General features: G+C 41.2%; 5 protein-coding genes and 1 pseudogene across 11 annotated transcripts; 2 read left to right on the top strand and 4 right to left on the bottom strand.

Annotated features, from left to right (window-relative positions):
• Positions 1 to 6,459: 6,459 nt before the first annotated feature.
• Positions 6,460 to 9,025, bottom strand: LOC127770823 (uncharacterized). The gene is made up of 5 exons (XM_052296611.1): positions 9,005 to 9,025; positions 8,257 to 8,619; positions 7,991 to 8,108; positions 7,509 to 7,603; positions 6,460 to 6,824 (listed from the first exon to the last, which is right to left on the bottom strand). The coding sequence occupies exons 1-5, from the start codon at positions 9,023 to 9,025 to the stop codon at positions 6,471 to 6,473; spliced, it is 951 nt and encodes a 316-aa protein (XP_052152571.1). The 3' UTR covers positions 6,460 to 6,470.
• A 4,266-nt stretch (positions 9,026 to 13,291) lies between these two features.
• Positions 13,292 to 20,069, bottom strand: LOC127770483 (uncharacterized protein At2g33490-like). Its single transcript, XM_052296218.1, has 11 exons — positions 19,929 to 20,069; positions 18,525 to 18,597; positions 18,324 to 18,401; positions 18,004 to 18,065; positions 17,816 to 17,884; positions 17,588 to 17,616; positions 17,297 to 17,504; positions 16,987 to 17,217; positions 16,156 to 16,209; positions 13,996 to 14,944; positions 13,292 to 13,435 (listed from the first exon to the last, which is right to left on the bottom strand). Exons 1-11 carry the CDS (start codon positions 20,037 to 20,039, stop codon positions 13,425 to 13,427), a joined length of 1,875 nt encoding a protein of 624 aa, XP_052152178.1. The 5' UTR covers positions 20,040 to 20,069; the 3' UTR covers positions 13,292 to 13,424.
• An 11,623-nt stretch (positions 20,070 to 31,692) lies between these two features.
• LOC127770417 (zinc finger CCCH domain-containing protein 27) lies at positions 31,693 to 59,780 on the top strand. Of its 6 annotated transcripts, none has more exons than XM_052296132.1 (11): positions 31,693 to 31,901; positions 44,081 to 44,158; positions 44,257 to 44,318; positions 44,438 to 44,507; positions 44,618 to 44,660; positions 45,410 to 45,484; positions 45,697 to 45,740; positions 45,819 to 45,882; positions 45,961 to 46,049; positions 46,222 to 46,491; positions 46,578 to 47,402. In XM_052296132.1, exons 2-11 carry the CDS (start codon positions 44,102 to 44,104, stop codon positions 46,731 to 46,733), a joined length of 930 nt encoding a protein of 309 aa, XP_052152092.1. In that variant the 5' UTR covers positions 31,693 to 31,901; positions 44,081 to 44,101; the 3' UTR covers positions 46,734 to 47,402. The 6 variants fall into 6 exon arrangements, with proteins under 6 accessions (XP_052152092.1, XP_052152089.1, XP_052152093.1 ...); XM_052296133.1 differs by lacking the exon at positions 31,693 to 31,901 and adding an exon at positions 41,852 to 42,056; XM_052296130.1 differs by lacking the exon at positions 31,693 to 31,901 and having other exon boundaries at positions 44,097 to 44,158; positions 44,391 to 44,507.
• Positions 33,927 to 37,247, top strand: LOC127770419 (uncharacterized). Its single transcript, XM_052296136.1, has 10 exons — positions 33,927 to 34,003; positions 34,102 to 34,163; positions 34,236 to 34,352; positions 34,463 to 34,505; positions 35,255 to 35,329; positions 35,542 to 35,585; positions 35,664 to 35,727; positions 35,806 to 35,894; positions 36,067 to 36,336; positions 36,423 to 37,247. Exons 3-10 carry the CDS (start codon positions 34,332 to 34,334, stop codon positions 36,576 to 36,578), a joined length of 762 nt encoding a protein of 253 aa, XP_052152096.1. The 5' UTR covers positions 33,927 to 34,003; positions 34,102 to 34,163; positions 34,236 to 34,331; the 3' UTR covers positions 36,579 to 37,247.
• Positions 59,781 to 60,274: 494 nt separating the features above from the next.
• On the bottom strand, positions 60,275 to 64,635 carry LOC127770418 (dihydrolipoyllysine-residue succinyltransferase component of 2-oxoglutarate dehydrogenase complex 1, mitochondrial-like). 2 transcript variants are annotated; one of them, XM_052296135.1, is made up of 13 exons: positions 64,401 to 64,635; positions 63,176 to 63,233; positions 63,060 to 63,099; positions 62,893 to 62,957; positions 62,739 to 62,813; positions 62,590 to 62,645; positions 62,447 to 62,491; positions 62,095 to 62,358; positions 61,916 to 62,010; positions 61,338 to 61,428; positions 61,136 to 61,246; positions 60,842 to 61,036; positions 60,275 to 60,750 (listed from the first exon to the last, which is right to left on the bottom strand). In XM_052296135.1, exons 1-13 carry the CDS (start codon positions 64,443 to 64,445, stop codon positions 60,559 to 60,561), a joined length of 1,332 nt encoding a protein of 443 aa, XP_052152095.1. In that variant the 5' UTR covers positions 64,446 to 64,635; the 3' UTR covers positions 60,275 to 60,558. The 2 variants fall into 2 exon arrangements, with proteins under 2 accessions (XP_052152095.1, XP_052152094.1); XM_052296134.1 differs by having other exon boundaries at positions 62,893 to 62,960; positions 64,401 to 64,634.
• A 1,329-nt stretch (positions 64,636 to 65,964) lies between these two features.
• LOC127771676 (glycerophosphodiester phosphodiesterase GDPD2-like) lies at positions 65,965 to 69,521 on the bottom strand (annotated as a pseudogene).
• Between the last annotated feature and the right edge of the window lie 1,231 nt (positions 69,522 to 70,752).

Genomic DNA, 70,752 nt, shown 5'->3' with positions numbered 1-70,752 from the left:
CGCTTCATAGTTATTTCATCGGTAGTTTCTCCCTCAGGTAAGTCTAGGTCTTGCAACCAATCTATGAAGAGACGCTTGTGTTCTTTCATTATCCACTCGGTGGAGCGACCCTTATTGTTAGCTCATATTTGTTCGATATGTTGATCGATGTACGGCTCGACGATAGCAAACTGATGAAGCACGCTGAAGTGAGCTTCTTGGAGTGATTTGTGATCATGGGTGACGAATCTCTTCTTTCCTATCATTCCCCTGCCACTCAATCTGTCCTCGTGTCGGGGCACAGGTACTCCAATTGCATATCCATCTTTGAGGTAATCGATACAGCACTCGACAACCTCTTCAGTACTATAACCCTCAACCATTGATCCCTCTGGATGTGCACGATTTCGGACGTAACCCGTCAGAACCGCCATGTAACGCTCGTATGACCACATTTGATGGAGGTACAATGGGCCAAGCGCAACCATCTGCGGCACAATGTGAACAATGAGGTGCTCCATCATATCAAAAAATGACGGAGGGAAACACATCTCAAGTTGGCATTGGGTCTCATGTGTGAATGTACGGAGATTTCCTAACTCTTCGAGACTAATGACCTTCTGTGACACTGTGTTGAAAAAGTAGCACAACCTTGTGATAGCAACCTTTAAATGCTTCGGTTTTATGGCTCTTATTGCAATTGCAAGAAACACGGTGAGCAAGACATGGCAGTCGTGTGAATTATAACCAGATACCGACAAATCTTTCATTGAAACTAGTCGACTGATGTTTGATGAGAAACCTATGGGCACTCTGACATCACGGAGTGAGTTGCAAAATGACTTCTTCTCCTCAGGTGTCAGTGTGAAACAGGCTGGTGGAAGATATACTTTACCATTCTTTTATCCTTCTTGAGGGTGTAACTCTTCCCTGATTCCCATCTCGACTAGGTCCATCCTTGATTGGAGACCATCTTTAGTCTTCTTTGGCATGTCCAACAATGTTCCAACTATGTTGTCAAACACATTCTTCTCTAGATGCATGACGTCTATGGCATGCCGAACCTCCAGATCTTTCCAGTACGGTAGGTACTTAAAAAATATGGAATGCTTCTTGAATGGGGGAGGGGGTTTATCATCTGGCTTCGAACTGTCATTTTGCTTCTTACTATCCCCTCCTTTCGTATTCTTCTCGGGTTTCTTGCGCTTTGTCCCCTTTGATGGTTTCTTAGTCATTTTTCCAAACTCGCAAACAATTTTCTCTGTCATTGCACACACCTTTTCTCCCGATGTAGGTTTCGGTGCAGGATCAGTCTCTTCAGTACCATCGAACTCCGCCTTCATCTTGCGGTACTTGTGATTTGTGCGTAGGAACCGCCGGTGCCGCATGTACACAAGCTTGTTGGAACCCAGGAGATACCTATAGTACGTTCCATTCAAGCAGATCACACATCCTGTTTTACCTTTAATTTGACCTGAAACTGAAAACATTGCTAGATAATCGTTAATGGTCACGAAGATGATGGCCTTCACTGTGAAGTATTCCCTTAAGTACTCGTCCCACAGTTTCAATCCCTCTTTCCATAAATCAGCCATATCTTCCAACAATGGTTCAAGAAATACGTCTATATCAGTACCAGGCTGACAGGGTCCCTGTATGAGGATACAAAGTAGTACGTATTTTCGCTTTTGACAAAGCCAGGTAAGAAGATTATACATGGTGAGAAGCACTGGCCAAGTACTATGTGAACTGCTCATGTCTCCAAAAGGATTAACTCCATCAGTACTCAGGGCAAATCTAATGTTCCGTGGGTCTTTAACAAACTCTCTATACTGTGCATCAAAGTTTATCCACTGACGAGCATCTGCCGGGTGTCGAATCATCCCATCCTTCTTGCGCCCTTCTTCATGCCAGCGCATTAGTTCCGCATCTCGAGGGTTTGAGTATATCCGTTTAATGTGGTCTTTGACAGGAAGGTACCACATCACAAGCTGCGGGATTTTTCTCTGTCGTCCCTCAGTTGCTTCAGAGGGTTCTAGGCCAGTATTGCTATTCGACTTGTACCGGCTTGCACCGCATGTTGGACATTCATCTAAAGAAGCGTACTCTTTCCTGTACAGTATGCAGTGATTTACGCATGCATGAATCTTTTCCACACTAAGTGAAAGGGGGCATATGAGTTTCTTTGCTTGATATGTGCTGGATGGTAGTGAATTAGGCCTCGGTAGCATTTTCTGCAGAAGTTCTAACAGACTGTCGAAACTGGTATCAGACCATCCATGTCTCGCCTTTAACCTCATAAGTTCAAGAACTGACCGGAGTGTTGTGAACTCACTGTCACAGCCCTTCGACTCATCGTACAAAACTTCCTTTGCTGCCTTCTATAAAGCTTCAAAGTTATTTAACCCTCTAGCCGACCCCATCAACACCTCGGGTTCTGCATGACGTAACATTTCCTCTAGGTCGATTTTGTCCTCAACAGAACCATCGTCATGCACCATGTCTTCAATTTGTGTCGAAACTACATTTTCAAGTCCGTCCACTTATTCTTCACCATGCCATGTCCATATTTCGTACTTGTCCATAAATCCACGAGTTACTAAGTGCTCCTTCACTTTAAAAGCATCGTCAAAGTCACAGGCTATTTCATTCTTACAGTCAGCACATGGACAAATTATCTTCCTCATATTATTCTTCTCAGCGTGTGCCTTGGCAATACCAATAAATTTAGCCACTTCGTTTCTATATGGAGACAAAAACCTCGGCCAATGATACATCCATTCCCGACTTTCCATATCTCTAAAAAAATACACGTAAAATATTTGCACAATTAATACCAAATTTGTAGGGTTTATTGAAAAAACTTATCGCTATTCAAAACTAATTAACTAAAGGTTAAGTGTAAAGTAATAAAAAAATCAAAGTTTATTTCAATTTTTTTTACACAGTCATGCCAAATTAGTACATTAGGAAAATCTAACAAAATCATATCATCGGCATATTACAAAATACTATAACTATTTTTTGATTGCACCGAATAAATAGACATTTAAAATTTTATTCTCTCTCTCTATATATATGACAAGATCTAGATCTAGAACTAGGTGGTGGATGTGATAGCAAAAATAAAAAAAAATGAGAATTTATGTTACCACATTAAACCACTACAACAAGAGGCATCAAGTATTACACATACATCTAACATCAACATATGAAAAGAAATAAAATTAAAAAACATGGAGCTCTTCCTTCACAATTTTAGATGCATAAATCCATCACAAATTAAGGTCTAAAAGCTTAAAAAATTGCATACCTAGTGTGGAAATGAGTAGATCTAAGTACTGTAGAAAAATCACCTGAAGATTTGAAGTTCAAAACCTCCCCCCCCCCCTATATTTAAGTCACTTTAGGAGAGAGAAACGTCGGGGAGAATGAACAGGGCTCGGAGAGGAAGAAGACTATATAGGGGGCATCTTTGTAGGCGGGCCATATAAGCGTCGCCTGCCAAGATCGATCTTCGCAGGCGGACCATATAAGCGTCGCCTGCGAAGATCTATCTTCGCAGGCACACGACGTCTGCCACTTGCGAAGATCGATCTTCGCAGGCGACGCTTATATGGACCGCCTGCAAAGATCAATCTTCACAGGCAGACCGCCCCCTCCACCCCGGGTACTTTTTTTGCCGCCAGGGTTTTGGCTCCGAATTACATGCCCGCCTGCGAAAATCGATCCCCTACGACGCCGAAAATGAGTTTTCTAGTAGTGCACGAAGGAGACAACTCGGCTCAAGGAGGTGGTGTGGGGGGAGGCGATACCGTCCCACTTGTCCGATGCCCGAGACGGAATCCCATGGTATTTTTCGTTCCTTTCTTCTTATAATCCAGACAAAAAAAATTCTGAACTTTGAAACCTAGTACGCCCCCCCCCCCCTCCCCCCAATTCCATAGTTTTTCTTGTTTTACACAAGATTAAGATCAAACTTCTGTGACTTTAAGTATCAGCAACTTTAAAAATAATTAGTTGCACTAAAACAATATATACAGATTTGTCTTAGAAAACACTATAATAAAAATAAAATTATATTTATTTATTTTATATATTATAATTAAAAAATAATGTCAATATACATTTTGAAGACCGTGGCATTGTCCAAAACGTGAAGAACTACGGAATCGGAGGGAGTAAATTATTTTGGATGGCTTTTATTTTATTTTCCTACTTTTTAGCCTTGACATTAATTTCAAATGTCTATCGAAGAGAAGAAATATGAAAGTTCAACTCTAAAGTTTTCTTTTTGTCTCGTTTATTTTTCTTCCGCGTATTATCGTCTATCAGCCGAAGCCAACGAATGGAACACCGAAAAGTTGCCGTAATAATTAAAAAAAAGAGCTTTTCATCGATCGTATAATTATTACTATCTCCCTTTTTTTAATGAATTGCGTTATTGACTTTTTTTTCTTTGACACGTTTGACCATTCGTCTTATTTACGTAAATATTTTTTTTACATTTGCCTCGCTGTCGAGGGGTACGTCGCCTACCACTAAAAGCACAACGCCGTTAAATCCTAAAAAATTCGCTCCCATAGAGAGTCGAACCAAGACCTCAGGTGCTACTGAGGCTCTTGTAACCACTAGGCTTTGTTGTGAGTTATTTTATCAATTTATATCTTACACATTTCCATTAAAATTTTTTAAATATATAAGAATGATTAAACATGTATTAAAAATGAACGATGTTATCTGTAAATTAAAAAAAGAGGGAGTAATAGCTAAGAATTCCTAGGGCGCAACGGAACGGGAGTAGGAGTCGGACTGATCTAATCCGATCCGATTCCGACCAGACTTCGCATCGCATCGCATCGCATGCGATCCTCATATATCCAGCCGTACGTCGCGCCGCCGGCGTTCGCCGCCGCCGACGAGATCGATCGAGCAGCCACACCAGCGTAGCGTACGTACGCGTTGTGATCTATAGCTAGCTAGCTGCACTCGCCTTGCCGCGAACGAATACATGGCGGGCCCGTACGCCCCGCAGCTGACGCGGTGGCGCGCCGCGGTGGGCGGCCGCGGGCGCGGCGTCGTGCGCGACTTCGTCGAGCACGCCGGGAGCGTGATCGCCCTGCGCCTCGAGGACTACTACCACCACCGCATCGCCGCCGCCACCGGAGACGACGACGACGGCAACGACCCGCGGGAGCGCGTGCTGCTCGGAGGGAGGCTGTACCCGGTGGCGGACGAGACGACGACGATCCACGGCGGCGTGGGCGGCGGCGGGAGGACGACGCTGCGGTGCGTGGAGTTCTGCCCGGAGCCCGGGGTGGCGCCGCTGCGGCTGACGGTGACGACGTCGGCGGAGGAGGAGAAGCAGCGGCAGGAGGTGGCCGAGGTGGTGTCGCCCGACGGCGCGGTGCGGGTGCTCGGGCGCGGCGAGTGCTTCGGCGGCGGCGAGAGCGGGACGGTGCAGCACGTGGTGGACGTGGAGGGGGAGCGGGAGGTGTTCGTGCTGCTGGTGTCGGTGCGCCCGGAGCTCGCCCGCATCGTCCGCGTCCAGAGGCTCACCTGATCATACTAGTAATATGCCTGTGCTAAACGCTACGGTGCAATTTTATTTATTTTTAATAATTTTTAGAATTTCATGTTAGCAAAAAATATTTTTATATGATCTATACATTTGAACTTTAATTCAATTCATATCGTACGTAAAATATATTTCATATAAAGTGCAGAACTATGGTACTGCGCGGGCACAATAAAACTTACAAGATGAGGCCCACATGTAAGTGATAAGAGAAAAACTAAAAAGCATAGGGCCCACTTATCAGTCCTATTCTCCCTCTCTATCCTTTCCCCCCAAAAACAGCAGAGCAAGCAGAGACGGCGGCGATGGTGATGGCGATGGCAGTGGTGCGGGCGATGGTGATGGCAGTGGTGCGAGCAGTATGCGGTGTATGGTGATGGCGGTGATGCGGGCTATCTGCGATGCATTATCCATTTAAGTTGTATGGATGAACCATATAAAAAAAATAATCCAGAACAATTTTGTAAGCATATGTATCCATGAATATAATACATACCATAATTACAATCTCAAATGACAGCCTAGTGCAAACTGACGCATTAGTGTGAGATAGTATGTAGAAGATGATCACACGGCATTCCATATAAAAGGTGATGGTGTGCTGTACAAAACAAGAGGACAATGGTGGGTAACATTCCAATGAGCAATTTACTATATTCTGCAATATTTTTTTTGAATTAATTTAGATCATGCGAACCTACCTTTGCTCACCAGCTAAGAACATCTTTATACACGATATTTCTAGTCCTATTCCTTGTTGAATCAACTTCTTTCTTTGGCTTTGCCAAAATCCTTCTTGTTAGCCTTGACATACCCCTTGACAATGCGGCATATAGCTGACCATGTGAAAACATGGGCTCTGGAAGATAGATCCCAACATTTGGGATGGTTTGTCCTTGTGATTTGTTAATGGTCATTGCGAAACTGAGACGTATTGAGAATTGCTTCCTCTTGAATTTGAAAGGTAGAGATATATCGTCGGAGGGAGACAAAGTGATCCGTTGGATGAACACCCTTTTGCTGGCATGTTGTCCACCAACAATCTCAGCATCAATTGCATTATCTGAAAAGCTCTAACCATTAGTCTAGTCCCGTTGCATAATCCATTATTTGGATCAAGGTTGCGAAGAAGAATCATGGGACAATTGATTTTTATTATTAGCTCGTGTGGTGGTAGACCATTTGGAGTAATAGAGTTAAGGTAGTTCAGAGGATAGCTATTGTGAGGGTCATCATCAACAGAGTCAAAGCTGTGATAAACCTTGGCCTGCATATGTTTAGTATATATTGGTGTAAGCTTGAATGAAAAAGGGAATGCAAATAAAAAACATACGAGTCTACAACATTTCATCCCAAAATATACCATTGATTATTGTCTAGTAATTTGTTTTCTCATCCTTCTCCAATTCAATACATATTAGAGCCCAACCATAATTCCATAATCTGAATCTACACTAAATAACTTGAGGTATTTATTCCAACACCCAGCAATTCAAGGTAGCTGCCCATCCAGCTTCTTTTACTTAGCATTCTACTGATAAAAGAAAAACTATCATGGATCTCTAAAAGAAATTAGAGCTAGCATGACTAAAAAACCAATATGTTTTCTTATTTCAGAATTAATTCTTGGCATGTAATACTCAATTGTAGCAGAAAATAGCAACAGATACTGATCATTCACGCAATAACAATCACAATTGAACTGTATGGTAAATTGATATGGATCATGTCCAAGAACCCGCTGTCAACTGGAATAGAAAATATGAATGAAATGCTAATACAGGGAAAGTGCTCAGTTCAGAGTGAGGTAAAAACATGACCAGGCAGCATTTTTGGGCACAACCTCACAAGCACCGGTTGTCCTACTATTCATAATAAGAACATATAATGTATTGTAATTCTAAAACACTAACCATGATTCTATTAAAGCGGTTATCATCAATTTAACAACCTGCATATTCACCAATATGGTTTTGAAACAACAAGATCCAAACGGTCCTCTTAAGTCTGAATATAGGCAGATGAGACCTTTAAAACGATCAAAACCTGTCAATAGCAATGCTATGTCATTGTTACAGTTATAATTGGAGTAAAGCCACTTCTTTTCCCATTATAGATGGCACAAGAGAATGCATTCTGCAGGTAGTAACTGAATATATATCATGTTCTAAAATGTCACTCAATGTTCTAAAATGTCACCCATTATAGAGGCAGCCTGGCTTACTGATCTGTAAGGCTATAACTAATGATTTCACTAAAAAAAAGCTTGTCTGACAATGATTTATCACAACTTGTTGAGCTGCTCCAGTGCCATCCTGCTGATAAATGAAACAGTATCGACATACAAATATCCAAGAGGCCAAGAATTTCATGACTACCTCTTCAGCATGAGATATGTTCAAATTAATTTGTAGCCAAATAAACTGTATTTACCTCCATGCGTTGCGCTGGATACCCTAGTTGAATTGAAGGTGGTTATCAAGAACAGCGAGGAACCGTTCAACGTGGCCGCCAGTCTCCATCCAGACCACAACACGCACAACAGTAACAGCTAAAATCCGTCAAAACAAACATAACAAAGAAGTCAGTCTCTGTATATGGCTCAAATAAGGGGATAAAATCAATATTCTCAAAGATATATGGCTGTCCCTAGAGAGTAGTAGAAACCCTGGAAAAAAATAGTCCTATCAATAATATACACGGTCGGCGTGGAGGGGCGCCGGCGGCGTCGCGCGCGAAGGCGGGGTGTCGGAATCGACAGATCGACGGCGGCGGGAGAGGGAAGGAGTGGAGCGGCGACGGTTAGGGTTAGGCGGCGGCCGGCGTTGCGCGGGGTAGGGGTGAGGAGATGCGACGACGGCGGAGAGGCGGATGTGCGGCGCGGGAGAGGAGAGAAATCGAGGAGCGGCGGACGCGGGATCGACGGCGAACTGGCATTGGGATGAACTCGAGTTGGGGAGGGGCGGCGCTGCGTGGGGCGTCAGGCATCGACGGGTGAGCGCGTGATTCGGGCGGAGATGGGGGAGCGCGATTCTGGACGGTGTTTGCGTGGACGATTTCAGCTGTTAGATTAGATGATTCTAGATCGTTGGATTTGATGAATGAGGTACGTAGGAGTGTAGTTGGTGAATTATAGGGTAGATAGATGTATACTCTACTCTACTACTCCCTCCGTTTTCACAATGTAAGACTTTCTAGTATTGCCTACATATATATATAGATGTTAATAAATCTAAACACATATATATGTCTGGATTCATTAACATATAAATGAATGTGAACAATACTAGAAAGTCTTACATTGTGAAACGGAGGAAGTACTAGCAAAATACTCGTGCGTTGCACAATGGGGTTTAACAATGTTAGTACGATGATTCAATTGAGACAAAATCGTCGCTCTCAAGCTCTAATGAATATAATGACAAGATTAAACGTAACTAAGCAGACCATGGCTGTGTTCTTTTCCATGAGTTCCCATGAGTTCCCAGCTCATTTTACTCGTTTTCCGCGTGCATGTTTTTTAAACTGATAAATAGTACGTGTTTTTTTTAAAAAAGTTTATACATGGAAGTTGCTTTAAAAAATTATGTTAATCAATTTATCAAGTTTTTTATAGCTGATAATTAATTAATCATGTGTTAATCTATCGCTCCGTGAAGCAAATAGAGATTCGAGCATAGTATTACAATATTATCTCAATTAGTGTACTATTGGTCAATAAAAATAGGACCCACTGGAAGAGGGTTGAGAGAGGAGAGGTGATTGAAGTCTATATATGGTCTTATACTTGATGGTGGTAATAGATCCACGTCCATCACCAATGACTTCTTTTAATATATATTGTTGAGATATATTAATTTACTATCGATATTTCTAAATCTTTTTCTCAATATAGCCTCAGAATAAATCTGTGATTAATTTACAATTAAACGCGGCATATCTCGATCGTGTAAACATATCAAACGGTTTTCTTTTAATTGTTGGTGATAATAATGATCTAATGGTCCATTGTTTTCTCGATGGTGTCGACCTCTTGTAGTCCACAACAAAGTTCAACCATGTCGATCAACTGTTTCCGATGATCATTTCTCAATGACGTGAATAAAAATATTTTTTTCAAAAAAAAAATTGCACCGTGTCTGTTATTTTTTGAAATTTATAGTTTCCAATATGCATGTTTCACCATTATTTTTGTTAATTAACTGTATGTTTATAAGAATTATTTTTTAAAAAATATAACACATGAAAGTGTTTTTATGATAAATTTATTAATATCATTTTTCATATGATAAAACTTTTTTTTTGCTTAATCTATATATTAATGACGATTCCAAGGTTTAATTGCAAACATTCTTGGATCTATTCGAGAACGGAGGTAAAAACTTAGTAAAAGGAAAGATAGAAAGAAACGTTCTATTTCTATCTTTTAAAAAAAATATTTTAAACTATTTTTTATATTTGTGCCACAAATATCCAGTGAAGGTATTTTAGAAAGGAACCTATTATTTGACAAATATCTTTTAAAATTTAATATTTCTTATGTTTTAAAAAAGTATCCAATTAAGGTATGGATTATTTGTGCCACAGTTTCATATATTAGTATGATTTTGTTTTAAAAAAAATTGCACGTCAGAATTGCTTAAATAACTTATTTTAAACTAGTGTTAGCTTTGGGTTGTTCGGTTTATATGGGCTGTGGCTGCAAAGTCGTAGTGCTGCAGCCCTCATAGCAAAAATTTGCTTGCAAAGGAGTCCTGTAGCTGCTGCCATATATAGCTATTTCGAACGCACCTTTTGTAATATTTTTTTTTAAGAATTACACAGTACAACGCAGATTCTCACAACGTACGCGCACACTCACCCTATGAACACACGCACGGATACCCTATCCCTATGAGCATCTTCGAATACTGGGCTGGCAAACCCTATCCCTATGAGCATCTTTTGTAATATTTAATTCTTCTAATATGAATATGTACGTTTTTCTTGCCAAAAATTTATCAATTAATCGTTCAGTTAGAACTAGCAGTACTCCATATATTTTGGGAAACAAATTCAGGAGTTCTCTCCAAACGGAAAGCGAAAAGGTTAGACTTTGAGAGAGACGTCAGGTAGTACATGCAAAGCATTTTCTTCTGTTCATTCTTACACATCCTTCATCATCTTATTGCTACAATGGGAGACATGGTTCCACGAAGGTATACTCTTCTGTTGAACTGAAAGTTGAAACTGTGGCGAGCTCTTCTGCAAATGCAACTAGAGAAAACATCTTAAATTTGATGGAGAAATTAAAACTCTAATCAGGAAGAGAACTTTAACCAGAGTACTGATCCCTCTGTAAATCGAATAATAAATATATCCTACTACCTCCATTTTTATTTTTTAAAATATGTAAAAATATAATTTATGCTTAAAGTACCATTAATGATAAAACAAGTTGTGATATAAACAAACTAAATTATACTGATGTAATTTTTTAATAAAACAAATGATTAAACATATGTTTAAAAGTTAACATATTCATGTATTTAAAAATGGAGGGAGTATATCTTTCATAAAATATTGGTTTATAAATATTATGAATATATTTCATGAGAAATTATTAATGGTGGGTAAGGTGTGACCTTGAAAAATTTTCCACATAAAACATACCCTATAACGATCTGCAAGACGCTGTACCAAATAACTAAGCACATGCCTGTGGCCACTTGGTAATTTTGTAAGAAGGTTTCAAAATGAATAGAAAAAAATGAAAATGAACACTAGTAACCCACACAAACAACAATACAACAGTAGCCAACAGTTGCAACAATGACCAACACAACACAAGATTGCAGTATCACACATATAAGGATCACCATTACAATGCATGCTATGCTAGCCAAGGAAAAGAAGAACCTGTGTGCATGCACATTAGGTGTACAGATCACTTGAGAACAGCACTGAATCAATGAGAAGCAGAAGCCTTCCATGACAGACAAGAGCCACTCAGGCTAGCCAAGGAGACTGCCTATCTCGGCTCATCTGAACCAGCCAGGCCACACTGATCATGGCACTGCATCATTCAGAAGAGCACAATAGGCAAGTCATCCTTGGCTACCAGAGGCAGGCTCTAGCCCTCATGCAAGGCCCCTCTTCTTCCTCTTTCTTCCTAGCTTCCTTCCTACCGATGATCGATGATGCGTTACCGCTTACATTTCGCGCTATTTATAATGAAAATATGGCCTGCTCGGGACGAATCGGGCCGCGCCACATAATGCCGGCTCGGTGGCGGATCAGTTTGCGCCCATCCACAGCTTTCCTAGATACCAATTTCTTATCATTGACAATCCATTATTCCAGTAGTACCGGAATATATTCGGTTATACCCGGGGTGGACCAGGTGACAGTTCAGGCTAGCTGAGGTCTCATGCACATTTTCAGTTGAAAGGTGAGGGTAACACATGTACAGTTTGCAATCTCTTCCATTTTCCATTTCTGAGGAAAAACAAGAAATTCCTTCATTTCTGGGGTAGTATAGAGCCACCCCCTCAATATACACCGCGATTCGCGCAATCCGAGGGAGATCTTGGTATTCCATTTGGATAGTGTGGATCATTGGGAAGGAATTCATCTCCTTGAGTCAGTTTTATGCTTTTCTGATGAGATCAGGTCGGTGTCATGCACCACTATTTAAAGTTCTTTGTTCCCTCCAGTTTGAGCTCGACCTGCTCTATCAATCAGCAATGAAATTGCGGCTTGTCGGCTCATAGCTAGTGGCATTCATCTGAATTGCATCAAGATTGACTCGTATAAGATTGATTATCTGATGAGAGAAAGCAATGTAATCTTTGCATCGGCTTGTTGGTTAATGGAAGATCACTCTGCAATGTTCTTGTTAGTTGAGGCAGTTTTATTTTGGCATTCAGGTGCATGAAACACAGTTTGCTTTCTGAAATCATCCGCCGCCTTTTCGAAGAGCATCTTGGCCTACCAAGTTTGCAAAAGGTATTTGACTTTGTACAACTTTCTGCCAATTCTCATCTTTTGCACGTGTCCATCAAAGAATAATCGTGTTTTATTGTTTATGGAGAATCTCAAAACTTTCCATGGAGTGATTCAGCAAAACATAAAAATGTTCTTTAATATTGGCAAATTCATGCACAAAAGTTGTGCCAGACTTTGTATTTGAAATTTTGAAAAACTGAAGTAAGATTGATTTTGTTCATCTAGCATGGAATATCATCATCCAATTTCATTTTTCATAAAATTCTTCTTCCAAGTGTTGCCAAATCAGTCAGTAATACCAGAAATGAATGCTCTTCACCATTTGGGTCCCAGCTTTCATGGCATAGCGCAAAAGAAGAGCACTTTCAATGTTTTCATAATCTTAATTTTTTTGCAAAAATAAACACTAAACTGCAGTAATCTTAAATTAGCATATCTTGCCTTGAACATTATGCACTTCAATATTTGGAGAGCATTTTACACAAATCATATATTAGCACAGCTCAAACTCAATATATACAATTTCGACATCGTTCTTTTGGTCCTGGAAATACATAGGAGAAACACATGTTTTTGTTTCAAACAAAGAAAATGGTAAAGGTAATAATGTATTTACAGCGCCAATATAGTTCACATCAGCAATCCCCCCAAAAAAATCAGAATACTGAGTGAGTGATGGTAAACTAATAGTAGTCAGATTCACTAAATCCATAAGGTTGTCAGAAAAGCCGGCCAAAGAAACAAAAATCTTCCAACCAGTGCGCCTTTATTTCAACTTTTTCCTTCGCAAGAAACATAAATTTACAGAGGGGAATCTAGAATGCACAAATAATTACATACAAAATTGCCTATGATGACTGAAGTTTGGCCATGCAAGTTTTCACAAGGTTTCTGCAATCAAAGTTGAGAAAATAGTTAATATCATATCAGAAATTGTTTTATTGGTATTTTTAACAGTAAAGATGGAATATATCTGCCCATTGGAGGCTTGTCTAATTGAGATTGTAGAGTGCTTGGATTTTTGAAGTAGCAGGAAATACTATGATCTTTGTCGCATACAAATGTTTTGCCTAAAAACTCAGAGATGCTAAAGTTGATACTAATAATGCAATGAAGGCAATGCAGAGGGTATTTAAAAGGATATATGTCAACACTTCGCAGAGTAAAATGTATTTATAAAGTGCAAACTTAATATGATTATGCAGTATGCACCTGATACATGATATAACAGTTCATAATTATTTTGCCTTTCATTGCTTGTTATGTTCTTACTGTAAAAAAGAAACAAAAATGTTTGAAACATTATGAATCACAAAATCATCCACAGTTTCAGCACAAATATTGATTTCCATCAAACTTGGAAAGAAAACAAATTCTTATGGGATTATAGGCAAGTTATCATGATTATGGAGAAATATGTTGAGAAACACTATTAATCAGTAGAAACTTACCCATCATCCTTGTTTTTTCAAGAGCTGTTTCTGCTGTTGATCTGCGGGAAACATCAGCCAAAGATATAGGTGTTAATGGGGGAGAGGAAACTTCGCTACTCTCTCTGCTATGCCTAGCTTCCAACAACTTATTCACGGTAAGAATGGGTGTTCTTTGGCTATTTGAAGGTATAGAATAACTGCGGGTCATGGCAGCAGGTGGCCGTGGAAGAGGTGATGCTGTTTGTGATGGTGGTGAGGCGCGGGTCAGTACATTAGGCACCTGCCGCCTTGATACCAGAGGGCCAGAATATCCAACCAAACCAGGACGGGCAGCACCTACATTTGCTGGAGGCCTAGGCAGTTCATGTAGCTCACTTATTCTCGGTGATGTAGTTGGGAGTGAAGTGATCCTAGGGGTAAATTTTGGAGCCACGGATGACTGCCAGCCTGGGCCATATGATTTTGTTGACATTGCACGAGGATAGTTCATTGGTGCTCTGAGATCAGTAGCAGAAAACAAGGGCTTGTTCAATCCTGCTTTGCTTGGAATTGGACCGGAAAATGCTTCCCTCTTCATTTTCTTAAAATCTGAAGTAGCGTAGGGATAAACAAGTGGCGCTGATATCCCTTCAGTACTTGATGGCATCTTAACAGGTCCACTAAACATGGAGTTTGGTTTAAAACCTTTGACCAGTGGAGAGGAATGCCATAAATTTTCTGCTACATGAGATTTACTTTCTGGTTGATCTGAATGAGGAGATCTATTGGTGTGTGCTGAAGTGGAGTTCTTGTCATCATCTGGTGTCGGGAGTTTGTACGAATAATTTGTTCTGTTTGACGTATTCATTTTCCGAAACCTTGTAGATGGATCAAACACATTGTCAGCAGAAATTGGCGCTGATTGGGTACCAATCTCAAGCTTCACTCGAGGAGCTGCAAAATCTGCCTGTATTTGTTCGGCATATTCCTGTGCATAAACAAATACCATTTCAAAACACTTGAGGATATGCTCATGATGCAGCATTGCAAATAAGAAAATAACAGAGATATGAAATATGGAAGCAAAGATCTTAAACAGATCCTGGTCTAGTAATGAGATAGCAAAAGGTTCAGATCAATGTGCTCCAGGTCTGGTCAATGTGCTTCAAAAGTAACATTATGTCGAAATAATGGGAACGGTGAAATTGTATACAATTATAAACAAGAAGTTCTTGTTTGATAGTCGATAAGCACACCACTAAGATACTATAGTGATAATAACTTGTAGGCTTAGATAGGCAATTACTGGAAGCTTCCATACCCATATTACACCACATGCAGTAACTGCAGGTATGGACATTCTTGTTCCATCCAGTAGCAATAAGCAAGGAATGGATGTACACAGTGGTAATGAACAAGGTATGCATTTATCAAATTTATTGCCATCATCACTTAAGTAATAAGCATGCCCACCATAATACCCTTCTATATTATTTTATCAAGATTTCAACATTAACAGATGTTATGTATCAGGTGAGCAGTGTGCATAAGAACATCAGGTCGGCTGGCACTTGGTCCTGATAGTTTATATGGCAGAGGTAGAAGCTAGTGACAGAATAAGAATGAAAATACTACACAATAATGCTAGAACAATATTGTGTTGTTTGGTTTCTGGTGGTCAAGATGCCATGGTAGGATCTAGCTAGCTGCGCAAGACTCCTTTTTTGTTTATAGATCAGTTGTCTGAAGCAATGAAGCAAGACCACAGTCCAAGGTTAGAAAATCCAGACATCTGAATGTACTGTAGGCCTGCTTTTAACTATGTCAATCACCTCTATGGAATCATCATGCGAAGAGAGGCATCTTATAAGACAAGCAAATATACGACTAAGGGACAGATTTATCCCCCAGAACATTCTAGATGAAACTACATTTCAACCAATGCATATACCCAAAACACTCATATGCAATAGAATACTGAAAACATTAGTAGAGCCGTAGGGGTATTAGAGGAACAAACAGAGAAGTTAGAGATAGGTTGGATATGGAAACAGATCCACTTCCAATTAACAAAAAATATATCCATGCAACACTTGCTCTTTCTATATGCTCACCCTGGATAATGCTTTGCAATATGTATAAGAATAGACTCATTAGCCAGAAAATTATACAATAGCATAACTACGAGCTGAAGATTACCTGCTTGTGTTCCTTCAGAGGTTCTGGGGAACATGCCTGATTAGACTGATCCAACTACAGAAAGAATAAATAGGTTGTTTCAATCAAATTTAGAGGATAAGAAAACGAGGAGATAGAACATGCATATTTACACAGATTAAAACACAAAACCGGAAAATACTGGTGACCAACTGCCATGGATGTTCCAAGTATTGGAATCAGGCCAGACATTGAAGAATTTGGGTCTTGCTGGTGTGAATCATAGCCAATGCAGGTCAAACGGGGTTGCATCTAAAAGCACCTTGGCAAGAGAGGGATGGCCCATATCAGACTTACTGCCTTGCTCTCCCTTGGCTCCTCTGCTTCTATTCTCTAGTTCTACTCTTCCAAAAATTCACATTAATCCTCCCCAATTTACACTAAAATCTGGTGCTACTGTATCTACTATCCAGCAATGGAGGGCTATAACAGTAAGATCTAAAGCATAAATATTTGAAACATAAGTTTAACAGGAAAATATATAAAGTTTGCTGACCATTAACATGAAATCTAAAACAAGCTTCCATAATCATTGCACTATCACTATGTAATTCATCAAGGTCAAAATTGCAGTAAACCCAACCTTATGCTCACAGCAGGCCTGCAAGCGCATGCTAAATAGATTTGACCACACTAAAAGAAAAGGGGATGAGGAATGACCCAGCGCATGAATATTCTTCATGAGGTGCTTAAATTGGGGAATATTACAGATTTTACATGTTAGCACAAACAAGTGAGATTGGATTAATAAGATTTGAGTAAACGAAATATCAATTGCAAAATGAGAGGTCAGTTGGAAAAAGGATGGCTTACATCCATTGAACTTCTGGAAGCGGGGAAGTCCGTATCCCTGTCATTTATCTCATAGTCAAAACTTAACTCACTGTCATCACTTTGATTGCCCTGGTAAGAGCTGTACTCATCATTATCTGTGTCGTCATCTAGTCCATTTAAAGGGTATTCAATGTGCTGTTTCTCAGCAACTGCTTTTACATGAGGTTCCAGAGCCTCTAGATACTTCAACCCTCGCCTGAAAAAACTCAACTAAAAGTCCAAATAATGGTAAGTGCATGCTACTGTGTGTGAGTCAATATTAGTTTTATGTGAAGTAGTGTTAAAGTACCTGAGCAGAATGGTGGCGAGCAGCCTGTGTTAAAATACTACGGAATTGACCTTGCTTCAATGATTTCAATCGGAATATAAACAATGCTGCATCCTCTTGATAGTCAAGAAAATAAGCTTGCAGTTGTTCCGAGGATAATGTTTCGGTTTTGGAATGCCTTGACCGTCCTTTCTCTCTATAGGCTGCTCGCATGGCTTCATATTCCTGTCTGAAGCCCAAAATAATATGGTAGCATTTAGAAGAGACCACAGAAGCAATATACATGTGATTAAATTCAAGTAAATTGTGTACCTTTTATGATCACAGAGTTCCTTCATTTCCTGTGTCAGTAAGAATGCAATGTAAACGACATCATATTATAAAAATCACAAATTAAGCAAAAGGAATGTAACTCATTTTTATTCAGAAAAAAATATGAGTAATATATGGCACCAAATTAACAATAATCCTGCTTGAATATGAGCATCCATAACGTACAATACTTAGGAAGGATCAGGGGAAAACTGAAATAGATCGAACCTCTACAACTTGTAGCTCTTTGAGAAGTGACTCTGATGGGTTTGTGATGGTATTTATGATATTTGTACGCTGAAAACATTAACAAAATATAGTCAGACTTAACAAAGTTTGGAAAAAATTGTGATTCTCTTAAACAGGTGTGAGACTAAATTTCAGTGCAGTTTTACAAGAGTAGCAAAGAAATTTACATAGTTATCAACAAACTTCTGCAGTTCGAACTGGGCCTTTCCTAGCATCATCAGAACTCTGCCTGCAGGTAAAAGTGCGAAACAAAATAAATACAGCAAAGAAGACCAAATACTTCTATAACTAAGGAAAAAATAACACAGGAATTCTTCATTTGATGATCTTAATGAACAGCCTGGCAATTTCGAAGGAAAAACAGAAGTGTGGAAACATGCCAGACCAACTCTATGTCTAGAAATGTACTGTCCTACAAACACCGCTAATAATAATTGCTCCCTTACAAGCTTCCACATCTTATAGCGTATAGACCCAGACAACTCACCACTGTCATCATCATCATAATTCAATGCAGTTTTCTCAAGTAAGCAAGTTCCCATTTCCTCCATAGCTTCTGCAAACTCTGCATGTGTTTGATTACAACTAATTATGAAACTGTTACATGAATAAGCTATTCCGTTATACCAATGGAGGCAATGTTGTTTATTAGAAATGTAACTTCACATATGAAAAGATCATAACCTACCATATACACTGTTCATTGTTGCAGCTGCAGCTGAAAGCAAGCTGTCATAACAATTCCTCATTTCCTCCATTTCCTGCAAAGGAGAAAAAAAAGAATATATAAGTTATAAGCATGCAGCATAAAAAAAAAATGCACCTTTACCATGTCAGATTGATACGTTTTGCACTTGTTAGTGAGATAACATTTGGTGAGAACTAACAAAACAAAGAAACAACTCTATTATGTTATGAGTTTGGATATGCTGCATCAATTAGAATACATTGAAAAGAAGACAAAGTACAGTACAGCATACTACTGTATTACAATCCACTGTTTGCTAGCAGCATGCACTGGGTAAAAGAAATGGTTACTGTAGCCATCAAAAAACAGTGTCCATAAACAAAACCTTCCAACATTTATTTATCTTTGCTATATCATTATATTTTAATATTCTCCGTCACTATCCTCAACAAGACAGAGTCTCAACCAGTGGTTACTAGCCCAAAACTTCACACAACAAAATGGACCACAAGACTTTCTTACAGTCCTAATCCACAATTCCACATGTATATTTTTTAGATAATGTTCCACATATATATAATCCAGACAATGTCTTAAACAGGACTAAAATCACTATCCGAAGTTCAAATAGCTCTGACCATAATAATTTCTTAAATGAAGATTCAAACTCCATCATCATCAATGGGATAGCAGATCCCACTTCGAAAACGGGGTAGCAGATAAGACTGCAGGTGAAGTGGAATATATATGCTGGCATGACTGAGCTCTCCTAAAATAATGATCTTGAATAGACGAACCCCGACGGCCAACGCTAACATAAACAAAGCATATGTTCCTCTCCAATGACTTTGAATTGCTGACTTGAGACCATTTCTAGACAGCAACTTTCACCGATCCCAAGCTTCCTGCCGTGGACTTTGACCACCATCAAGAGCCGACTCACAGAGAACGAACTCTTCTAAATAACCACAGCACCACACAAAAGCAAAAATCAACGTTCACACGCTCCACACATTATAACTTGTGGTAACAATATTCTTTTGGTAATACTAGATGAAATGAAACAATAAGGTTGCATACTTTTTTTTTGGGTGGAATTTTGTTCCTGATGAGTAAATTTCAGAGAAAATGAACAGGAGGTTTCAGGTTTTGACTCATGTATCCAATCCCAAACAACCACCAAAATAACAACACCTCTCCGATGTATCAAACAAGCGGCAAGAAAAATAAGAAGAAGAAGAAGAAAAAGATAGCGGATTTTCCTTTTCGATCGGGCAAGGCAAGAACCCGGCGATCCGATTTTGGCGCGCAGTCGCATCTCTCCGCGGGTTGGGGATGGAAAAAAGAAAAAGAAAAAGAAACAAACAAACAAGGGAAGGAAGGAGAGAAGCAAAAGCAAAGAACCTGGGCGGCGTCGGCGAGCTCGTCGAGCTTGGCCGGCGGCGGGCGGTGGTCCTTCCTCTCCCGGTGGCTGTGGAGGCCGAATCCCCTGAACTTCCGCAATGGCGATTTCATCTCTCCCCCCCCCCCCCCCCCCCCCCCCCCGCCTCCTCGAATCAAATCAAGAATACCACCTCCGACGACCACCACGACGACGACGAGGACTCGAAGAGGAGATGGAGATGGAGGAGGAGGAGAAAAGGCTTGGCCTTTTTGGTTGTTCTTGGGTCTTTGGATTTCGTTAGACCAAAAAAAAAACAACAAAAAAAAAACTCACAAAAATGGAGGAGAGAGAGAATTCGGAGGTCGTGCGTGCGTGCGTGCCTCCCTTTATTATGCCATTTTGGCTGTTCTTCCTCCCTCGCTGCTTTGATCGCCTCGCCCTCGCCTCACTAGTTGCGATTTATATATCTCTCTTTTGGTGAGAATAGAAATTAATATCTGGTTTAGAATAATCTGGTCCATGTTTGACCAAACGAAACAAGTGTGACCATGGGAAAAAGGGGTGAGAAATATTACTCCATTTGTCCCATAATATAAGGCATACACACATTCCAATATTCAACTTTAAAAACATTTGACCAACAATTATCATAATATAAATTATCATAATAAACCTTATAGTGTATGAGAAATTATAAGTCAAACATTAGTTTTGAAGACTGTGCCAAGTTTGATCATGTCTTATATTATAGGATGGAGGGAGTACTACTGTTTCAGTTCCAAGATTTACCCATTTACTACTGCTTTTTTCAAACACAGTACAAACGCATGCACTCATAACACACACGCTCACCCTATGAACATGCGCGCACACGCATCTTACATCTATGAGCAACCGCGGAAAACTAGACCGACATTTTGAGATTGATTCCTACGCGGAAAACTAGACCGACATTTTGAGATTGATTCCTACTCCTATGAGCAACTCCGGAAAATTAGACCAGCGTCTTGAGATTTGAGATTGATGAAATCACCATTGGTGCCATGAGAAATCTAACCAATTAAACTATACTCACTTCGTATTCACTACCTCCTTTTTATAATTGTTTAATGTTAGATAAACATCAAACATAAAGGATAGCGGGAGTGTTATTTTTTTTTTGGAAAGAATTAGTACTAAACGAGATGAAAATTTTAGAAAGTATGACAAATAGATTGGTAGAGAGGAGTATATTATCGTTTTCTCCATGGTTGGTATCCTTGAAAAAAAACAACAAAGTAAAAATAATAATTTATGTATAAATTTTTTATATGTGTTCATATTAATTTAAAATCGAATAATCAAATAGTAGAAAATAAATTAGGATAAAAAGACTTAAAATCAATACTTTTACTATTCCCTTCGTCACATTTTAAGTGCAACCATAAATTTTTGTGCCTAATTTTGATCGTTCGTCTTATTTAATTTTTTTATAATTAATATTTTTATTGTTATGAAAAACATAAATAGTGCTTTATACATGACTTATGTAAAATTAAATATGATGAACGGTCAAAGTTGTGTAAAAAAATTATGGTTACACTTAAAATGGGACGGAGGGAGCAGTAAGTTTTAAAATTTAAATTTAGCTGTGGCTGAGAAGCCAACAAGCAAATGCTGAAGCGTTTCCGTGTTGTTTTCTACCACGCGTGGTAACTAAAACATAGCAGAAACCGTTTTGTGTGAGGAAGCAGATGGGAGAATTTCGTTGCAATTCGACGAACTCCGAGAGCTTTTCAGACAACACATGAGGGATTAATTTACTACTACTACGCATAAAAGTTCACAAGTAATCCAATGACTTGACCACATGAGACTATGAGAGAAAGGTTATAAAATCAAATCCATCAGCAAGTGATTAATTAAGCTGATTGTCCTGTCTCCGCAGTCCTCAAGTCCACCCCAGGTCCCCAACGCCAAACAACGCCAAACAACTTTCGAGGCCATTAGCAATGAAGCAATTAATGCTAACGCAGATCATGAGATTAATCCTCAATCTACTGAACTAGTCCGCATATTGGCACGTTCTTCCCATTAGGGGAAAAAGGATATTGCACTGCACTACTAGCCCACGAAGCAAGTACATGAATCATGAAATTAATGAACACTACTATATAGTAGGAATCATGAAACTAGAACAAAAATTACGGTTTGGTGGTGATCTTTCCATTGAAATACAAGTATATATCATGAGTTGGGATATACTCCCTCCGTACTCGTAAAGGAAGTCATTTTGGACAACGATACGGTCCCCAAAACACAAATTTGACTTTTTATTTCTATAAAAATATTTATTGATAAGTGATATATGTATACTTTTATGAAAGTATTTTTCAAGACAAATCTATTCATATAATTTTTACACTTTCAAACTCAACAATTTAAGAGTTATTTATGATTTATATTTCTAAAGTTTGACTTAAACATTATCCTAAATGATTTCATTTATGAGTACGGAGGGAGTATAGAATTTCAATCGTACGGTAAGCAAGTGGCCTATATAGTTCTAATAGTACCAGTATGCCAAAACGGAGTGGCATATCCTAAACATCTGAATTAGCGGTGCCCACGCATTGACGATAGGTGATGGGTGGTGGAGCAATGGTTGCAGTTAATTCATCAAGGGTTTCAGGTGTAAGCCTACCTCGGTCTTGCTAGACCGACAACAACAACGCTTTGGATGTTATTTTTTCTCTTGGGAACGTTGTCGAGGTGTCCATCTCCTTCTCGGGGCTCTCAAGCGAAAGTCTTGAGATCTCGACGGACGGCGGGGCAATCTTCGTCGCCTTTTCTCCCTAGAGACGTCATCCAGGAGACCCCTTTGTTACCAAGACCACTCACAGAGTCATAGATAGTTCGTGCAAAGTCCTTGGGTGTCGATGGATCGGCTAGTTTGTGCGTGGTATATGGATTCTTCTTCTCTCACGCTCTCCCCCTACAACCTCCCACCTCGATGATGTGTAGGAGATTGTGCTCGGCTGTTTAGAGTTAGTGATAGGGTACAATGGTAGATTTTTGTTGGTTTAGTGGCGATTGGTTCAATAATAGTTCCTTCCTCGGTTGTGTGGGGAGGCGGTGTCGGTGCGTAGTGGTGATATTTTTATTTTTCTTTTCCTAACTCCTTTCAGGGTTATAGTATTATTTTTTCCCCTACTATATTCTATGAAACTTCGCAGTCAATTAGCTCTCGTGAAAAAAAAAACATACTAATAAAATATGAATAAAATCATGTACATCATCACAGCTTTTCATGGTCACCAGCTAATGTTTATAGGCATTTTTGCTTATTTGTTGGAGCCCAGGTAAACCATCCGATCATCTTGGGAGCTGGCTCTCTGTCACGCCTAGAAATTTAGCCTAAATTTCTAGATTATTTTGTGTATTAAATCTTTGTCCAGGAATCAGCCAGGGTACACAAAACGACAAATTAATATACGGATCCAAATGTAAATAAAGTGTAAATACTTACAAAAGAAGCACTTAGTCCTCACACTGAAAAGAAAGTAGCAGTCGCAGAAAAGGCGATCCTAGCGGGGCTTCAGCTCCACTCCACAGGCAAAACTCAACTGGGGTCTGAGCCTTGGTCCTCTAACTTCGTCTTCAGCTCAGAAGCACTACACTTCTAAAAAAGAGGAAATAATAGCAAAGACTGAGTACAACCACCATACTCAGCAAGCCACATCAATGATGCATACGTGCAAGGGGAGACAAAGGGAGGTTGTGGCTATTTGCATAAAGGCGGTTGTAAAATATTTATAGTTGCAAACAGGAAAACAGTTAATTAATTAAGGCAAGATTAAATTTCCACTGAACAACACTACACCACGTTGAACGGGCCAAACCAAACCACTTGAACTACACCAGTTCATTATGTCAGGTTATTAAATCTGGTCGATCGCCCATAATCGCGGGCATGGCTAATCGAATAGTTGTACTCTGGCCAGAGGTGCACAACTGTACCCACAAGACACAATCCACCGGCATGTTACCATGCCTGCGCAGACATGTCACCATGTCGAGTGATTGTGACAAGACCCTTCGCATAACCCTCCCCTAACCATCCACACCACACTGAGGTTTCACCCCCACCACTAAACCGGTAGTGGGCAGTCCCCCCGTGCGTCACGGTGAATCCGGAAGCTGGACAACCGGACACTCCGGCCGACCCAACTCCATCACGCCCACCCTCACCACCAGTGCCTAGGAAAGGATCGAGCTATACTACAAGTCAAGCAGTTACCTATTCCTGCATGTGGTAAGCGTTGTATGTCTTCCAGGATTTCCCGCGAACCGGTCCTTAATTGCCATGGGTGTGACTAGAAAAACCATGCACCCATAGCCAACCATTGAGTCACATTTTACTTGGATAATTACGACCAATGAAACATGGCCGGGTGTCTCGAGCACGTAGCTCGTCAAGATATTAAGTGTCTAATAATGTAATTATCCCATTATGTGAGCTAGTGGTAATTAAGCATGGCTAAGCATATATAATTCTAGCTAGGTCATATGAATAACACGAGCTAGTCAAATTATCATCCAGGTTTAACAAAGGACAGATGTCAAGTAAACATGGCACAAGTGAGTAGATAGGTACCATGATCCCCTGTAATTAGCAAGACATGCAATTTTATTGCGAACGATAAATAGGCTCAATATGCTCAAAGGGAATGTGTGACTTGCCTTGCTTCTTCAAACAATCTTCCGAACTCTTTTCCTTACGAATGCGATCTTCCGAAACGAATGCGGGGAAAGCAGCGGAAGGAGGCAGGGAGGGAGAGGAGAGGCTCACTGAGCGGTGCTGACGAGGGGCAACGGCGGAGGGAGCTTGGCGGTGGCGCTCCAGCGATGACCGGCGAATATGGAGGAATGGTCGAGCACCTCCTCGACCTAGCCAAGGGGACTGAGGGGTTAGGGAGAGAGGAGGAGCCGTGAGGCATCAAAATATGTAGACCGGAGAGGAGAGGAATCGTGGGGCTCACCAGCGACCGAGAGAAACCGGGCTCCGGCCAGGTTCCGACGGGGAGGGGCGGTGGCCGAGGTGCGGCAGGGCGCGGCGATGCTGTGGGTGGCGGTAGCACGGCCAGGCGAGACCTCTCTCGCTGGCGGGGAGCGGCTGGAGGCGGTGGAAGAGGCGCGTGGCTCGGCTTCGTGGTGGATGTGGTGGCTTAGGGGTGGATCGGAAGGGTAGAGCGGCGTCAGTGTGCGGTGCGGAGAGGCAGAGCCGATGGTGGTGGTGATGGCGTGGCGCGGCGGCCGGAGCTCACCAGCGAGCGGTGGAGGTCGGGAGCGGCGTGGGGAGCATGGGAGAGGACGCGGGAGCTCGGGCAACTTGGAAAAATGAGAGAGGGAGGTGCGGGAAGCGTTTTTATAGGCTCGGGAGACCGGAATCGTGGTCGAGAGGGGCGGCAACCGGCGGTGGAGTGGGGCAACAACGTGGGCGGAGTGGTGGCGGCTCGGCGCCGATTTTTGCGGGGAGGAGTGGGGGAAGTGGTGGAGGACGAGGAGGGGACCAGGCCACGATCTTTGGGTGCGGGCACATGTGTGGGAGGGCGCCGGATTCGGCGGGACGTGGAAAGGGGGGAGGTGGTTGCCAGCAGGCTAGAGGTGCAAGGGGCGGGCTGAGGGAGATAGGCAAGGAGGCCGCCCTAGATGGAGAGAGGAGGGGAAGGATGTGCGCAGGCCACGAGGGGGAAAGAGACTTGGGCCAAAAGCAGCCCAAGGACAAGGAATGAGAATTTTAATTGATTTTCTTTTTATTTAATTGATTAAATGAACTTTGTGCTATTAAAATTACTTTCTTGAGCTCCGAAAATTCACGGGAAATTCTAGAGAGGACTTTAGGGCACAAAGAATATTACAAAAATATTTTCCGACCATGATTTTTAAATGAAATGTTTAATTCACTTATTAATCCACTTGATTAATTGCTTTAACTTTTAAAATAAATTCTAGAAATGCATTATTAAATGATTTTTAATTCCGAACGAAATCGGGGCGTGAAATCGGGGCGTGACACTCTACCAGTGCATAATAGTAAATAACACACACAAACAAAAACCCCAATAATTAAGGAAAGTCATAAAAGTCACTTTGAATAAGATAAATAGTCAAGCATATATTAAAAAGTAAATGACTTCAGCTATAAAAAAACGGAGGGAGTAGATACATTTGAAAGATTTTCTAGGAAATTTTCTATCGAATGTTACATAGATAGTCCCATGTAATATTGCAATTTGATTTTTGTGGCGAATTTCTCCGTAGCATTTTAGTGTAGTGGTTAATCCGGGGCTTCCATAACAAAATCCAATGATACCAACAACACGACACAAAGAACTTAAGAAGATAGTACAAATATATGTGTTATGCATATATGCAATTCAATTCTTTTATTTTTAAAAAGGAAACACGGTAAAAATAAAAGCGCTCACAGCACACGCGTACTCACCTTTAGAAAGGCACACATGCACGTTACCCTTATGAGCATCTCTGAAAAACCAAGTCGACATATTTTGAGATCAACGAAGTTATCATATGCGCCTTATCATTGATGGGTGCGTCGCCTATCAAAGGCACACATGCACGTTACCTTATGAGAATCTCCGAAAAACCGAGTCGACATATTTTAAGATCAGCGAAGTTATCATGTGCGTCTTACCGTCGACGGACGCGTCGCCTATAACCGAAAGAAATAATTAGCCGTAAATACGATCAGCCATCCGTGTCCATTCTAATCGCCTTGATTGCAAGAGGCAAACGAGTGGGCCGGGACGGGCCTAGCAGCCAGTGAGGTTTCTCTCTAGCTAGGGTTTATGCCCGTACTAGTGTTTGTTTGCGGCGATCAGGCTCTACTTTTTCTCGTCGTTGTCTTCCTTCTCCCCGGCCTCCATCGCCGCCGCGCGCTTCCCTCTCACCGCCGTCACCGCCGCCGGTTCTTCCTTGCTGGTCTCCTCTCCCCCGGCGCGCTCCGTGACCCCCCGCCCTTGGTTGGTTGGCCCGGTGCCCCTGTTGGTCGCACTGCAGCGCCCACTCACCGCGCGCGGCGCGCCCCCACCGACCTTGGCAAGCTACCTCGTCGAATAGTTCTGATTCGATTCAATCGATTGCCAGAGGTAAGCCATTCAATCCTCGCTTTCCAATTTGTTGAATGTGAAGACTGAATCGCACATTTGTTAGATCGTTGCCTGTTGAACTGCTTAAGTGGTCCAATATAAGAGAAAATTTGAACCCAATTTGAAAGATAAATGACTTCAGCTATAAAAAAACGGAGGGAGTAGATACATTTGAAAGATTTTCTAGGAAATTTTCTATCGAATGTTACATAGATAGTCCCATGTAATATCGCAATTTGATTTTTGTGCCGAATTTCTCCGTAGCATTTTAGTGTAGTGGTTAATCCGGGGCTTCCATAACAAAATCCAATGATACCAACAACACGACACAAAGAACTTAAGAAGATAGTACAAATATATGTGTTATGCATATATGCAATTCAATTCTTTTATTTTTAAAAGGAAACACGGTAAAAATAAAAGCGCTCACAGCACACGCGCACTCACCCTTAGAAAGGCACACATGCACGTTACCCTTATGAGCATCTCTGAAAAACCAAGTCGACATATTTTGAGATCAACGAAGTTATCATATGCGCCTTATCGTTGATGGGCGCGTCGCCTATCAAAGGCACACATGCACGTTACCTTATGAGAATCTCCGAAAAACCGAGTCGACTAGGATTCGGGCATGGTTGTGCTACGTCCATCAGTGTCATCAGCGGTTCTTCGCGTTGCACGACTAGGTTCTAGCCATCGGCTCATTGTGGTCGCCATCCTTAATCTTGGTTGTGACCTTCGTGAGTGCGGCCAACACCGACAAGAACGTTGGCAAGATATGTCGTCTTTAGCGCTAGTTTCCTCGTCAGATCGGCTTTGATAGCCATGGTAGTGGCAAGATCTGGTTGCGCAATTGGTTTGCAAATCAATTACTCTACAATCATATCTTTCGCTCTGGCTTGACATCAAATTGCTGGCGGTGATGTGCCCAATATTTGTCCAGCACCATGACCGGGTGCTGATTTTGGCGACTTTGTTTTCAAGTCTGAGGAGGAATATGTTTAGCAGTATGTTTTTTATGATGGTATTATCTCTGTCTTTAGAGTGTTTAAGTTAGTTTTCTTGTTATCCATCAAGATAATTTCCATTATCTTAAAAAAGCCCTGCAAAGTACAAACCACACTACAGTGGAATCTACTTCCTTCCTTTTATGGGTGGGAATTTTTTAATATATTTTCTCTATATAATTATAACCACAATAAGCTACACGTTTAACCACCTCATCAAAACTATTTATGCGGTACTACTTGTTAGGTAAAAGTACCTTCACATCCCTACCAATTAAAATAACGCCATTAATCTCTTCTCCACCCATATAAAGATTACTCAATTTAGCAAACAATAGGACACTAATGTCATCATATTTGGATAGCGTTACATGTTCAATTTTATATGCATATGCAAATAAAAAAATTAGATGTATATATGATTATAACCACGAGCAGCCACCGCGTTTAGCTATCTCATCAAAATTGTTTCTATTACTAGATTGACAAGTCTCCACGGTATTACTCTATAGATAAAAGCTCCCCTCCCCCCTCCCACTCCCACCAATAAAACAACACCATTAATCATTCCCCATCCATTTAAAGACTACTTAATCTGGCGGTTAATCGGACGCTAACAATATCATTAATTTTAGCCAAGGTAACTCTTTCAATTGTATATGCATATGCTAGTGAAAAATGATTATGTCTATACACGAAGAAACATGTTTTGTTTTCCTTTGACAATGCCTGTACTTAACAGTAATCAACATGCCGAGCAAGGAAGCATTTAATTTGCCTGTGTTATATTCATACATATTCCTGCATCAACGTGCAGGGTATCAAATAATTATCTTTAAGGTTGCAAGTGAAATTATCCACCACGTCATCCGATGAAAAGGGCCCACTTCCACTTTTCTGTGTGCCCTGGTCCCATATTACTAGGACACATGAGTCGATTGGCGCGCCGCATTACTCCTTTTGCTGACCGCTCAACTACCTCATCCCCTTCCCACCACCACTATTAGGATCCATTTCTTTTTTCCCTGCCAACAAACTATAATAAATTGATAACAAAACCAAAACATTTCTAACTATATAAAATTACAACCCCATTATTCCGCGTTCATTATATGTGGCACCAGCGAAGTGAGCATAGCTCAACTGGCTAGATTCCTTGTGGTGGAACCAGCCCACCCGGGTTCAAATCCTAGATTTGACACGGGTGCTTGCATTTACGGCTAATTATTCTTTCAGTGGTAGGCGACGTACCCGTCGACAGCGAGGCGCCTGTGGTGACTTCGTCAATCTCAAGATATGCCGGCCCAGTCTTCCGGAGGTGCTCATAGGGGTAGGGTGTGCGTGTGAGGCGCCTGTGGTGACTTCGTCAATCTCAAGATATGCCGGCCCAGTCTTCCGGAGGTGCTCATAGGGGTAGGGTGTGAGTGTGCGCACGTTGTGAGCGCCTGCGTTTGTACTGTGTTTCTCAAAAAAAAATTATATGTGGCACCAAAGGCGGTAACTGTAGGAAAATAGAAATAGCCTATATCAACTAAAAGAGTGCAATAAACACAAAAAAGAATGCATCAACATGTATCGCGATTATTATCTTAACCAATAAAATAAATATAATCAACGTATTATGCGCCAAGAATTTGAAAATGGTGTCTACATCCAATAACATTCTAAGAAAATCACAAGAAAGCTGGTTTTCATTTAACATAACCCTAAAAGTTTTTCTTTCCATTCGTCATCCATGTATATATTAAAAACAATGAAAATAGTACTCCACTTCACACATCACCCATCTTCTTTTCTCTCCTCTTCTTCCCCACGGCAATTGTTTCTCTGTTTTTATCTTGATACCGATCCCTCTCTACTTTCTGTTACCAAACTGATTGCTCATCAAGGCTTAAAGGTATTCTAAAGTGCGGTTTGAAACAACTGATTAGCCGCAAGCCAAAAAAAAACATAATTAGCATATGATTGCTTTAGTGTTAGTTATTAAAAACTTATAAATAGATTTATTTGACTTTTTTTAAGCAACTTATGTATACAAAGTTTCTACATGTAACATGTATAACGTTTTGCAGTCTAAGAAACGTTTAACAAAAAGAGAGCAAGTAGCCAAGCTAAGAAACGTTTAACAAAAAGAGAGCAAGTAGCCAAGCCAGAACACAGTTTAGAACGCGTCCTAGCCTCCTAGACCTCCTTTATCGATGCCATGCTATTGAGTTGTATTATTTTTGTCGGTCATTTTCACAAAAATGTGACAATAGCGCCTTATTTTGTTATCTAAAAACAACAACTTTGTTTGTAACATGTTTTGAAGTATGGGCCCACCCATATATGAGCTTGACCTATCACACTGAGCTTATTACCGGTAAAGTTATAGTTTACATAAAAATATCGATTATTATTACATGATATATATGTTATAACTCTATATATGGTTAAAGTTGCATGGATAAAATAATTTTTTAATAAACATACACAACTTCACAAAATTTATCTTTCATTTATTATAGTTTGGAACCATCTTTAGAAAGAGAAAATGGATAACCAAAATACACCACCCCTCACCTCTACTCCCCATTCTGTTTTCGCGAAGGAAACCCTCACCTCAACTCTCCTCCATCTTTCCCTTCTCTCTTTACGACAGAGACGCCAAGCCTTCACTCCTGCACCGGCGTGACCACTGACAAAGAGGGCACGGTGTGGGGCGGACTCCTCTCCTCCCCAACCACGTAGACCTCGCCTTCTGTTCCCCGTGGCATTCTTCCCTCCGCTCCAGCCAGTGGAGCATCTCGGTTCAAATCGAATTAAAGGTATCATCCGTCCTTCTCTTGGGGCCCTCCCTCTTTCATTTGCATCAACTCATGGGCCAACACAACGTGGATTTGAGCTAGCAATATTAGTATCGAAAATAGAAAAAAAATGGAATAACAAGAAGAAGGTGGAATGGTAGAAAAATTATGTGACATTTTTAGTTTTACCTTGCACCGTGGTAAAGAACAATTTATATTAAAATTTAAATTTTAAATAATAATATTATTATTTTTTATAAATAGGAGCATATCATACACAACAGATGTGAGTAATTTCTTCACTTATATGTGTAGTTAGTGAATAACCTCCTCTCTTTCTCAGCTTCACTCAAAATCCTTTAAGCATGGCACGTTCAGCTGACAAACGTCTTGGTCTGAATCAATTAGAGAAACGGTCCAATTAGATTATTTTCAATGGTCGTCAATTTATATGGTAACTGATATTTATCGGGACCAGGGTTTACCAAATCGTTTGGGGTGGGGTTAAAGTTATACCACGGTTTGGCAGTTATCACGGTAGCCACACGGTTAACGCGAGGTATATCGTGGTTTCAAAAACTAGAAAAGTCACCGCGCGTGATAACCACACGATAACCGCACGGTTTTGTAAACCACATTTTTCAAGAAAAAAATCAAATATTTTAAATTCCATATATTTATACTATAAATTTGAAACATTGGAACATAAGCTTTCAATGCTCGAAACTAGGGAAAACAATTAATTATCTATTTGATAAAAAAAATATTTAGTTTAAAAGGACAAAAAGGCTAAAAGGCTAATATCAATTTCTCATATTTCTCAGGTATCCTGCGTAAGCGCAATTGTGCAAATCATCGGAAATCATCGTGCGGGGGTGCTGCGGGCGGTTGCGTCGAGCCGATATTTCCCCCCCTCCGCTCGCCCTCGACTCCGACTCCGACTCCGACTCCTCGCGAGTTCGCCCGCCGCCGCCGCCGCCGCCGCCGCTCGCCGCCGCCGATCCCCCATCCATCCCGCGACCGAGCAGGGTTGCCTCCGCCGCGTCCCGGTGAGCATCGCACATCCTCTTTTTCTCATCCCTCTCTCTCTACCCTTTTTTTCTTCTTATTTTGGGCTCGAATTCGTGTTAACCCTAGCTTCCGTTCTAGAGAAATTTGGGTTCGACTGAACCCCCTATGCCCCCATGTTAGATCCGCCATGGCTTGCCATGGCCCCTCCCATGAGAGGGAGGGAGGTCCGCCTCTGATGAGCTTAGGGTTCACCGGGTGCCACACCCGTTAGGGCCCTCTCTGCCCCCCGTGTGGTTCTAGAGCTTATTTACTGTCATCGATGATTGCGGGAATGCCTGAGTTAGAGAGGGTTTTCCATTCCCGTTCTGTCAATGTGGGTCGCCTTGGGGCTAACTAGGTCAGCGGTGTAGAGGAGATGTGAGAGGTCCGTAGTGAGAGGCACATCGGAACGCTGTTTAGCTGTTTCGATGAAACGTGTTTTGGGTATGAGGGTTTGATCGTTGGCGCACTACCCGTCTTTGTGGAATATGGGGGCCTGAAAAACCAAGTCGACATATTTTGAGATCAACGAAGTTATCATATGCGCCTTATCGTTGATGGGCGCGTCGCCTATCAAAGGCACACATGCACGTTACCTTATGAGAATCTCCGAAAAACTGAGTCGACATATTTTAAGATCAGCGAAGTTATCATGTGCGCCTTACCGTCGACGGACGCGTCGCCTATAACCGAAAGAAATAATTAGCCGTAAATACGATCAGCCATCCGTGTCCATTCTAATCGCCTTGATTTCAAGAGGCAAACGAGTGGGCCGGGCCGGGCCTAGCAGCCAGTGAGGTTTCTCTCTAGCTAGGGTTTATGCCCGTACTAGTGTTTGTTTGCGGCGATCAGGCTCTACTTTTTCTCGTCGTTGTCTTCCTTCTCCCCGGCCTCCATCGCCGCCGCGCGCTTCCCTCCCACCGCCGCCACCGCCGCCGGTTCTTCCTTGCTGGTCTCCTCTCCCCCGGCGCGCTCCGTGACCCCCTGCCCTTGGCTGGTTGGCCCGGTGCCCCTGTTGGTCGCACTGTAGCGCCCGCGCGCGGCGCGCCCCCACCGCCTTTGGCAAGCTACCTCGCCGAATAGTTCTGATTCGATTCAATCGATTGCCAGAGGTAAGCCATTCAATCCTCGCTTTCCAATTTGTTGAATGTGAAGATTGAATCGCACATTTGTTAGATCGTTGCCTGTTGAACTGCTTATGTGGTCCAATATAAGAGAAAATTTGAACCCAAGTTGTTGTCTTTTTTGTAGACTGGACAAGTATACACCAAATTTTAACTCGAGAGAGCTGTACTTTGTTTATTGTAGTGAATGGCTGCCTAATTTTGTGCATTAACCATGGTGTAATGTAATAGCGTGATGTTGATGGATTCGTGGATATATACTTAATCTCTAGATTGTAGTGCATATATTTTTCACAAAGTATCACAATAATGACTCAATAAGTAGCACTGAAATACCATATTGTGTATTATTTTTTTTTAATCTGAAACATGAAGAGGAAAAATGATCCCGCTATTTTTAGAAAAAAAAAAGGCACTTAAATACCATGTTGTAAGATTTTTTTTATCATATTTGATATGCTGAACGATTGTCAATCAGTAGTTTAGTACTTCCATATGTTAAACACATTAAATTTATGGCCAATTCTGCTTATATCAGTTATACATTATACAACTATTAGTTAGAACTATATGAAATTATAGATATCAAATGTTAGGCTTTGGGTTGAATTTTGTTTTACCTCTTCCTATTTCGAATACCCAACCTTAAAATCCTAGGCCCGCTATCGTCTATTGGGCGTGGCACGGATTTGGGGATCCATTGGGCACGAATTTGGGGATCCATTGGGACCTGCATTGGTTTCATGGCCCTCTCCGATTAGACCCTCCGATTGGGCCTCCAATTATCTCGTTTCTGCGATGAACTGTGCGATCTGCAGGGGAAGTTCATTCAATAATCAATAGAGATCATCATATCGTGTAATGTAATGTAAAGCTAAGCGAGTTTTTTTTTTCCGCAGGATTTGTGCTTCTTTTCTTGTATGATGGATAGCAAGGGCAAAGTGAAGAAGGAAACAGATGGCCTCCCTCCTCGCAAGGTTTGTTAAAAATCCTCCCTTATATTTCCTGATTGGTGTGGCCTAATTGGTTCTTACCGTAATCTTTAATATATTTTTTTCCTTTTGTGCTACGCAAGGGAGGGCTTAAATTTGCACCCAAGGTTCGTCCTAAGAAAGCTCCAAAGATCGTCCCGAAAACGTATGTGATACGCTCCATATTTTCTTCCATAATGCTCTGATATGTTTCATGGGAGATTATCTATTACAATAGGTTATGTGCTGTCGAATGAGAGAGAGAGAGTTTGTGTAATTCAACAGGGAGCCGGCTGAGGAAAGCAAGGATGAAACCGTAGATAAAGAGCTGTTGATGAAGCTTAAGACATCGCAGGTGTTTATTTCTCATCTTTTTTGTCATTTAATACTGTACATCAAATATTTCTTGTTAATTAAGTCTTGTTTGATGTTTGTGAAATCTTGAATTACTTTGCCGATTTGCAGAGCACAGATCCCTTTGTGAGAAAATTTAAGACTGAGAAAAAGGGTAAGACTAGTTAATTGCTGTTCCTTTCCGTCCTTTCCAATTTATTCATGATCATCTGGTAAATGTGTAATCTTGTATTATTCGAGCATGACCAGTGTCTATTTTCCCCCTGTTGTTATCGGTTTATCAGTTAACTTGTCTTGCCAAATATGCATGTCCTCAGAGGTTTTAAATTTTCAACCTGCAACTGCAATCTATGTAGTTAAGAATAGTGAAGGCTGTGAATTGAGCATGCATGACTGATTTTTCATTGCTCAATGGAATTTTCCTGATTCAGCTGGCCACATGAGTGTTTGTACTTGTATGACCAATCTTAATCTACTAGGCAATGCATATCCTTTTTTTTTTTCAAAAAGAAAAGAAAAGAACTTGTACACCGACCCTTGAACTATATCTGCTGCACAATTGCAAGTGGTTTCTTAGTTGGTCAAGTACAAGTGTGTGGTCCGGTTGTATCAGAGGATGAAAATTTGTTGCAAGCAAAACACTGGTCTGTTAGAAGAGTATGATTTGATTTTCATCCTATTCTAAGCAGTATAATTGAATGCTTCATGCATTGGAATGCTCTGAGAAATGTTATGCGCAAAGGATGCATCAAAATAGCATTTCACTGATTCATTCCATGCCTAATCATTATTTTGTGTAGTAAAAGGTGGCATTAATGTACAGAGTATTTCTGATGATGTTGGCCTTCTCTCTTGATTTACATGCTTACTTGCTACTGATGTCGTGCTTTGTTGTCATCGTAGAAATGCGTACTCAAGTTGCATTTGGACAGGGGAACTCGTCGTATGCAAGATCATTTCCCATGCAAAGTTCAGCGGGTATTAAGATATTATCTGTGTCCAATGTTTTATCTTTAGCTGAACCATCCACTTGGTAGTCAAGTGTATATTGACTTTACTGTATATATCATCAAAACTGGATAGTATTGCAAGCGTTGCTTGTCTTTTGTAAGGACACATAATCTTTATTACTTATTCAGCTGTATGGATTAGTTTGGATATTGACAAGCTTTGTTTACATGCATATTCAGATGGATCAGCTTCAAAATTACCAAAAGAATATGTTGAACCATGGGTGAGTAAATAAAGATATCAAGTTCACTTATGTGGGATTCCTTCTTTCCACTCCTTAATTACTTGATTTCTTTCACAGGACTATACCCACAGTGACTATCCTGTTACTCTCCCACTGAGGAGACCCTACTCTGGAGATCCTGGTATCTTGTTGGTCCTTCCAGACTAGGTAGAATCATTTTCTTCAACCAAACCTTATGTCTCTTCTGTTCATAATCCAGAAATTCTTAATGAAGAGGAGTTTGGAGAGTCTTCTGCCACCGGAGCCCAAGATGGTGAATTAACCACAGCAGAAGAACTTGGACTAATGGTGTGTCCTGGTGTTTAAGTTCAATGTTTCATTTCTGGTAACTGGAGTGTAGCTTAAAAGCAAATAGAATTGTACTCTGTGTAGCATATGCATCCTAGCCTTTTAACTTTTAGACCTGTTGAAGTGGCGAAGGCAAGTCCGTTTTGCTGATTGATGTATTGACATTTGACAGCATCGGTCAGACAAAGCACAGTTGCTTTTCTTCCAGATGCCTGCATCTCTTCCATTACCAAAGCAGCCAGACTCAGTCGCAGAGACAGATAAAGGCGATGGGGTGGATGCTGAACCTACAAGCACAACCTCTAAGGAGATGCATGCAGGAACAAGGCCACCAAAAGTCCTTGGCTCTAAGCTCAAAGACCTTCCAGGAGGTTTCATGGGGAAGATACTTGTATATAGGAGCGGTAAAGTGAAGATGAAGATCGGAGATTCACTCTTTGATGTGAGTATGAAAACTCTATGCCCCAGCATTCTATCTTTATGTTTTCCATGGCCCCATGCTATATCAAAACTGAAACAACCGTGCAGGTCTCTCCGGGTTCAAATTGCATGTTTGTCCAGGAGGTTGCGGCAATTAACGCCAGAGAAAAGCACTGCTGCACCTTGGGAGAGATCAGCAAGCGCGCGATCATAACCCCGGACATCGAGCATCTACTGGATTCTTTCGACAAGATGGAAGCGTAAGCCCATGCCTTAATGTGCAAAAGTCATGGCCATATGAACCATCTCATGGGAATTTTGTTTGCTCCTCATCCATGAGTTTTCTTTACTTGCGCTTGGGCTTCTTTAGACCAAAAAAACGCCAGTTTTATCAAGATGGCAATTTTGAGTTTTCGCGGGAATATATCAAACGGTGGAGAATCAGTCAGCCAGCAAGTCACAAAATGTCAAAGTGAACTGCTGAGCGATTTTGTGTCCTCTACTCATCTATAGCAGTCAAATTTTGTCATCGATACCCATTAGATATGCAGCACATGAAAGTCCGATGATGATTTGAAGCAAATTAATTTGTGATGCCTTTTCATTATCTTTGTCTGGTCGTCAAATTGGAAAGGTATGCTCTTAGGTATATACCCCTACAGATACAGCAGCAGCTAGCGAAATCGTAATATCAGTGGGGCCAAAGGAAAGGATCTGTCGATCTGAGCAGTTTGTTTATCTGTGACAATGAATTACAGTGTTGGAGCATCGCTGTCTAGCACGTCAAATATTTGTAATACTGATAAAAAAGCAAGAGTTTGAATTTTGGCCACTAAGTACACGGATGATACCAAGAATAGAACTATCATGTGTTTATCATGGCTTATATATAAAGTTGACTCTATTAGTCATTTCTACAAAATTAATATACAATGCTGTGTGCAATGTACTATGCAGTTGCCACCCACTTGGCAAGTTGGATATTTACTGCTATCTTTCTCATCTCCAATTAAGTCGAGGATTGACCAACAATAGTTTTGGGATTTATCTAATTATGTTTTATATAAACGATATAAAAATTAGATTTGTAATCATAAGTAATTTACTAATTAAAGACAAATTTGTTCTTGTAAGCAGTCTCTCATCCCATCCCAGAAGCGAAAACTTAAATAAACAAGCTAATTATCTATCAAAGTTTAGAGAACCCAAACTACTAGTCCTACGAACCAATATTAGTCCTACCAAATACAATCACCCCAAGGGGATCTACACGACGATCTAAGGCTTTCACAAGGATTGGCGATCCACCAAGGAGGCAATCATATCTCTCACTGTCACCGTCAAACAGCGACAAACCTACTTCGGCGGTGGTGAGAGAACCTCCATGAATTGTGGCTCATTGTGTTGTCGTCATTCATGCTCTCGTGGATTGGCTCCTCTCGTCGTCGTCCCTCAGTGGTAGTGAGATCTCAGTAGCGGTCGACGATGGACCGTTATTGGTGGTGTACAAGGTCGGGATAAGGATTCGGGCATGGTTGTGCTACGTCCATCAGTGTCATCAGCGGTTCTTCGCGTTGCACGACTAGGTTCTAGCCATCGGCTCATTGTGGTCGCCATCCTTAATCTTGGTTGTGACCTTCGTGAGTGCGGCCAACACCGACAAGAACGTTGGCAAGATATGTCGTCTTTAGCGCTAGTTTCCTCGTCAGATCGGCTTTGATAGCCATGGTAGTGGCAAGATCTGGTTGCGCAATTGGTTTGCAAATCAATTACTCTACAATCATATCTTTCGCTCTGGCTTGACATCAAATTGCTGGCGGTGATGTGCCCAATATTTGTCCAGCACCATGACCGGGTGCTGATTTTGGCGACTTTGTTTTCAAGTCTGAGGAGGAATATGTTTAGCAGTATGTTTTTTATGATGGTATTATCTCTGTCTTTAGAGTGTTTAAGTTAGTTTTCTTGTTATCCATCAAGATAATTTCCATTATCTTAAAAAAGCCCTGCAAAGTACAAACCACACTACAGTGGAATCTACTTCCTTCCTTTTATGGGTGGGAATTTTTTAATATATTTTCTCTATATAATTATAACCACAATAAGCTACACGTTTAACCACCTCATCAAAACTATTTATGCGGTACTACTTGTTAGGTAAAAGTACCTTCACATCCCTACCAATTAAAATAACGCCATTAATCTCTTCTCCACCCATATAAAGATTACTCAATTTAGCAAACAATAGGACACTAATGTCATCATATTTGGATAGCGTTACATGTTCAATTTTATATGCATATGCAAATAAAAAAATTAGATGTATATATGATTATAACCACGAGCAGCCACCGCGTTTAGCTATCTCATCAAAATTGTTTCTATTACTAGATTGACAAGTCTCCACGGTATTACTCTATAGATAAAAGCTCCCCTCCCCCCTCCCACTCCCACCAATAAAACAACACCATTAATCATTCCCCATCCATTTAAAGACTACTTAATCTGGCGGTTAATCGGACGCTAACAATATCATTAATTTTAGCCAAGGTAACTCTTTCAATTGTATATGCATATGCTAGTGAAAAATGATTATGTCTATACACGAAGAAACATGTTTTGTTTTCCTTTGACAATGCCTGTACTTAACAGTAATCAACATGCCGAGCAAGGAAGCATTTAATTTGCCTGTGTTATATTCATACATATTCCTGCATCAACGTGCAGGGTATCAAATAATTATCTTTAAGGTTGCAAGTGAAATTATCCACCACGTCATCCGATGAAAAGGGCCCACTTCCACTTTTCTGTGTGCCCTGGTCCCATATTACTAGGACACATGAGTCGATTGGCGCGCCGCATTACTCCTTTTGCTGACCGCTCAACTACCTCATCCCCTTCCCACCACCACTATTAGGATCCATTTCTTTTTTCCCTGCCAACAAACTATAATAAATTGATAACAAAACCAAAACATTTCTAACTATATAAAATTACAACCCCATTATTCCGCGTTCATTATATGTGGCACCAGCGAAGTGAGCATAGCTCAACTGGCTAGATTCCTTGTGGTGGAACCAGCCCACCCGGGTTCAAATCCTAGATTTGACACGGGTGCTTGCATTTACGGCTAATTATTCTTTCAGTGGTAGGCGACGTACCCGTCGACAGCGAGGCGCCTGTGGTGACTTCGTCAATCTCAAGATATGCCGGCCCAGTCTTCCGGAGGTGCTCATAGGGGTAGGGTGTGCGTGTGAGGCGCCTGTGGTGACTTCGTCAATCTCAAGATATGCCGGCCCAGTCTTCCGGAGGTGCTCATAGGGGTAGGGTGTGAGTGTGCGCACGTTGTGAGCGCCTGCGTTTGTACTGTGTTTCTCAAAAAAAAATTATATGTGGCACCAAAGGCGGTAACTGTAGGAAAATAGAAATAGCCTATATCAACTAAAAGAGTGCAATAAACACAAAAAAGAATGCATCAACATGTATCGCGATTATTATCTTAACCAATAAAATAAATATAATCAACGTATTATGCGCCAAGAATTTGAAAATGGTGTCTACATCCAATAACATTCTAAGAAAATCACAAGAAAGCTGGTTTTCATTTAACATAACCCTAAAAGTTTTTCTTTCCATTCGTCATCCATGTATATATTAAAAACAATGAAAATAGTACTCCACTTCACACATCACCCATCTTCTTTTCTCTCCTCTTCTTCCCCACGGCAATTGTTTCTCTGTTTTTATCTTGATACCGATCCCTCTCTACTTTCTGTTACCAAACTGATTGCTCATCAAGGCTTAAAGGTATTCTAAAGTGCGGTTTGAAACAACTGATTAGCCGCAAGCCAAAAAAAAACATAATTAGCATATGATTGCTTTAGTGTTAGTTATTAAAAACTTATAAATAGATTTATTTGACTTTTTTTAAGCAACTTATGTATACAAAGTTTCTACATGTAACATGTATAACGTTTTGCAGTCTAAGAAACGTTTAACAAAAAGAGAGCAAGTAGCCAAGCTAAGAAACGTTTAACAAAAAGAGAGCAAGTAGCCAAGCCAGAACACAGTTTAGAACGCGTCCTAGCCTCCTAGACCTCCTTTATCGATGCCATGCTATTGAGTTGTATTATTTTTGTCGGTCATTTTCACAAAAATGTGACAATAGCGCCTTATTTTGTTATCTAAAAACAACAACTTTGTTTGTAACATGTTTTGAAGTATGGGCCCACCCATATATGAGCTTGACCTATCACACTGAGCTTATTACCGGTAAAGTTATAGTTTACATAAAAATATCGATTATTATTACATGATATATATGTTATAACTCTATATATGGTTAAAGTTGCATGGATAAAATAATTTTTTAATAAACATACACAACTTCACAAAATTTATCTTTCATTTATTATAGTTTGGAACCATCTTTAGAAAGAGAAAATGGATAACCAAAATACACCACCCCTCACCTCTACTCCCCATTCTGTTTTCGCGAAGGAAACCCTCACCTCAACTCTCCTCCATCTTTCCCTTCTCTCTTTACGACAGAGACGCCAAGCCTTCACTCCTGCACCGGCGTGACCACTGACAAAGAGGGCACGGTGTGGGGCGGACTCCTCTCCTCCCCAACCACGTAGACCTCGCCTTCTGTTCCCCGTGGCATTCTTCCCTCCGCTCCAGCCAGTGGAGCATCTCGGTTCAAATCGAATTAAAGGTATCATCCGTCCTTCTCTTGGGGCCCTCCCTCTTTCATTTGCATCAACTCATGGGCCAACACAACGTGGATTTGAGCTAGCAATATTAGTATCGAAAATAGAAAAAAAATGGAATAACAAGAAGAAGGTGGAATGGTAGAAAAATTATGTGACATTTTTAGTTTTACCTTGCACCGTGGTAAAGAACAATTTATATTAAAATTTAAATTTTAAATAATAATATTATTATTTTTTATAAATAGGAGCATATCATACACAACAGATGTGAGTAATTTCTTCACTTATATGTGTAGTTAGTGAATAACCTCCTCTCTTTCTCAGCTTCACTCAAAATCCTTTAAGCATGGCACGTTCAGCTGACAAACGTCTTGGTCTGAATCAATTAGAGAAACGGTCCAATTAGATTATTTTCAATGGTCGTCAATTTATATGGTAACTGATATTTATCGGGACCAGGGTTTACCAAATCGTTTGGGGTGGGGTTAAAGTTATACCACGGTTTGGCAGTTATCACGGTAGCCACACGGTTAACGCGAGGTATATCGTGGTTTCAAAAACTAGAAAAGTCACCGCGCGTGATAACCACACGATAACCGCACGGTTTTGTAAACCACATTTTTCAAGAAAAAAATCAAATATTTTAAATTCCATATATTTATACTATAAATTTGAAACATTGGAACATAAGCTTTCAATGCTCGAAACTAGGGAAAACAATTAATTATCTATTTGATAAAAAAAATATTTAGTTTAAAAGGACAAAAAGGCTAAAAGGCTAATATCAATTTCTCATATTTCTCAGGTATCCTGCGTAAGCGCAATTGTGCAAATCATCGGAAATCATCGTGCGGGGGTGCTGCGGGCGGTTGCGTCGAGCCGATATTTCCCCCCCTCCGCTCGCCCTCGACTCCGACTCCGACTCCGACTCCTCGCGAGTTCGCCCGCCGCCGCCGCCGCCGCCGCCGCTCGCCGCCGCCGATCCCCCATCCATCCCGCGACCGAGCAGGGTTGCCTCCGCCGCGTCCCGGTGAGCATCGCACATCCTCTTTTTCTCATCCCTCTCTCTCTACCCTTTTTTTCTTCTTATTTTGGGCTCGAATTCGTGTTAACCCTAGCTTCCGTTCTAGAGAAATTTGGGTTCGACTGAACCCCCTATGCCCCCATGTTAGATCCGCCATGGCTTGCCATGGCCCCTCCCATGAGAGGGAGGGAGGTCCGCCTCTGATGAGCTTAGGGTTCACCGGGTGCCACACCCGTTAGGGCCCTCTCTGCCCCCCGTGTGGTTCTAGAGCTTATTTACTGTCATCGATGATTGCGGGAATGCCTGAGTTAGAGAGGGTTTTCCATTCCCGTTCTGTCAATGTGGGTCGCCTTGGGGCTAACTAGGTCAGCGGTGTAGAGGAGATGTGAGAGGTCCGTAGTGAGAGGCACATCGGAACGCTGTTTAGCTGTTTCGATGAAACGTGTTTTGGGTATGAGGGTTTGATCGTTGGCGCACTACCCGTCTTTGTGGAATATGGGGGCCTGAAAAACCAAGTCGACATATTTTGAGATCAACGAAGTTATCATATGCGCCTTATCGTTGATGGGCGCGTCGCCTATCAAAGGCACACATGCACGTTACCTTATGAGAATCTCCGAAAAACTGAGTCGACATATTTTAAGATCAGCGAAGTTATCATGTGCGCCTTACCGTCGACGGACGCGTCGCCTATAACCGAAAGAAATAATTAGCCGTAAATACGATCAGCCATCCGTGTCCATTCTAATCGCCTTGATTTCAAGAGGCAAACGAGTGGGCCGGGCCGGGCCTAGCAGCCAGTGAGGTTTCTCTCTAGCTAGGGTTTATGCCCGTACTAGTGTTTGTTTGCGGCGATCAGGCTCTACTTTTTCTCGTCGTTGTCTTCCTTCTCCCCGGCCTCCATCGCCGCCGCGCGCTTCCCTCCCACCGCCGCCACCGCCGCCGGTTCTTCCTTGCTGGTCTCCTCTCCCCCGGCGCGCTCCGTGACCCCCTGCCCTTGGCTGGTTGGCCCGGTGCCCCTGTTGGTCGCACTGTAGCGCCCGCGCGCGGCGCGCCCCCACCGCCTTTGGCAAGCTACCTCGCCGAATAGTTCTGATTCGATTCAATCGATTGCCAGAGGTAAGCCATTCAATCCTCGCTTTCCAATTTGTTGAATGTGAAGATTGAATCGCACATTTGTTAGATCGTTGCCTGTTGAACTGCTTATGTGGTCCAATATAAGAGAAAATTTGAACCCAAGTTGTTGTCTTTTTTGTAGACTGGACAAGTATACACCAAATTTTAACTCGAGAGAGCTGTACTTTGTTTATTGTAGTGAATGGCTGCCTAATTTTGTGCATTAACCATGGTGTAATGTAATAGCGTGATGTTGATGGATTCGTGGATATATACTTAATCTCTAGATTGTAGTGCATATATTTTTCACAAAGTATCACAATAATGACTCAATAAGTAGCACTGAAATACCATATTGTGTATTATTTTTTTTTAATCTGAAACATGAAGAGGAAAAATGATCCCGCTATTTTTAGAAAAAAAAAAGGCACTTAAATACCATGTTGTAAGATTTTTTTTATCATATTTGATATGCTGAACGATTGTCAATCAGTAGTTTAGTACTTCCATATGTTAAACACATTAAATTTATGGCCAATTCTGCTTATATCAGTTATACATTATACAACTATTAGTTAGAACTATATGAAATTATAGATATCAAATGTTAGGCTTTGGGTTGAATTTTGTTTTACCTCTTCCTATTTCGAATACCCAACCTTAAAATCCTAGGCCCGCTATCGTCTATTGGGCGTGGCACGGATTTGGGGATCCATTGGGCACGAATTTGGGGATCCATTGGGACCTGCATTGGTTTCATGGCCCTCTCCGATTAGACCCTCCGATTGGGCCTCCAATTATCTCGTTTCTGCGATGAACTGTGCGATCTGCAGGGGAAGTTCATTCAATAATCAATAGAGATCATCATATCGTGTAATGTAATGTAAAGCTAAGCGAGTTTTTTTTTTCCGCAGGATTTGTGCTTCTTTTCTTGTATGATGGATAGCAAGGGCAAAGTGAAGAAGGAAACAGATGGCCTCCCTCCTCGCAAGGTTTGTTAAAAATCCTCCCTTATATTTCCTGATTGGTGTGGCCTAATTGGTTCTTACCGTAATCTTTAATATATTTTTTTCCTTTTGTGCTACGCAAGGGAGGGCTTAAATTTGCACCCAAGGTTCGTCCTAAGAAAGCTCCAAAGATCGTCCCGAAAACGTATGTGATACGCTCCATATTTTCTTCCATAATGCTCTGATATGTTTCATGGGAGATTATCTATTACAATAGGTTATGTGCTGTCGAATGAGAGAGAGAGAGTTTGTGTAATTCAACAGGGAGCCGGCTGAGGAAAGCAAGGATGAAACCGTAGATAAAGAGCTGTTGATGAAGCTTAAGACATCGCAGGTGTTTATTTCTCATCTTTTTTGTCATTTAATACTGTACATCAAATATTTCTTGTTAATTAAGTCTTGTTTGATGTTTGTGAAATCTTGAATTACTTTGCCGATTTGCAGAGCACAGATCCCTTTGTGAGAAAATTTAAGACTGAGAAAAAGGGTAAGACTAGTTAATTGCTGTTCCTTTCCGTCCTTTCCAATTTATTCATGATCATCTGGTAAATGTGTAATCTTGTATTATTCGAGCATGACCAGTGTCTATTTTCCCCCTGTTGTTATCGGTTTATCAGTTAACTTGTCTTGCCAAATATGCATGTCCTCAGAGGTTTTAAATTTTCAACCTGCAACTGCAATCTATGTAGTTAAGAATAGTGAAGGCTGTGAATTGAGCATGCATGACTGATTTTTCATTGCTCAATGGAATTTTCCTGATTCAGCTGGCCACATGAGTGTTTGTACTTGTATGACCAATCTTAATCTACTAGGCAATGCATATCCTTTTTTTTTTTCAAAAAGAAAAGAAAAGAACTTGTACACCGACCCTTGAACTATATCTGCTGCACAATTGCAAGTGGTTTCTTAGTTGGTCAAGTACAAGTGTGTGGTCCGGTTGTATCAGAGGATGAAAATTTGTTGCAAGCAAAACACTGGTCTGTTAGAAGAGTATGATTTGATTTTCATCCTATTCTAAGCAGTATAATTGAATGCTTCATGCATTGGAATGCTCTGAGAAATGTTATGCGCAAAGGATGCATCAAAATAGCATTTCACTGATTCATTCCATGCCTAATCATTATTTTGTGTAGTAAAAGGTGGCATTAATGTACAGAGTATTTCTGATGATGTTGGCCTTCTCTCTTGATTTACATGCTTACTTGCTACTGATGTCGTGCTTTGTTGTCATCGTAGAAATGCGTACTCAAGTTGCATTTGGACAGGGGAACTCGTCGTATGCAAGATCATTTCCCATGCAAAGTTCAGCGGGTATTAAGATATTATCTGTGTCCAATGTTTTATCTTTAGCTGAACCATCCACTTGGTAGTCAAGTGTATATTGACTTTACTGTATATATCATCAAAACTGGATAGTATTGCAAGCGTTGCTTGTCTTTTGTAAGGACACATAATCTTTATTACTTATTCAGCTGTATGGATTAGTTTGGATATTGACAAGCTTTGTTTACATGCATATTCAGATGGATCAGCTTCAAAATTACCAAAAGAATATGTTGAACCATGGGTGAGTAAATAAAGATATCAAGTTCACTTATGTGGGATTCCTTCTTTCCACTCCTTAATTACTTGATTTCTTTCACAGGACTATACCCACAGTGACTATCCTGTTACTCTCCCACTGAGGAGACCCTACTCTGGAGATCCTGGTATCTTGTTGGTCCTTCCAGACTAGGTAGAATCATTTTCTTCAACCAAACCTTATGTCTCTTCTGTTCATAATCCAGAAATTCTTAATGAAGAGGAGTTTGGAGAGTCTTCTGCCACCGGAGCCCAAGATGGTGAATTAACCACAGCAGAAGAACTTGGACTAATGGTGTGTCCTGGTGTTTAAGTTCAATGTTTCATTTCTGGTAACTGGAGTGTAGCTTAAAAGCAAATAGAATTGTACTCTGTGTAGCATATGCATCCTAGCCTTTTAACTTTTAGACCTGTTGAAGTGGCGAAGGCAAGTCCGTTTTGCTGATTGATGTATTGACATTTGACAGCATCGGTCAGACAAAGCACAGTTGCTTTTCTTCCAGATGCCTGCATCTCTTCCATTACCAAAGCAGCCAGACTCAGTCGCAGAGACAGATAAAGGCGATGGGGTGGATGCTGAACCTACAAGCACAACCTCTAAGGAGATGCATGCAGGAACAAGGCCACCAAAAGTCCTTGGCTCTAAGCTCAAAGACCTTCCAGGAGGTTTCATGGGGAAGATACTTGTATATAGGAGCGGTAAAGTGAAGATGAAGATCGGAGATTCACTCTTTGATGTGAGTATGAAAACTCTATGCCCCAGCATTCTATCTTTATGTTTTCCATGGCCCCATGCTATATCAAAACTGAAACAACCGTGCAGGTCTCTCCGGGTTCAAATTGCATGTTTGTCCAGGAGGTTGCGGCAATTAACGCCAGAGAAAAGCACTGCTGCACCTTGGGAGAGATCAGCAAGCGCGCGATCATAACCCCGGACATCGAGCATCTACTGGATTCTTTCGACAAGATGGAAGCGTAAGCCCATGCCTTAATGTGCAAAAGTCATGGCCATATGAACCATCTCATGGGAATTTTGTTTGCTCCTCATCCATGAGTTTTCTTTACTTGCGCTTGGGCTTCTTTAGACCAAAAAAACGCCAGTTTTATCAAGATGGCAATTTTGAGTTTTCGCGGGAATATATCAAACGGTGGAGAATCAGTCAGCCAGCAAGTCACAAAATGTCAAAGTGAACTGCTGAGCGATTTTGTGTCCTCTACTCATCTATAGCAGTCAAATTTTGTCATCGATACCCATTAGATATGCAGCACATGAAAGTCCGATGATGATTTGAAGCAAATTAATTTGTGATGCCTTTTCATTATCTTTGTCTGGTCGTCAAATTGGAAAGGTATGCTCTTAGGTATATACCCCTACAGATACAGCAGCAGCTAGCGAAATCGTAATATCAGTGGGGCCAAAGGAAAGGATCTGTCGATCTGAGCAGTTTGTTTATCTGTGACAATGAATTACAGTGTTGGAGCATCGCTGTCTAGCACGTCAAATATTTGTAATACTGATAAAAAAGCAAGAGTTTGAATTTTGGCCACTAAGTACACGGATGATACCAAGAATAGAACTATCATGTGTTTATCATGGCTTATATATAAAGTTGACTCTATTAGTCATTTCTACAAAATTAATATACAATGCTGTGTGCAATGTACTATGCAGTTGCCACCCACTTGGCAAGTTGGATATTTACTGCTATCTTTCTCATCTCCAATTAAGTCGAGGATTGACCAACAATAGTTTTGGGATTTATCTAATTATGTTTTATATAAACGATATAAAAATTAGATTTGTAATCATAAGTAATTTACTAATTAAAGACAAATTTGTTCTTGTAAGCAGTCTCTCATCCCATCCCAGAAGCGAAAACTTAAATAAACAAGCTAATTATCTATCAAAGTTTAGAGAACCCAAACTACTAGTCCTACGAACCAATATTAGTCCTACCAAATACAATCACCCCAAGGGGATCTACACGACGATCTAAGGCTTTCACAAGGATTGGCGATCCACCAAGGAGGCAATCATATCTCTCACTGTCACCGTCAAACAGCGACAAACCTACTTCGGCGGTGGTGAGAGAACCTCCATGAATTGTGGCTCATTGTGTTGTCGTCATTCATGCTCTCGTGGATTGGCTCCTCTCGTCGTCGTCCCTCAGTGGTAGTGAGATCTCAGTAGCGGTCGACGATGGACCGTTATTGGTGGTGTACAAGGTCGGGATAAGGATTCGGGCATGGTTGTGCTACGTCCATCAGTGTCATCAGCGGTTCTTCGCGTTGCACGACTAGGTTCTAGCCATCGGCTCATTGTGGTCGCCATCCTTAATCTTGGTTGTGACCTTCGTGAGTGCGGCCAACACCGACAAGAACGTTGGCAAGATATGTCGTCTTTAGCGCTAGTTTCCTCGTCAGATCGGCTTTGATAGCCATGGTAGTGGCAAGATCTGGTTGCGCAATTGGTTTGCAAATCAATTACTCTACAATCATATCTTTCGCTCTGGCTTGACATCAAATTGCTGGCGGTGATGTGCCCAATATTTGTCCAGCACCATGACCGGGTGCTGATTTTGGCGACTTTGTTTTCAAGTCTGAGGAGGAATATGTTTAGCAGTATGTTTTTTATGATGGTATTATCTCTGTCTTTAGAGTGTTTAAGTTAGTTTTCTTGTTATCCATCAAGATAATTTCCATTATCTTAAAAAAGCCCTGCAAAGTACAAACCACACTACAGTGGAATCTACTTCCTTCCTTTTATGGGTGGGAATTTTTTAATATATTTTCTCTATATAATTATAACCACAATAAGCTACACGTTTAACCACCTCATCAAAACTATTTATGCGGTACTACTTGTTAGGTAAAAGTACCTTCACATCCCTACCAATTAAAATAACGCCATTAATCTCTTCTCCACCCATATAAAGATTACTCAATTTAGCAAACAATAGGACACTAATGTCATCATATTTGGATAGCGTTACATGTTCAATTTTATATGCATATGCAAATAAAAAAATTAGATGTATATATGATTATAACCACGAGCAGCCACCGCGTTTAGCTATCTCATCAAAATTGTTTCTATTACTAGATTGACAAGTCTCCACGGTATTACTCTATAGATAAAAGCTCCCCTCCCCCCTCCCACTCCCACCAATAAAACAACACCATTAATCATTCCCCATCCATTTAAAGACTACTTAATCTGGCGGTTAATCGGACGCTAACAATATCATTAATTTTAGCCAAGGTAACTCTTTCAATTGTATATGCATATGCTAGTGAAAAATGATTATGTCTATACACGAAGAAACATGTTTTGTTTTCCTTTGACAATGCCTGTACTTAACAGTAATCAACATGCCGAGCAAGGAAGCATTTAATTTGCCTGTGTTATATTCATACATATTCCTGCATCAACGTGCAGGGTATCAAATAATTATCTTTAAGGTTGCAAGTGAAATTATCCACCACGTCATCCGATGAAAAGGGCCCACTTCCACTTTTCTGTGTGCCCTGGTCCCATATTACTAGGACACATGAGTCGATTGGCGCGCCGCATTACTCCTTTTGCTGACCGCTCAACTACCTCATCCCCTTCCCACCACCACTATTAGGATCCATTTCTTTTTTCCCTGCCAACAAACTATAATAAATTGATAACAAAACCAAAACATTTCTAACTATATAAAATTACAACCCCATTATTCCGCGTTCATTATATGTGGCACCAGCGAAGTGAGCATAGCTCAACTGGCTAGATTCCTTGTGGTGGAACCAGCCCACCCGGGTTCAAATCCTAGATTTGACACGGGTGCTTGCATTTACGGCTAATTATTCTTTCAGTGGTAGGCGACGTACCCGTCGACAGCGAGGCGCCTGTGGTGACTTCGTCAATCTCAAGATATGCCGGCCCAGTCTTCCGGAGGTGCTCATAGGGGTAGGGTGTGCGTGTGAGGCGCCTGTGGTGACTTCGTCAATCTCAAGATATGCCGGCCCAGTCTTCCGGAGGTGCTCATAGGGGTAGGGTGTGAGTGTGCGCACGTTGTGAGCGCCTGCGTTTGTACTGTGTTTCTCAAAAAAAAATTATATGTGGCACCAAAGGCGGTAACTGTAGGAAAATAGAAATAGCCTATATCAACTAAAAGAGTGCAATAAACACAAAAAAGAATGCATCAACATGTATCGCGATTATTATCTTAACCAATAAAATAAATATAATCAACGTATTATGCGCCAAGAATTTGAAAATGGTGTCTACATCCAATAACATTCTAAGAAAATCACAAGAAAGCTGGTTTTCATTTAACATAACCCTAAAAGTTTTTCTTTCCATTCGTCATCCATGTATATATTAAAAACAATGAAAATAGTACTCCACTTCACACATCACCCATCTTCTTTTCTCTCCTCTTCTTCCCCACGGCAATTGTTTCTCTGTTTTTATCTTGATACCGATCCCTCTCTACTTTCTGTTACCAAACTGATTGCTCATCAAGGCTTAAAGGTATTCTAAAGTGCGGTTTGAAACAACTGATTAGCCGCAAGCCAAAAAAAAACATAATTAGCATATGATTGCTTTAGTGTTAGTTATTAAAAACTTATAAATAGATTTATTTGACTTTTTTTAAGCAACTTATGTATACAAAGTTTCTACATGTAACATGTATAACGTTTTGCAGTCTAAGAAACGTTTAACAAAAAGAGAGCAAGTAGCCAAGCTAAGAAACGTTTAACAAAAAGAGAGCAAGTAGCCAAGCCAGAACACAGTTTAGAACGCGTCCTAGCCTCCTAGACCTCCTTTATCGATGCCATGCTATTGAGTTGTATTATTTTTGTCGGTCATTTTCACAAAAATGTGACAATAGCGCCTTATTTTGTTATCTAAAAACAACAACTTTGTTTGTAACATGTTTTGAAGTATGGGCCCACCCATATATGAGCTTGACCTATCACACTGAGCTTATTACCGGTAAAGTTATAGTTTACATAAAAATATCGATTATTATTACATGATATATATGTTATAACTCTATATATGGTTAAAGTTGCATGGATAAAATAATTTTTTAATAAACATACACAACTTCACAAAATTTATCTTTCATTTATTATAGTTTGGAACCATCTTTAGAAAGAGAAAATGGATAACCAAAATACACCACCCCTCACCTCTACTCCCCATTCTGTTTTCGCGAAGGAAACCCTCACCTCAACTCTCCTCCATCTTTCCCTTCTCTCTTTACGACAGAGACGCCAAGCCTTCACTCCTGCACCGGCGTGACCACTGACAAAGAGGGCACGGTGTGGGGCGGACTCCTCTCCTCCCCAACCACGTAGACCTCGCCTTCTGTTCCCCGTGGCATTCTTCCCTCCGCTCCAGCCAGTGGAGCATCTCGGTTCAAATCGAATTAAAGGTATCATCCGTCCTTCTCTTGGGGCCCTCCCTCTTTCATTTGCATCAACTCATGGGCCAACACAACGTGGATTTGAGCTAGCAATATTAGTATCGAAAATAGAAAAAAAATGGAATAACAAGAAGAAGGTGGAATGGTAGAAAAATTATGTGACATTTTTAGTTTTACCTTGCACCGTGGTAAAGAACAATTTATATTAAAATTTAAATTTTAAATAATAATATTATTATTTTTTATAAATAGGAGCATATCATACACAACAGATGTGAGTAATTTCTTCACTTATATGTGTAGTTAGTGAATAACCTCCTCTCTTTCTCAGCTTCACTCAAAATCCTTTAAGCATGGCACGTTCAGCTGACAAACGTCTTGGTCTGAATCAATTAGAGAAACGGTCCAATTAGATTATTTTCAATGGTCGTCAATTTATATGGTAACTGATATTTATCGGGACCAGGGTTTACCAAATCGTTTGGGGTGGGGTTAAAGTTATACCACGGTTTGGCAGTTATCACGGTAGCCACACGGTTAACGCGAGGTATATCGTGGTTTCAAAAACTAGAAAAGTCACCGCGCGTGATAACCACACGATAACCGCACGGTTTTGTAAACCACATTTTTCAAGAAAAAAATCAAATATTTTAAATTCCATATATTTATACTATAAATTTGAAACATTGGAACATAAGCTTTCAATGCTCGAAACTAGGGAAAACAATTAATTATCTATTTGATAAAAAAAATATTTAGTTTAAAAGGACAAAAAGGCTAAAAGGCTAATATCAATTTCTCATATTTCTCAGGTATCCTGCGTAAGCGCAATTGTGCAAATCATCGGAAATCATCGTGCGGGGGTGCTGCGGGCGGTTGCGTCGAGCCGATATTTCCCCCCCTCCGCTCGCCCTCGACTCCGACTCCGACTCCGACTCCTCGCGAGTTCGCCCGCCGCCGCCGCCGCCGCCGCCGCTCGCCGCCGCCGATCCCCCATCCATCCCGCGACCGAGCAGGGTTGCCTCCGCCGCGTCCCGGTGAGCATCGCACATCCTCTTTTTCTCATCCCTCTCTCTCTACCCTTTTTTTCTTCTTATTTTGGGCTCGAATTCGTGTTAACCCTAGCTTCCGTTCTAGAGAAATTTGGGTTCGACTGAACCCCCTATGCCCCCATGTTAGATCCGCCATGGCTTGCCATGGCCCCTCCCATGAGAGGGAGGGAGGTCCGCCTCTGATGAGCTTAGGGTTCACCGGGTGCCACACCCGTTAGGGCCCTCTCTGCCCCCCGTGTGGTTCTAGAGCTTATTTACTGTCATCGATGATTGCGGGAATGCCTGAGTTAGAGAGGGTTTTCCATTCCCGTTCTGTCAATGTGGGTCGCCTTGGGGCTAACTAGGTCAGCGGTGTAGAGGAGATGTGAGAGGTCCGTAGTGAGAGGCACATCGGAACGCTGTTTAGCTGTTTCGATGAAACGTGTTTTGGGTATGAGGGTTTGATCGTTGGCGCACTACCCGTCTTTGTGGAATATGGGGGCCTGAAACTTTTAGTTAGTTTCTTCGGTTGGGAGAATGAGCTGTTCAACTGTACCTGATGGGCGCTATTTAAATGCCTCGGAGTCATGCTAGCATCACATAGTCCTTTTCTTTTTACATAATTTTGTAAAAGAAGAATGTTTACACGGGGTATCTGCCACATTGGTTTTTGTTTTGCTTTCACTGTAGTTGAAGTCAAGATGGCTGTCACATTATATATGACAGTTGGCTTTTTCAATGATTAATGTGAATTTGGGCTAATACGGGATTGTATCGGATTGAATCATGAATAGCTTATTCTGGACAAGAGCTCCAAATATTGGTTTGTCTGTTCGGAGATACTGTCTATCTTGGTGATTTTGCTTCGTTAGGTGACAAATAGAAGGGCATTTCTTGAATGAGAAACTACTCATATGATTGATATTGGCATGTTGCTAATCTAGATACTTTACAAAGATATCTTTTTAATCAAAACTAGGAGAGCTTGAATATACTCGTCTCACTGTGCTATTTGTTTTGGTGCTGAAGGGTTTATTACAAAAAACATATACGCATCGTAATGAGCCTTAACCTAAAATATCTTCCACCGTTACTCTAAATATGATGCTTGGTTTCATGAACTTGCCTTTTTTTTCTTTCTCATAATTAAATTACTAGTTCAAGTGAGCTTTGTATACTAGAGACTTACTGTGTTCTTTCAGCGGTAGTAATTTGAAAGAGAAAACTGCACTGTGTTGATGTTACTTTTGCCATTTATCATTCTATATTAGTATATTACAAAGACATTTAGCCCTTTTTACTCTCTTATGGTTGGCTTTATTTTCTGTTGCTCATTATTTATTTTACTGCCTTATGTACTGACAAATAGGGGGGGTTGACCTACATTGTTTGGCCAAGACAGCGAGTAAAATCTAGATGTAAAGTTTGCTGTGGGCTTGGGAAACTTGAAGATGATCAAAGAATCTTCATCTCCTGCATTGGATGCTGATAAAATAGAAGTTCCTTCACCAAAGGACGAAAACAATTCCTCAAATTCTGAAGCTGCTACAGATAATGAAGACTTTGAAATTAGTGATGATGATGACGATGATCGTAACCACAAGCACCGGAAGCGGGAGGCGAGACCTCAATCTTTTGATGAGAATACTGAGCAATCTCCAGGGGGTCCTCTGAAAAAAAGACACAAAATTTCTGGTGGAGCTGATTCACATGGGGAAGCACAGAAAGATTTCTTTCCGAAATTCAAGAGGCGCCCTGGAGCAGGGGCTCATAGTCGGGCACCTCGAGTTAATCCATCCTTTCGTGATTCATCAGCTTCTGTGGCTGCTCGCCCTCCTATGACACGTGGAAGAGGAAGGAATGGTGCACCCTGGGCTCAGCATGAACCAAGATTTAACACACTTGAGATGATTGACTTTGCATCACAGATGGCCTCTCAAGGACCACCAACTCATCCTAGCTTATTTATGGGTCCTGCATTGCCAAGTGGTGGTAGTGCACAAAATGGTTCTTGGGGTCCATATGGATTTATGCCTGGAATGCCTAATGGAATGCTGGATCCAATTCATCCACTTGGAATGCAAGGCCCTATTCAGCCTGCAATATCTCCTTTAATTGATCTTGGCATGCCTCGTCAACGTTGTAGAGACTTTGAGGAGCGTGGATTTTGCTTGAGAGGGGATATGTGCCCCATGGAGCACGGTCTTAATAGAATTGTTGTTGAAGACATGCAGGTCCGTATATTTCTTGATCTGCATATACCTTTATGAATTGTATCCCATGTTTACAATACTGTCCTTTTTAGTATTCCAACTTCCATCATATCATATTGTTCTAAGATGCTGTGTGAGATATATGCGATATTAATATGGTTTGATCTATTGCTTCACATTTTCAGTCATGAGTGCCATTGTTGTCAAACATTATTGTAGCCTTGAGAGGTGTTCACTAAGTGCAGTTTTATTGCTGATAAATTGAACTGCTACTTAATGTTCTTAACATCTTGTCAGGAATCTTTGTATAATACTATGATTTAATCCTAGCATGTTTGCTTCATCTTTGATGCTGCGTATTGTTTTTTATTATTATTATTATTATTTAACTCAAGTTAGCTGAATAGATTTGATGTACCGTGCTTATGTGTTATGAGTCAAGGTTCCTGTGGTCATGCTCTGCTAGAGTGAATTTTCTTTCTTATGTCAAAATTGAGGTTTAATAGAATGATTTCTTAAAATATTTTGCAGAGCCTGTCACAGTTCAATCTTCCCGTCGCAGTTCCAAATACTCAAGGACTAGGAATCCAAAATGAACCAGGAACTGCTCCTGTCAACACATCAAGCCTTGGAGGCAGTAAAGGTGTTCCTGCAAAAGACATCAAATCTGCTGTGACAAATGATGTACTGAAGCTAAATGGAACCACTGCTTTAGCTGTTTCTGATGCTGATGTATATGATCCTGATCAGCCTCTCTGGAACAACGAACACCCTGATGCATCTGCTGGTTTTGCACATACTGATGGAGTATGGAATGCTGAATCCTTGGGCTATGAAGCAGCTCGGGAGCAGGGAAATCAGGTTCTTGCAGCTGATAGTTCACAGAACTCGAAATCTTCTGTTTGGGGGCGAATAGCATCAAAAAAACTAGGGCATGGCAAGACAGCTAATGCTACTTCAACTAGTGCCACTGGAAACAAAAGAAATGAAAGTTATGATGAAATGGCTCCTAGCACTGTCCATGTCAATCCTGCTTCTGCTAAAGACAGTAATGGTCAATCCAATTCGAGAATATTTGGAGATGTGGGCCGGCAAAGTAACCGGGCTTCTCATAAAGCATCCCGGACACTTTATGTAAATGGTATTCCTCTAGAAAGCAATAGATGGGAGGCCCTTCTTTCGCACTTCCAGAAATTTGGGCAGGTGATAGATATCTATATTCCATCTAACAGTGAAAAAGCTTTCGTTCAATTCTCTAAAAGAGAAGAGGCTGAAGCTGCCCTTAAAGCTCCAGACGCTGTAATGGGCAACCGCTTTATAAAGCTATGGTGGGCCAATAGAGATAGGATTCCTGATGAGGTAGAGGGTAGAATCCCAGCAAAATCTTCCCATATGTCTGCTGCCCTGGCCAATTCTGTCCCACCTCAGCCATCTTCTTCCAACCGAGGCAAGGAAAATCTTCAATCTGCAACTCCAAGAGCTAGTTCTGGATCTTCTGCTGAAGCATCAGGTCCTGGTACAGGCCATAAAATGCTTCCTGCAAATAGTGTAAAATCATTACCTCCTGACACCAAAAGGCAAGAAAGTCTTGAGCTCTTGGAAGAACTTCGTAAAAAGCAGGAGATCTTAGCTCAGAAGCGTGATGAATTCCGCCGGCAGTTAGAGAAACTGGCAAAGCAAGTATGTAACTTTTTCCAAGTGTTGGTTGATTCGATATTGTTAATCTCATTACTCACATTGTCAGTGGAACCTACTATTCATTAGTTAGTGGGCAGACTGACTGTTGGTAATAGACTTTGCAACCATTGCATTTTTTTTGCTATTGTAATTTCTGGAAGACTGACTGCTGATACTAGATTTTTCTTGTCTATTGCATTTTTTTGCTGTCGTGATTTATGATTTCTAATAACTAAACAACTATTTTGCAGAAGGGTTTAGCAAATTCAGCCAAACAGGCAGAAGCTGGTGGAAAAGAAGTTGCTTCTAATGATGTACATAGAGTTACTGATTCGAAGTCCATGAACACCGGGACAGAAGGGCCTCGAGATGCTGCTGGTACACTGCAAAACAGAACTTCTGGAGAGCTGGCTTCATCTTCCCACAAATCATCGGCAACATCTGCACAGAAACCAGCTGTAGCTACTAAGCAGACAAGTCCTCTGTTAGTACCATCACAGAATAGGTTTAAGCTTGACAATCGGACCACGTCATTTCGAATCCTTCCACCTTTGCCACCTGAAATCGCAGATGTAAGTGTGCTACCCAACATCCTTCCCTGCCCTTCAATATCCAAGAGAAGTGATAATATTTTGTCGTATGTGCAAGTCAATATTATCCAAATCACAACATATATTAAATTATGCCTCATTTGTGGATGAATGGGACACCCACCATTTCTGAATTTCCGGTATCCTTTTCATATAATGAATGGCAGCACTTAACCTTAGTGTGTGCTTCGTCCTATGTTATGATTTACATTTCTGTATCAATAATGGTCCCTCTACTGCTAATATTGGAAGTGTTCTGTTCCATTCCTGGCAGTTCAGTTCTCACCCTTTAGCTTTGTCACCTACTGTATTTTAATTTTTATACCCCTGCACTCTTCAACCTATTGCAATTGGCATGGTCGTTTGTTTATCTGATTAAACATAGAGGTCATTTCTTTTCTCGTTCTTTGATTATGGATTTTGCAAGAATTTGTCTGCAAGACTGCAACTGCTAATATTCTGCGCTACATATAATTATGAATTCATGTACTTCCTCCAGTCACAAAAACATGTCACTTTTTCATATATCTACAACTTTTTGCCCCACAGTTAACATAGTTTTCAGGTTTTATAAGTATATTACAATAGGAATTAGTGGTCAGTTTTCATGACCAGAGGAAATATTATTCACGTGGTGAACTGATAAGTCAGTCCAGAAATGTTATATATAGTGGCATGTGGATCCGATTATATTTAGCCTGCATCCATGTGCCACAAGTGACTACAAGAAATCTATATGTACATGATTTTCATGTTCAGACTAAAATTCTTTATTTCCACAAAGAGTAAGATGTCAAAACAAATTTAAGGTCTCGGTATCTGTGTTACTTGTGTTTATTGTTTCTGTTGTGTTATGTGTTGTTCTGTTGATGTGGTTGATTGAAAGCTGTTTTCTTTTGTTCTGATGTCAAATACTACTTTGTTTACAGGAATCTGTCTTGAAAGATCACTTCATGTCATTTGGGGAGCTTTCATCTGTTGTTCTGGAAGACACTGAAGCGTACAACCATGATGCTACCTTAAAACCTTCTCTGAGTTGCTCAGCTTGTGTGACATACACGACACGACAATCTGCTGAGAAAGCATTTATTGGTGGCAAATCTTGTAAAGGGCATACACTAAGATTTATGTGGTTAACAGCCTCTCCTGGTTCGACTAACCATTCTAGATTCCAGAAAACCTCAATTCCTGCCAGGGCCTCTAGTTTCTCCAGTCAAACTCAAAACATGCCAGAGTCTTCAACTCCTGTAGGAAAAATGTCATCCACAGTCAAATCCAGTACAACTGCAAAGCCTCACAGTGAATCCATGCCAACTGCCACAAGTGCGAAGACATCTGTTGAAATTCCCAAAGCTTTGTCTTCTAGAGATTCTGATGTTTCACAATGAGGTATGCTGTACTTTATTTGGCAATGAGTTATGGTTTATGATAATGTTTGAAATTGGTTTTTTTGTTGCTTATTATACATGACAAGTTCTTGTGAAATTTTCCTTTCTGTCAACTCGTTCATGGCAAGGAATATTGTTGAGATAGGCCATGCAAGTTTTTGAAAAGTGGGTCAAATGGAATATATAATTTAAATGATGAATCCTGATCCAATGGAGAAACAGTAATTGTGGGCTTGCATGCAGTAAAATTCTTGTTTCATGTTTGAATTTGCATAAGGAAATATGAGATATCCTGCTCCTGATGGGAACCAGCTCCAGGCGACTTTTGGATCGTTTTACAATTTTTTTGTCCTTCTCTTAAACATGCCATATGTGTGTTCATTGTTTGGGGAAAAAAATAAATCTAAGTAGGTAAGGATGCTATCACCAATTAGTTTGGCTCGGAATATTGTGCGGTCTTCACAAATCACAAAGAATCTTATACTACAATAGCTCTTGCCAGTAGCTTACAATCTGTATTGGCTGATAAATCAATATATACTGATTGATATGAGAATCTTGTCAAAGTAGATGTACTGCTGTTAATACATGATGTTTAGCTTGTCCAATTTCCAGCATCTTTATTGGGAATGTGTCTATCTGAGTAAAATGTCACATACACTTGGAATAGCAATTTGTGTTATGCATCTTGTCAGTTGCCCCAGTTACCCAGTAGGGGTTTAGCCCTTTAAGGATACCAAATGGTTATTAGGTTACTACAAACAGGTAACAGATGGGTTGCATTATAACTAATTTTGCACACACATTAGCCTAATATAGATGCTATTTAGACTTTAGGCCTTCCGTAAATTGTGGAGTTGTTCTATTGGTGCTTTTGTGGTCATTTTGCATTTTATTCTTACTAAGCAAAATGTTTCTGGATTATTTTTTGGTTTTGCTTGCTTTTATAGGATACCCGTTTTCCTGATATTGCATCCAGCCTGACACTGATATGAGCTATCAAAAATCCATTGCATTTACTTGATGTTTTCTATTATTATAATTGATCGTGTATAGATTGAGATGTATCCAACCACAACAAAAATCCTTTTCCCTGTTAAAGGAAACTAGTAGCGCTAAATGGGCTTTGTTTTGCAGGTTAAGGATTGAAGATTGGGTGGCAATCTGAGCCCTGAGGCTTCAAAATTTGGTGGCTTGTCTATTACACAAACCTGCACCTCTTTCAGATCCCCGGCGTATTTAAGTTTTGGAAAATACTGTTGAAATTATTGATAGTTTATTTTGTGGCGGCATTGGGGCAAAACCCATCCAAAGCCAAAAGGGTAAAGGGTAGTGTTAGGATCTAAACTACGCCTGCTGGCATTTTGGTAAATCATTGTCTGATCTTCCTTGAGAGAATGTAATTGGTGTTGTATACTTTCTTGAATGGAAGTAGCATCCTGCTGAAAGCGGTTCATACTATGTTGTTAGGTCTCTGTATTTTGTAGCTCTCCCTTGCTGAAAGCAGCTCCATGTGGATTCCATTTTGCTCTCACTGAAGCAGCAACCTTTTTTTCCTTTTTTAAGTTTCTCATGTAGGTTTCTTGTCCAAAGTTTCAATTGATAGGAAAACATGACATGTTCACGTACATGACTGCACCCCTTTTCAATGCAACTTCTCTAACCAAATACGTATCACTATAACGTTACCTGTCTTCTGCTTGGTATGTCTATATCTTTTCTTGGAAATGTTTGATGTCTGGGCGTTTTGTTTTTAGTTCTCAGCACGAGTTATTTTACAAGGGATGGAAGGCAAAAGAAAAAAAAACGAGGGGGAAAAAGTGGAGAAAAATATTCGAGGGGGAAAAGGTGGAGAAAAAAAAATATTGAGCCGGGTGAAGATTTTTAGGGGGAAAATGAAGAAAAGAATGGAAGTGAGAGGTTGAACTTTCGACTGAAACATTGAGATGGGAAACGGAATTCCTGTGTGGTGGAAGCAAATGGGACAGTAAACTGCAGCCATCTCGTTTTGTTCTGTTCATTTTGGAATCAAGCTGTTTATTGAACTCATGATCATCTTAAATAGGTTTAAAGATAATAAAATAATAGCCTGCAAACAAGGTCAGATCGAGCAAGAAAACAAAACCGGATAGAAACTCACTCCAGATAAGCAACAAAACAAAACAGAGTATAAGGCACCACAGATCGCTTAGCGCGCAGAATATCAAACAAAAAAATGCATGATCTATTGCTCTTGCATTGAAACTAAAAGCAAATTGTTTAGGGAACTACATCCCAAAATGGAATAAGCGCTGATATATAAGATTTAAGATTCGGATTTGGTGCTCTCGTCTATAATTGTCAGAGAGACCCCCTCACGGTATCCTCAACTCAAATTTCGTCTTTCTCAGAAAAGCAACTCTTTGTATCAGTCAAAAATTTGCAGTATTATTTTCCAGACAAAGCACAAAGCAGCTCTCAGGCTGCGATTGGTGGCGCGCGGAGTTTATATGTCGAGGAGCAATCTCCGTGGGTCTTCAACCACGTCCTTGATGCGGCGCAGGAAGTAGACAGCTTCTCTGCCGTCGATCAGCCTGTGGTCGTATGTCAGCGCGAGGTACATCATCGGCCTCGCGAGAATGTTGCCGTCCACGACCACAGGGCGTTGTACAATGGAGTGCATTCCAAGAATAGCAGACTGCATTAGATATATATACATTGTGTCAGATGAATGAATATCAACCTAGTGGAGACAATTTTGCAAGTAGCAAAAATGAAAAGGACCAGACCTGTGGGGGGTTGATGATAGGTGTGCTGATAAGGCTTCCATAAACACCACCGTTAGAGATGGTGAATGTTCCTCCTGCCATCTCATCAATTGAGAGTGCCCCCTCAGTAGCCTTCTTTGCAAGGGCATTTATCCCTTTCTCAATGTCCGCAAAGTTCATGTTATCAGCATCTCGGATAACAGGCACCACAAGACCCTAAAATGGATATGTACATGACAGTGACTATGTATGTCTTATAACCCAATCAGAGGATGATCTTTGGATTCAACACAAGACTAGTACGTATCAAGTTACCTTGGAAGTACCAACAGCAACACTGATGTCAACATAGTCTCTGTATATGATGTCATCACCATCAATGACAGCATTGACAATTGGTTGGTTTTGAAGTGCTGTAACAGCAGCCTGACAAAGCAAATGGAACGAGCACATTGAATATATTAGTAAAATTACCAAGCAATAGTTCAGCTCAGCAGTACGCAAGATTGGTCATTACCTTGACAAAGCAGGACATCAGACCCAATTTGACACCGTGCTTGGTGACAAACTCATCCTTATAATCAGACCGAAGCTTCATCAAATTAGTCCTGCATTGTATTGTCTTAACAGGGTAAGGGGACAAAACAGAACAGCATATCAAGCCAAGCTTTTCTAGGAACAATTTGTATACGCCATGCAAGATTCTACCGTTTCTAGGTAAACGGAGGTAGAGCAAAATCAAACAAATGCCTATATGCCATGTCCTTTTATGAAACAATAGAATTTTGGTCTGTGATACTGCACAGATTAGTTGTGACAGTACTTTGACACCTTATTCAGTTTATCATAAATTGCAAGCTATGGTAGGAAGGGACCAAAAATCATGTACCCAACTACCCTGATAAAACATGGCTAATGGTCAGCATGCTGGGGCAAATATTAAAACTCCTCAAAATTAGTGGCCAAATGTCACCATTTCAAACCATATACATTTGGGTGATTATAAAGAAAAAACTAAAAAACCATTTCAAACCATATACATTTGGGTGATGATAAAGAAAAAACTAAAAGATAAATTATATCATGTTAACTTACATGTCAACTTCATTAAATGTGGTCAGCATTGCAAATGTGTTTTGTGAATCCTTCAAACGGTTTGCAATACGCTTCCTGAGCCTTGGCATTGGCACCTGCAAATTAAAATGGTTAAAGATATGCTTGTACCTGTAAAAAAAAATTATGTGCAACCTATTGATGATGAAAGTTGATCTTACCCTCCGTTCTCGTTCTTTTGGAGGGAGCTGTGGTTCTGTAGGGGAGGTTTTGGATGGCAGAGGCTTTGGTGCTTGCATCTTGGGAGGTTCTGCTTTTGGTGACTTCTCTTCTACTTTTGGTTTTGTCTCCTCAGCTTTTGGAGGCGTTTCTTTTGGGGTTGAATCCTCAGACGGAGCAACATGTGTTTCAGCTGGTGCCGCAGACTTTGATATGATAGCAACTTTGGTGCCTGGAGTAACAGTATCACCTTCGCTAGCAATGAACTGGAAACCAAGGCACGATTAGAAAAATAGCTTCGGAGTGAAATATGATGACGAAAGCAGCCAAGTTGAGAAGGTCAATGTCTTTCACCTTTTCAATAACACCAGCTTCCGGACTAGCAACATCTATAGTAACCTGGAATACAGAAAGGCAATGACCCATTTTAAAAGACTATCCATGAGTGCTAAATTGCATGTCTATTCAGACAATAGAAAGTGATTGAATGACTGTACCTTATCAGTTTCAATCTGTGCTATGGGCTCATCAGCCTCAACTCTGTCACCAGGTTCTGTATTAAAGGAAGGTTAATTGTAAGCAAATGAACCTGATGTGTGTGTGTGTGTGTGTGTGAGAGAGAGAGAGAGAGAGAGAGAGATCATACTCTTCAAGAAGTTAGCAAGAGTTCCGTCAGTTACAGATTCACCCATGAAAGGGACAACAGCTTCAACCTGGTCTCCTATATGAACAAAAACAATCGATAAGTGCAGGAACAATTTTATAAAGTATTGTCTGCCACAAAAGGAGGTGCAGCTTACCATTGTCAGATGCAAATGACCTACTCCAGAGTTGGTACGGAGAGGCATTTGGCAAGTAATAACGTCTTCTATAAGAGATTCAACCAGCGGCAATCATTTAGTACATGAATCATTAGGACTGAAACAAATGTTTACAGCACATAATTAATTATACATCTAATACTCACCTTGTAAGCTTTGAGCTCTGGGAACCAATTGGAATAAGAGCTGAAAAAAGTACCTACATATTAGAGCCAAAGCTAGAAACAACTAACAATTAATATAGAATATGTCAATCAATAACCTGAAAGTTGACTGCTGTAGTTCCTGGCATGTGAATAACTCCTGATGAGGCCTAGAGTCTGCAAGTCAAATCAGAATACAGAGTAAGAAAAAAAAAAGAAGCTAACGAACACAAAGTAATAGATGCCATAAACATGCAGAATTAAATGCATTGTTGTATATTCTGTATATCTGCATATGTGAATTACAATTGCGAGAACTGGTGGTGAACTATTTCTATATGACCACAGGTTGGCAGAATGGAGCAGTAAAGTGTTCAGAGTTTAAAGCCTTTTGGGTTTGAACCTTAGAGCAACAACAAGTATTCAAACCCTAAATGTCACCATAAAATTCAAAGTTGCAGGTGTTTTGCTAAAATCATGTGTATGCTCCCATTGAACTGAACTAAGGAGGTAAGTTCTAAAGAAGTCAACTGATCTGGACGCTTATTTGGCATAAACAAGAATGATCTCCTTGTACTTTTGCTGCACTCTTCAATGACACAAATGCCAAATTATTTTACATACCAATGCGCCTCTAGCAGTACCACTAAGCTCATCACACAAGCTATACTGATCTCTAACATAGAGCACGCAGCAACGATGGAGGGGCATAGCAATAGCATGAGTACATAGACATCGACATGACAGCGGTATAACCCAGGGTAAGCATAAATCACATTTAATCAACATACTGTCCATTAACCAGAAAACAAAATCGCTGATCTAACGCCTATCTCAGCGCATGTGAGTCTCATCTCATGTGAACCTGATGTCCTCCTAAGTACACAGGAAAGCTACTACCACAAGAGAGAGAAAAAAAAAACATATCATCACAGATTCATACGACGACTACAGTTTTTCACAACAAGAGCAAACATATTGGAACATGGAACCCTAATCTACTCACCCCCACCCTAATTTCTATCCCTGTTCCCGGATCGCGCGTAGCGCGCATCCATCCTCCAACCGCCACGTCGGATCCCAATCAACCTCACCACCCCGATGCGACCCCTAAAAAAATAAAAAAAATCCCAATCAACCTAGACGACGAGGGCGATGGGGAAAGGGAAAAAAACGGGAGATCGCCCCTCGAATCGAGCCCACCGCATCGACGCGTCGGACCACCTCAAACCCTAGCCGCCGAGAGACAGAGAAATGCAGGAGAAAAAAAAAAAGCGAAATCGCACGACGCGAATCGGAGCGTAGAGAGAGGGGGGAGGGGGGGTGGAACGGGGGGAGGCTCACCGCGTTGGAGCGGCGGAGGAGGCGAGAGGCGATGCGGGACGCCATTCGCCGGGGTCTCGCTGCGGCGGCGGCGGCGGCGGCGGCGGCAGCGGAGGGGGAAGGGAGGAGTCGCGTGCAGACCACACCGTGTTTGGGGAAGGAGAAGGGGAATGGATTTTGATTTTTTTTTCCCTTTTCTAGTATTGGATCCTTCCTTCTCTGACTTGTGGGAGAAGAAGAGAGAGAGGTAGTAATAATGGAGATCTGGATTGTGGAGGAAGGGGGAGGGGGAGCGCATGCGCCTGGTCCGCTTCTTCCAAAATGTTGGGCCCACCTGTCAGTGTCCTCCCCCAGCTTTAGCTTCCCATTTGCGCTCTCCTCCCTCTGTCCCCTCTCTTCCACGCGGCAGTGCATTCCTCTCTGCGACGAATGTTCAATTCTCTTCCTTTGACCGCAGGCTTTCTACGAAAATTAAACAATTCAGCAACAACCATATCCTTTTTATATCGTTCTCATGGTTTGGCTTATATTTATGCTTCCTAGAAAAAATACACGTGCGTTACAATGAGTAAATAATATTTTAATCTTATACGGTTTAGCTAAAGTGAAATTCACTATGGAAATTCGCTTGAATTTTTTTTATTTAAAAAAATCATGAGTTACAATTAGGAGACGAAAGTTAGCATGTCAGTTTTTTTAAAAAAATAGATTTCTTATACGATTCCTTTTGTATTTTCAAAAGAAAACGAACTTAAAAACCGACTCATATGGGGATCTGTATTTCTAAAAGCGAATGAACTTAAAAACTCACTCAAACACGGATGACGTATCAAATTACTGGAAAAAAGATCTTCAGTTTTTATAATAGTAGATATGAACTACGAATTTAAAACTTATTTTTAAAGTTGATTTTATGTTTTTTTCATCATGATTTATTTTGCAGCATTTACTTTTGTGTCACTGAAAATACATATATAAAACTTTTATCCATAAATTGTTTTTACTAATAAATGGTATTAATAAATGTAACAATAACTTCCTTGGCATCCTTCTTGGCACATGTTGTTGATAATGATGGAGGGATGCAACCAATGAAACTTGTGGAACTAGAGCTTTCATTTGGCATCCACATGATGATGACTTGGTGAGCCATCATGCTCCTTGCCGGAGTGTGTGTAAGTACGTCGTCCAATACATCATCCATAATCAATACCCATAGGTATCATGTCTGGTACCTTTGGTATCATAGCTAATACCCAGGTATCAGATCTAGTACGTGCGGGTACCATGATTGGTACCCACAGTGCTAAACTTAGTATACCTGCGGCATCGCTAGTATTTATGGATATGCCTTAGGTACCAGGGTCGACACCTGTGAAGTATCAAGTATCAAGTACCAACGTTTTCTCTCTTCTTCTTCCTTTCCCTCGGTTTGACCCCTTGCTGCTACTGTTGTGACTAGTGTTGCTACCTACATCGTTGTAGATGCTAGCTAGCTCCAGACGTGAGGGGCGCCGAACATGTGGAGTAGAGCAGGATGATTCTAAACTTATAGGAAGAAAGTAAATACGTGGGATGATGTCAGTCTTTCTTAAAATGTCCCGTTTGGACATAATCCCGTTCTATAGTAGCCCTATAGAAGCCCTCTCAAGACAACATTAGATGTATCTCAAACAGAGGGGGGATTACACTGGTTACACATCATCAGTGTTAGTTATATACACCGCTATATACAAGAAGGCTGTCAGCATCAATCACGCTACTACTGCACAAGCTCGGGTATGAGCCTCAGCAAGAACGAGACGTCCTCCCGCCGAGAGAAGCTCGCCGTCGTCCTCGCCGCCGGCGACGTCGTCTCCAGCAACCCCACATCTCCACCACCGTCCATGTAAGAAGAAGAAGAATCACGCTCCGGCACCGGCACCGCCGCGGCGGCGGCGGCGGCGAACTCGGACACGGCCGCGCCGATCTCCGCCACCAGGTCGACGATCACGCCGTCCACCCCCATCAGCTGCTGCAAGTACACCGCCTTCGGCAAGTTGCTGCATTATGCAAATGCAAATGCAAGCAAAGACATCATCAATGTCGTCGTCGTCGTCGTCAGCTGCAGCCACACACAAGCACATGATCACGACGGCACTCACTTGAGCTGGCCGTAGGTGAGGAGGGAGAGGCCGGCCTCCTTGATCCGGCCGATCGCCGACGGCTGCCGGAGCACCGCCCCTCCGACACGATCCCCCGCAGGCCGCCGGCGACGCACAGCTTCACGGCCGCCTCCAGCGAGTTCCGCCTCTCGTCGGCGAACACCTGCGTCCCTCCTTTCGTCAGGAAGTACACCTGAAGATTTTTCATTTCACCGAAGTTAGGCAGGTCGGTCACTCACTCACTGTTCAATTGTTCATCGTCTGAAAATATTGGCCATGGTAAAGTGCTCATTAATAAAACCACTCCGGTCACAAATATATGTCATTTCACTCCCTCTTTCGCAATCAGAAAGAGTACATAACATGTATGGAGAAATTCTACGGACCTACTCTCTCCGTCCCTAAATATTTAACGTCGTTAACTTTTTTAAACAGTATGACTGTTAGTCTTATTTAAAAAAAATAAGTAATTATTAATTCTTTTCTTATCATTTGATTTATTGTTAAATATACTACTACTACTTAAGTTTTTGAATAAGACGAACGATCAAGCATATTTAAAATAATCAAAAATGCTAAATATTTAGGGACGGAGGGAGTAATAAACTAACATGTCTAATTGTCTTGCAGAGTACAATGTAGATAGTGAAATTACTTACAGGGTATCTATCTTGCAGTTTGCGCATAATTCGCGTGGCGTCGGGCTGGAAGCTGGAGAAGAAGATTGGCCTCTCCTTGGCATGCTCAAAGACGACCTGAACAAAGAGGGAACACCAGTCAGATATCCAGATAGGCAACTTGCATCATCTTCGGGAATGGATTTTATTTTTAGCATTTCTCACAACTACTTAGATGGTTTTTAGACAAACGAGAGGCACATCTCCTCTGAGAATTTAAAATAGTTTTCCCATCTTCGGAGATGTGGTGGCACTGCAAAGAAAGCTCTCAACATGCCTTGAGAATGGCCTGAAGGATGCCGGTGAGCTCCATCTCCCGGTACACGACGTCGTCGTCGAACTTGAGCTCGACGTTGAACCCGACGCGGCGGTCGACGCCGTCCAACGCCTCCTGCAGCGTGCAGAGCGCGTCGTCCGACTGCACGTCCCATCTCAGTACCCTGCCGTCGTTCAGCTTCCTGAACAATGGCTTCCCAGCCTGAACTCTCGATCGGCACAAAGTATTGCAGCTTAATTAGCTTTATCTTTCGCCGAAACTGTTTGGCAATAGTAAGTTTAAGTCAAGATGATCCGATTGGGTTTGTGTGAGTGTATTTACCTTGCTTTGATCCTTTTGGGGACCATAAGAGAGGAACTCGTCCAAGCGAAGATCGGTCACTCGTCTCCCGCATATTTCGCCCTGAAATTTGATGTTGACAGTCGTCAGCATCATCATCAAATTAAAAATATCTAAAAATGGATTTGCAGAGAATTGTGTTTATGTACTAAGAAGAATGCATGATTTGCAGAGGAATGGCGTCACTAGCTAGTCACTACAAGATTGTTTGTTCGAGTTTGATTCTTCGAGTACTTACGTCTTGTTCGGTGAAGATGAAGTCGTCGTGGAAGATGACCGGGTACCCATCCTTGGTCACCTGCAAGTTCAAACACGGTAATTCGATTCATAATTTTTATGCAACAGAGCGCAATCATGTAGTACTCCCTCTATCCTATAATATAAGGGATTTTGAGTTTTTACTTATAACGTTTGACCACTCGTTTTATTCAAAATTTTTTAAAATTATTATTATTTTATTTGTGATTTACTTTATTATCTACAGTTCTTTAAACACAACTTTTTGTTTTTTATATTTGCAAAAAGAATTCCAGGATTTAACATCGTTGTGCTTTCAGTGGTAGGCGACGTACCCGTCGACAGCGAAGCGCCTGTGGTGACTTCGTCAATCTATCCAGAATTTGCCGGCCCAGTCTTCGAAGATGCTCATAGGGGTAGGGTTTACGTGCGTGTGTTCATAGGGGTGAGTGCACGTGCGTTATGAGTGTCTGCGTTTACTGTGTAATTCTAAAAAAAATTGAATAAGACGAGTGGTCAAACGTTACAGATAAAAACTCAAAATCTCTTATATTGTGGGACAGAGGAGAGGGAGTAGTATATAAGCAACGATTTCAGAAAAAAAACAAAGGTTAATTTATCATCTGGTTTAAGTTCAGTTGAACAATGGTCGATGCCCCTGTCTTCAAAAGTAACCAAAAAAAAAAAAAAGAGGCCAACAAGAAGAACACTCTACACCCTCCTGGATCATGGACCGGCAGGAGTCTCGGATTGGCTGTATGTGACTAGTCAACTGGTCAGCGACCTTACGTGTCAGTTGCTTGGACTACCACGTGCTACCATGGGTCCACGTGGCAACAGAAACGCATGTCGCTCGTTGAGATGCAGGTGGGCCCCCGTTCGTGTTGTAACTGACTTATATAAATTTATGAGTAGTTTTTTTTTTCACTCTTCTCTTTTATTTTCTTCATTCACGTGTAATTATAGCATGATTTATTCGCTACTACTGGGATTAATCGAGGAGGTTAACGAATTAATTAATAAATGAGATTGATTTAATTGACCTGGACGTCGAACTCGACGTAGGAGACGCCGGCGACGCGGGCGGCGGCGTGGAAGGAGCGGAGCGAGTTCTCCTTCACCTCCCTCAGCCGCGGGTCCGCCGACCCCAGCGCGTTCATCCCCTTCCCTCGGTGCCCGATCACCACCATCGCCGCCGCCGCCGCCGCCGCCACCATCGCCGGCGCCCCCTCCCTACCCACCATCGCCGCCGCCTCCGCTCCTGCGTAGAAACGTACGATCGATCAGCCAACTCCGCAACTCGGCAACAACGATGAAGCTAGCATTCTCGATCGAACAGCACACATCGATCGTACCGGCGATGCAGGCGGAGGCGGCGAGGCTGAGCTGCGCGGCGGCGGAGGCGGCCTTGGGCTGCGCCATGCTTCGGTGAGCGAGAGAACTCGGGCGTTTTGGTTGGGATCGGGTGAATTATAAGCTGTGGAGGGAGGAGGCCGCGCGCGGGGAAGCGGGGAAGCGAGTATTTATATATAGTGCGGCAGTCTAGGTAGGCAAAGTAGGACATGGAAGAAGGGGAATATTCGACGACGAGATGCGATTCCACGACGTGGAGGAAGCTCGCGGTGATATTGTTTCGTTCGAGAAGGGTGCAGAATCTGATCCGGTTCGGCTGACGGCGACGTCGTCGTTCCGGCACTCTGAATTCAGACCACCTGTCGATAGATGCGGGAGATACCTGTTCGGCTGTTCGGCGGCTTGGCCGTGCCTAATTCGATCGAGCAGGCACGCCACACGTTCCCTCAGCCCAACAAGATTCATTCGCTCCCGCGCGGTGTGAAAAAAAAATACTCCCTCCATTATGAGGCCGTTGATTTTTCGACCAACGTTTGACTGTTAGTTTTATTCAAAATTTTTGTGCAAATATAAAAATATTTTATGTCATGCTCAAAGAATATTTGATGACGAATCAAGTCATAATAAAATAAATGATAATTACATATTTTTTTTAATAAGACGAATGGTCAAACGTTGGACAAAAAGTCAACGGCGTCATACATTAAAATATGGAGGTAGTATATATTAAAAAATAATATGTTCACTATAGGTCCCCTCAATTTCGTTCCTAATCCAAAATACCATGAGAACAACGTATCCCATAACTTTCAAAACTACTACAAATAAAGTCTCAAAACGGTTTAAAAGGTGGTTTCAACTGGCAAGATGCCTACATGGATAGATGGTTCTCGTCCCATGTGACTTTTACGTGACATTATAATCAAGAGTAAATAAAAATAAAAAATATGGGCTTATATGTCAGTAAAGAGAAACATAAAAAAATAAAGTGGGACTCACTCCCTCCACCTCACCCCCTCTCTCCTCTCTATCATCTCCTTCCAGTCGCTCCCAAATTACTCATGGTGATACTTTTGAAAATGGCCGCAACAGCCGACCGAGACGATAAATTCTTCCCATGGAGGCCCGCCTCGTGATGATGGAGCTAGTGAACATGATCTCCGTTCCCATGGCGCTCACCGCCATCATACGTCTCGGTGTCCCCACCAAGCTTTGGTCGGAGGCGTCAACGCGGGCCACCTGGACCCCTCCATCATCAAGCGACTCCTCAACTTGCTTCCCTCCTACAGTGTCTTCTCCAAGCACAGTGGCTCTCCGCGCCGCTTCACACTCACCACCGTCAGCCT

The sequence above is a fragment of the Oryza glaberrima genome, chromosome 4 (genome assembly GCF_000147395.1).
Source record: "Oryza glaberrima chromosome 4, OglaRS2, whole genome shotgun sequence".
Classification (NCBI taxonomy): Eukaryota; Viridiplantae; Streptophyta; class Magnoliopsida; order Poales; family Poaceae; genus Oryza; species Oryza glaberrima.
Note: the sequence above shows the minus strand (reverse complement) of the source record. Positions and strands in the feature narration are given on the sequence as shown.

Coding starts and splice junctions, on each gene's coding strand:
- LOC127770419 (XM_052296136.1), top strand. CDS start 34,332: ATGAAGCTTAAGACATCGCAG. Junction 34,353..34,462: donor TGAAGCTTAAGACATCGCAG/GTGTTTATTTCT, acceptor GCCGATTTGCAG/AGCACAGATCCCTTTGTGAG. Junction 35,895..36,066: donor CAGAAGAACTTGGACTAATG/GTGTGTCCTGGT, acceptor GACATTTGACAG/CATCGGTCAGACAAAGCACA.
- LOC127770418 (XM_052296134.1), bottom strand. CDS start 64,445: ATGGCGTCCCGCATCGCCTCTCGCCTCCTCCGCCGCTCCAACGCG. Junction 63,234..64,400: donor TCCTCCGCCGCTCCAACGCG/GTGAGCCTCCCC, acceptor TTTGACTTGCAG/ACTCTAGGCCTCATCAGGAG. Junction 61,247..61,337: donor TGATGTCCTGCTTTGTCAAG/GTAATGACCAAT, acceptor TTGCTTTGTCAG/GCTGCTGTTACAGCACTTCA.
- LOC127770823 (XM_052296611.1), bottom strand. CDS start 9,025: ATGGAAAAGAACACAGCCATG. Junction 8,620..9,004: donor TGGAAAAGAACACAGCCATG/GTCTGCTTAGTT, acceptor CTAATCTAACAG/CTGAAATCGTCCACGCAAAC. Junction 8,109..8,256: donor CGCCCCTCCACGCCGACCGT/GTATATTATTGA, acceptor GACGGATTTTAG/CTGTTACTGTTGTGCGTGTT.
- LOC127770417 (XM_052296129.1), top strand. CDS start 53,657: ATGATCAAAGAATCTTCATCTCCTGCATTGGATGCTGATAAAATAGAA. Junction 54,440..54,949: donor TTGTTGTTGAAGACATGCAG/GTCCGTATATTT, acceptor AATATTTTGCAG/AGCCTGTCACAGTTCAATCT. Junction 56,099..56,346: donor TAGAGAAACTGGCAAAGCAA/GTATGTAACTTT, acceptor ACTATTTTGCAG/AAGGGTTTAGCAAATTCAGC.
- LOC127770483 (XM_052296218.1), bottom strand. CDS start 20,039: ATGAAATCGCCATTGCGGAAGTTCAGGGGATTCGGCCTCCACAGCCAC. Junction 17,617..17,815: donor AAGAGCTACAAGTTGTAGAG/GTTCGATCTATT, acceptor TTACTGACACAG/GAAATGAAGGAACTCTGTGA. Junction 14,945..16,155: donor CTCTGAAGGAACACAAGCAG/GTAATCTTCAGC, acceptor GTTTATGCACAG/GAATATGCCGAACAAATACA.